The sequence below is a fragment of the Hibiscus syriacus genome, unplaced genomic scaffold (genome assembly GCF_006381635.1).
Source record: "Hibiscus syriacus cultivar Baekdansim isolate YM2019G1 unplaced genomic scaffold, ASM638163v2 tig00110387_pilon, whole genome shotgun sequence".
In the NCBI taxonomy this organism is placed as follows: Eukaryota; Viridiplantae; Streptophyta; class Magnoliopsida; order Malvales; family Malvaceae; genus Hibiscus; species Hibiscus syriacus.
The window spans coordinates 4,082,132-4,154,220 of NW_024062717.1; the positions used below are offsets into that span (position 1 = coordinate 4,082,132).

Consider the following 72,089-nt stretch of genomic DNA (forward strand, 5'->3'; position numbering starts at 1 on the left):
TTATTGTTATAAGCATTTGAATTTGTAAGTTAAGTTAAAAATCTAGATAATGTGTTTTTTTCCACTTAGTTTTTGTTTTCATTTTCTAATTTTACAACTGATCTTCAATATTTTTTTGTTTTCTAAGAAAACGAAAATAACCTATTTTTTTTTAACTAAACGGACTCTTTGATTCAAATCTTCAGAAAAAGTTTTTTTTAGAAAAAACACTATTTTTAAATGAAATAAAAATAAAACTCGAAATTTCATTATGTAAAATAGAATTATTTAGCTTTTATGCGTGGAATAATCTGAAACTTGTACTTGGTACAGAAATGGGTAAATATGAGCATCCTATTTGAGTCTGTATTCATGGGATCCTCTCTAGTAGATCACCTATTTTATGTTTTTGGATCCCAAGGATTTGTTGTCCAATAATAATGAGAGATATGACCGTTTTTCAGTATGAATTAGCCAATTCAACATCCTTGAACCACTAGTAAAGACCATCTACCATAGATGTTGCAAAGCCAATGACTACATCTCAAGATTTCACAAACTCTTTATAAATGAAAAACGTTATTTTAGTCATTATTATTTTTTGAATGTAATGTTTCATTTTAGGATAAAAAATTATTTATAAACGAAAATCGTTAGTTAACAAACGATTAATGTTTCAAAGTAAAAAAAATCATTAAGATAAAAATTGAGGGCTAAATATTCTAGAAAAATAATAAAAATTAAAATAATTATTTAATCATCGTCATAAACCTGTTTGATTTATGAAACATTAGAAGTCAAACTAATTTTAAAAAAATAAAGTAAATGATTATTTTGATATAGTGGGGTTAATTTTAACATGATACCAAATAAAAATTGGGAAATTGTTTGATAGAAAATAAAATTAAGGCGGAAGTGTGTGTAGCAAAAGGGTTCATACGTTGATATAAATGGTTAGGTCGTACCGTCGGTGAGTGCAACGTGGGGTGGCGATTTCAAACACACCCAATGCATTGACTTCTTACCCTACCTTTACACCCAATTTTTATTATATGATTTTACCAACATCTATACAAAATAATTATATCTTATTACAAATTAACCTTTGTAAATAAGGCAGCTCCGTTTAGTCTGCATATGCATATAAATAGAATTGTTTTTTCTGCGTATCTTTGTATTGAGAGAGATAAGGCTTTTGGCACCCAGCAATCAGTGAAGGCTTTAGATTGATTGCAGTGATCTTTTTGTGGGGGAAGATTTCGAAACAGAAGCAAACAATATAGATAAAGTCTCAGGCTGAAAAGAAAATATAAAGCCAAAGCAGTGATCTTTTGGGGCATTTCTTCTTCATCTAATCCATTTATTTTGTTTCCCTATTTTCTCAGAAATTCTAGTTCTGTGCTCAATCCGTTTCTTCTCCCTCACAATCAATTAGATTCTTCCACATGAACTAAAGTCCTCCCAACTGAAGACAAAAGATTCAACTCGACTGAAAACAGAGACAGTTTTAAAAGAATGGTGACCGGTTGGAGAAGAGCTTTTTGCACTTCCATTCCCAAGAAGCAAGACAGCGCAGTTTTACCAGAAAAGCAACAACAACAGCAAAACATTAGCACCAAAAGTCCAAGATTTTCCTCAAAGTTTGGGTTTTTCTCCAACCCATCAACCCCAAGGCTACAATCTCAACCGGTTTCAAGACCAAGTCTTCGTTGCCGAACTGCTTCCTCTTCCACCCCAACTTCTTCTCTTCCCAATAGCCCCAAACTCCGCAGTACATCTCATTTCTCCAGCCCTTCCTCCCCTAAATCCCCTTCCAGTTTCTCCTTCCTTAAATCGACTCTCTGCCTCTCCAAAGTAAGCTTTTTTCTTGTTATCTTTGTCTTAACTCTTTATCTTTATGCAAATTTTTGTCCTTTTCAATAATAATCTTTTGTTATATTGTTTTTCTTCCAGGGTGGCCGGTGTGGAATCTGTTTAGAAAGCGTGAAAACGGGCCAGGGAACAGCGATTTTCACGGCGGAGTGTTCACATTCCTTCCATTTCCATTGCGTCGCTGCCCATATCAGGAAGCAACAATTACTAATTTGCCCCGTCTGTTCCACCACCTGGAAAGAGTTGCCTTTACTCTCCCTTCAACACCCCGAACAACCCCATAAAGCATCTTTCAGCAACATCAAAACGAAGTCTTTTCGGGTCTATAACGATGATGAACCGTTGGCCTCACCTGTTTCTCTTTCCCAGTTTAACCCCATCCCTGAATCCGAGGAAACCGAAAACGACGACGAAGAGGAGGAATTCCAAGGATTTTTTGTTACACCGAGGAGTAATGAGAGAAACGTGGAGGTTAGGTTGTCGCAGGAGGCGGCGATGGTGGCGGTTGGGAGGAGTTACGAAAGTTACGTGGTGGTTTTGAAAGTGAGCGCGCCAGCAGTAACGCGTGGGTTGAAGAGGGCTGCGATTGACTTGGTTACGGTGTTGGATGTTAGCGGTGGTGCGATACGGTTGCAGATGCTGAAACGCGTGATGCGGTCGATCATATCTTTGCTTAACGAAAAGGACCGATTGTCGATCGTGATTTTCTCGTCGATTTCAAAACGGTTGTTGCCGTTGAAAAGGATGAGTTCCGGCGGAAGGAGATCTGCAAGAAGGATCGTCGAAGCGCTGGGAAGCAACGGTCAAGGGATGAGTGTCAACGACGCACTGAAAAAGGCGGTCAAAATATTGGAGGATCGTAGAGAGAAAAACGCAGTTTCCAGTATCATGATCTTATCCGACAGTCATGATAAACAGTCACAGTCCAATCCAACCAATCAGAACCTTCCAGCTGTTTCCACCACGCGCCTGAGCAATTCAGAAATCCCCGTGCACTCATTCGGCTTCGGATCGTGCACTCACGCTCCAAACGAGGATGCTTTTTGTAAAATCGTGAACCGTCTGTTAAGCGTGGTGGTTCAAGATGTGAGTCTTCAACTGGGATTCGAATCTGGGTCAGCTCCAGCCGAGATATCATCGGTCTATTCATTGACGGCCCGACCGGCTGCACTCGGGTCTAGTTCGGTACGGGTTGGGGATTTGCATTCGGGCGAGGAGAGAGAACTATTGGTGGAACTGAAAGTACCCGTATCTTCTCGCGGGTCCCATAGAGTGATGTCCGTACGATCGTCTTGTGCAGATCCATTCACTCGGGAGATGGTCTACTCGAGGGATCAAAGCTTGGTTTTACCTCGGCTGCCGCGGTCCGTTCGATCTTCGTCTCCGAGCGTCGCACGGTTGAGGAACCTCCACGTGAGCACGCGCGCTGTGGCGGAGTCTCGGGCATTGATCGAACACAACGATTTATCGGGGGCTCAGCATTTGCTTACCTCGGCTCGAGCTTTGTTAATGCAATCGGGTTCGAGTTCGGCTGAGGAATTTATTGGGGGATTGGAGTCTGAGTTAGCCGAGTTGAGCCGGCGGCGACAGAAACAACGGGTACATAATAGTGGTAATGTTAATAACGGGAGAGTGGAGGAAAAGGTTGAGCCGTTAACGCCGACGTCGGCTTGGAGAGCCGCGGAGAGATTGGCAAAAGTGGCGATCATGAGGAAGCATATGAATAGAGTTAGCGATTTGCATGGGTTTGAAAATGCCAGATTTTAATTTTTCTATTTTGTAACACAAAACAATGTGTAGCATGAAATTACATAAAAGACTAATAAAACCAAAAATAGTGTTTTTTTAATGATTTAATGCCATGTCGGTAATCGCATTTTCCTTTAATTATTTTTTAGAATTATTAAATGAAGACAAATTGAATAAAGACAAGGCGTACCGGACGGCTACGCGCTTTCCGAAGAGGACAGCAAGTCAGGTGATGGAGATGCTGAACTGAACCCTCCCCTATCTCTGTCTTTTGGTTTTATTCTCCATTTCCTTTTATTTTAAAGAATTTTGTTTATTTTTTTATCCATTACTTTTCTTATATTCACTTTGGTCATTAACAATCCATGTATTACTCAAAATCTAGAAAATACGTGACTAATGAAGTGTCTTCCAAGATCTTTCCACATCAGTTAGTCATATTTATTTTTTGGAATTTGGATGTCACGAATGCAAAAACGCATGCAATAAATTAAGCACTTCTTTATAAGGTTTAATCTTCATTAGGGATGGACTGAAGGGAACGGGTAGAGACGGTCAGTCCTCCCTTAAAAATTTAAAATTATATATATTGTAGATTTTATATATTTTTATTAAAAATCTATTTATATGTTGAAATTTTATAAATTTATATCCTCTTAAAATTTTAGAGATTTACTTTCTAATATAAAATTATATGCCCATCCATTATCTTCCCATATACAAAATTTCAAAAAGTGTCACTCTAATTAATAATCGAAGATATGTTTTATTTTAATATTTATTATTGAAAACAATATATTTAGGTAAATTAACCCTAGCAAAATGAAAACATTTCTTTGTTTTGTAATCACGAATCAAACTACCTTAGTGATGAAGGAATTATCGTTATTCCTTAAAGTTTTAGGTTTAAGTACCATAAATGTTAGGGGTGTGAGCATACTCTATCAAATGGTTGAGAGTTATCTTTGAACGTATAATATCTTGTACTAACCCATATTAATTAAAAAAAAAAAAAAAAGAATGATTTTAGCAATTAGCATGATATAAAATAACTAAAACAATATGATACACAAAAAATAGTGCAATTATAAATTATTTACAAACTTCATATTAATGTAAAATAATTTTTTCTGGTTGCCCTTCTAGTTTTATAGGACTTTACCTTTACTAATTTAGATCGACCTGTATCGTACACTTGATTTTAAATATAAAATTTTTATTATACTTATGAGTGTATAATAAAATATAGCGCAAATTACCCATTTGACCATCAAACTATTATTTTTTTTTGTCATTCAACTATTTTTTTCAAAAAAAATCCTACCTACCTAACTTTATCTTTTTGTTCTGTTTTGGTCACCTGATATTAAAAAATTAACAGTTATGCTAACGTGTCACCATAAGACAATTCCATGTCAACATTGAAAAATAATATCACAATTAATTTTTAATGATGGATAAATAAAAGAAAATCAAAATAAAACATTAAATATAGTTTTTAAAAAATAATAATCACATGAAATAGTACATAAATTAAATAAGGCAGTATATATCGACAAAATATGGGTACACGAAATTTCAAAACCCAGAAGAGTGATTGTTCGGGTGGTGAGTCAAATCAAGATGAAGTTTAAAGATTTGTAACGTAGCAGAAAAGATAAGATGGGGTAAAGGGTTCTTTTCTTTATAATGTTTCCAGCTCTGCATGTCATTTTTCTCTTGACGACGAGAAAATGCCAAATAGACTTTTGGATCAATAAATTAAATTTGATTTTATATGTTTTTTTTTGTATGAAAAGTATTTTTAATTAGTTTTAGTAAATATAAGATAATATTTATTTAAAAAAATTAATTATTTAATATTAAATATTCATACACTCCTATGATGTTTAAACGTGAGACCTAAGTGTCTTGAATATATGTTTAGATAAGAAGAATATTATTTTAGAATTACTTGTACCACTATATCCTTAAGTTATGATTTTTATTTTAAATTAAGCTATAAACTTTTAATGTCACATCACATTCTCTAAATCCAACATTAACTATAGTTTATATCTTATTGTTATTACATAATACACATTCGTATTTACATGACAATTAACTAATTTTTAATTGTTTTATTAACATGAGACATGTATTAGCATATGTCGATAGTTACAACAATAGAACGGCAAGAGATATCATAATAGCTAGGGAAAATGCTAAGATAAGAGTTACGAAAGAACCCAAATGGGTAAAATGGAGACGGCCGCCGAGAGGGAACTAGATACTCAACACGGACGGGGCATGTAAGACAAACCCGGTGCTACTTCGGCTGGAGATCTGATCAAAGACAAGGAAGGGAGCTGGGTCCATGGCTTCATGACTAACATTGGAAAAGCTACTACTGCTATGATAGCAATCTGGGGAATCAGACAAGGAATGCTTTTCGCAAAATCGCTGGGGGTGAGGAACCTAATAGTAGAAGCCGATGCAAAATAGGTCATCGAAAAGCTGAACAGGGAATGGTTCACACGACCTGCAAAAAGAAGTAATTTTCAAACATTGTGAAGAAATCAAAAAGGAATGATGGATAACTGAAATCAGACATACCTGGAGAGAAGGAAATCATTGTGCGGATAGATTGAAGAAGCTGGCACTCGAAAGAGACGAAGGGACGCATCTTCTAGAAGATCCTCCTAAGGAGCTTATTCCTCTCCTGCAAGGGACACCAACGACGTTGACTTTCTGAGATGGTAGACCACAAACATAGTCGTTTCGAATGTACCAAAAATAATATATGGATAGTTACAGGATAAAACTGGAATGTTCATTAGTTTAGATACCAATTTAGAATGAGAGCCATACTCTGGAGCTGATATCAGAATATTTAAAACTTTATAAACTAGTTTTAAATAAAAAACATAATTCAAGGATGTGTGATGCAATTAACTCTTTTTTTCATCTCTCCCTTTATGCTACTTCATCTTTTATTTATGGACATTGTCAAGTGATCTGCAAAAGATAAAGATATAGAAAAATCATTATATTTGCACAAATAAAATAATACAATTATGAATCTATCAAATGAATTAAATAGTAAAAGGGTGTTAATCTCTCTAGATGTATTGGGTTCGAACAACGACGTTTGTAGGATGTGTATGCATTATCAATAAATTAAGAAAATTCTAAACACATAATACCTTATGATCACTCTAACTATTAAAAAAAGTACAATTCTATTTAATCGGGAAACAACCTTTACATTTGTGAATAAAACAATACAAATCAGATGAATAATTTGAGCATTAAAGAAGTTAAAGTAGAGAAATAATTGTGTTTGATTGTGGTTTTCTTTTCAATTAAATGTTAAAAGGGAGCAATCCATAGGAATTTTGGGGATTGATGTGTGTGTACAATGGATGCAAAAAAGCAAAAGGATGGAAATTTTACCCCTTTTTGTGAGATGTGCAGCTCTTGTGACCCGCACTACATAGATTTGCTCTCTTAGTGCCCAAACAAAAGGCCCCCTTCATCCATTTTAGACTAATCACTGCCCAAAATATTCCAAGTGCTTGCAGTGGTACTAAACAGAATGTTAATCTACTTAAACCTGGTGGACCAATTCATAAATTAATTACTCTATTTTATTAACAGATATCCTTTTCATGACACAATGATTGAATTATTCAAATACTTGTATATTTAAGCACATTCTAATACATATCCTGATGTATGTAATAATAATTACATCCTCATGTATGTTCTAATAATTATTAGTAGAAACAAATTTATCTCGTCGATTGTTGATAGTTCATTCCTTCTAATTTGATCAAAAAATTACGATTGATGAAGATGTGACTATTGACTGATGTTTCTCAATGATATAAATAAAGGTATAATGAGAGATATACGAGTAAAGGAGAAATAGATCCTTCTCTCAAATGTAGTTGAGGAGTATATATAATGACTTTAACAGTAGTGCCAGACATAGATAGGGTCATTATAACTACTCGTAGGTTGATCGGATTAATAGATATGGTGATCAATTCTGAATTTCGCCCTGATAGATCACGTAGTCTATCATTGATCTTGTCTATATACAATAACTATACGAGAGTGTATGAGTTTCCTAATGGCTTTGGTAAGAGAAAATAGTTCATTTCCGAAAATATTTAACTGACAACCGATAGTTTTTGAATGCCATCTTCGAAGATATAACAATAATAATATTAATAAATTATTATATTTAATACAATACTATTTTCATAAATAATATACTAGTTAAATATCTTGAAAATACTCATGAATAATAATAATAAAATATATTATACTTCAAACAAAAGAAAAGAAAGTTTTTACCTATTTTTTATAAGTTAATCATTAATATTCGATCTATTAATCTAATTTAAATTTTACATTAATTTATTATAGAGGCGACCGTTTAATCTGATTTACTTCATTCACATACGCTTGATTTATTAAAAGAAATTAGGACAAAACATAAAATGGAAGTGAAGAAGGGATTAAAAGGAAGGAAAAGGTGGATGCAGTGGAATTGATGTGGATTAGTAGTAGAGAAATTGTGGGTGGCCAATCCATAATTACCTACAAACCAAATAATAATTCTTTTTAATTCTTTTAAGTAAAGGAATAATAATTGGGGGAAAAGGGCAGTCTCGTAGCTGTCATTAATAATAAACAAATAAAGACAAACGGCTCTCCTCCTCATCACCTCCAACCAAGCCGTTTTTCTTCAACACCATTATTAAATCAATCAATTAAAGTCCAATTTTTAGTTGTAAAATTAAAAAAAAAACAATCCCTTTTTAATAATGACACTGAATTAATGTTACGAGAGGAGTAAATTGATAATGTTTAAATCTAAATATTTTAAATTTGCATCAGTATTACTTATTTATGAATAATTTGAAACTTCATTTTTAATTACAAAGCATGTATTTATCGATAGATTAGAAGTTCGGATACGGTAATTAAAATGATTAATTTTAGTACTTTTGAAATATATATATATATCACATAATTGTTGTAGTTGGTAGAAATATTGAGTTTTTAAATCATTTTAGAGTTACCAACAACTGGTTGGTCTAATAGGATGAGTCATTAGGTCATTTAATTAAAGGTCAGGGGTTCGAATCATGTCGTTTGTGAATGGAGTAAACTGGGTTGGGAGGGTCGCCCTCGCCTTTGCAGTAACCAATCTAGATTAGTCGGTCAATCGATTGGATACCAATGATTAATTCAAAAAATCATTTTATAGTTAATTGTATCACATGTCCTCATAGTATGACCCTCATTTTTAAATGATCCCTAAACTTTTAAATATTATAATTTCATTCCTAAGCTATAACTATCATTCTATGTTAGTCCTTAAACTTCTGAACATTTCGTTTTCATCCCCAACATTCATTCTAATTGGTCCCCAAACTTTTTGAACATTCCAATTTAACCCCAAACTATACGCTTTTAAATATTCTAGTTTCATTCCTAAGCTATAACTATCATTCTACGTTAGTCCTTAAACTTCTGAACATTTCGTTTTCATCCCCAACATTCATTCTAAATTGGTCCCCAAACTTTTGAACATTCCAGTTTAACCCCAAACTATACGTATATACTAATCGCATTCATTGTCAATAAAATCGTTAGGTCAAGTTATATTATTACATGTTTGAAAAAAAATAAAAAATAAGGATAAACTATGTTTGAAACTAATTAATATTTGGATGGATTTGGGGATGAAATTGGAATATTCAAAAGTTTGGGGACTAATTTAGAAAGAGTGTCATAATTTAGGGATGAAATTAGAATATTCAAAAGTTTAAAGACTAATTTAGAACGAGAGTCATAGTTAAGTGATGAAATTGGAATATCAAAAGTTTAAGAACTAATTTAAAATGAGGGTTATATTTGCAGACAAAAATTTTAAAGATAAATTTCCAGTGTCCTAACTTGACATTTAAGTTCATGGAAGAAATCAAATTTATTTTTGAAATTAATTTGCGGATAGCAATGTTGATAGCTGAAAACTAAGAAAGCAATCATTCAAAAAAGGGGGAAATGAATTTCTAGCTCTTTTCTCCCAAGTCTTTGTCTTGAAGAAGTAGAAAAATTGATGATATGGTTGAAATTTGAGCTTATGGACCACACATAAATTATTATTATGATTTCACCTTGATTTTCACAATAAAATCTTCAGCATCTCTATCTTAAGCCAAAGTATCGATTACCCAAATGACTAAACAAAAAGAATTCTTACTAAAAAATATAAATATGATACAAAAATAATTATAATATCAATAAAAATAAAGATATAATGGTAAAAAAGGACTTTAACATTTGCAATTTTTTTAATTGTATTTTCAAAGTCATTTTGACATTTTTTTATCAAGCTAAATGTGATTACAAAATAGTATATGTTATAAATATTCTAAACTATTTAACAATGGACACTCAATCACCCTTGCAATAGCTGGTGCTCGAACTCATGACCTTTAGGAATGACAACGATTCCCCTAATCACTGAGGTAAGTTGGTTCGTGTGTTTTGACAAATTTAAACTCTAGCGTTTTATTTTTCAAATAAATTTTTGTCGGATGATCATCTAACGATCAATCGTTTTTATTAATGTTGCATGACAAGTGAAAAGGAAAATTGATTTTTTTTTGCTATTATATCTTTTTCACCCTTGATCTATAATTTTCAACTCGTCTTTCGGGGGGAAAAAGACTAAAAACCACAACTTAATCATCAAACACAAGATTAGTAGATCCATATGAAAATCTTTTTATAACTTTATTTTTGACCATTTTATTTAATAACTTTTTATAAATATATTTTTATATAAAAATATTTTCATCTACATCACGAATACAACAAAATATGTGTTTATTAGTCTTAAATTCGCCTGTAGCCTATTATATGCTAATCAATTATAACTCTGATGACATAACGATAATTAAAAATATATACATTTGTTATTTTAAAAGAATATTCAAATATATTTCATAATTTTCTTATTTTTTTGGTGAACAATGGATAGGAATTGACTATACTGGCTAACTAAGCTGGCATCCTCATGCGAGAGGGAAATAGTTGCAGCGTAATCATCCAACCCGCTATTTCAGTTACACGATCCTTAAAAAATTATAGAATTGTTTTTATTAATGAGAAATAAATGTATTTTTATATAAATTTACTTAAATGTTACTACTAATAGTTAAATTGAAATCAAATTAAATCCTAGTATTTTATTAGACAATTATTATACTTAAAATAGAATTCATCCTAATAATTTAATCACCTAATGTGGTTCACCCTTGATAGAAATAGCTATCCCTATAATCAGATTCTGATATGTAAATTCAAGGATGAGAAAAAATGAATAATTTAAAATTTAAATTAAATCAACTTGATTTATTTAATTATAACAGTTTAGTCGATTAAAAAGTTCTATTTAAAAAAACTAGACTATTTTCAATGGTGATTTTCCTCAAACCCAAGAACCGATATCCAACTCGATCCAAAATTAATTTCAGCCATTACGAAATCCAGATACCCAACCCAAAATTAATATTTTACAATTAATTCTTCAATTCGTAATTTTCATTGGTAAATAAACAAATCTAAAAGGAAATTGTGACTTATAATTGATCCGTTTTAAGAGAACAATCGACCAGACTAGTTCAATGCTCTCTCCAACATACAAATATGTGAAGAGGATTATCGATTTATTACCAGCATGTATGTTGGAATGCATTTCCATGTACAATCAAGTCCACCAAATACTACACTGTTGCACAGCATTGCCAACATCTCACCACAAACAATTTCTAGTTCTACACATTTTTGATTCAGTCCAAAGGAAACAGTTTTTTTTAGTACAACCCCATTCGCAATTTAGGGTACACATCAAAAATTAAGCTGTCTGCACCGTGCTGCATCAACATCGGATGGGCAGTACGGGCACTTGAAAGTTTTTGATCCATTCTTTGACATCTTGTTGATAGATTGCTTGCAGAGCACATGACCACACGACATCAGCATTGGAGGGTTATCATCGGTCGATTGCTCCTTAGACACGGGACACAAATATAGAATGAAATTGGAACTCTTTATCTAACTCCACCGGAACAGGCAGCTGCTTCATTGATAGCCATTCTTGCTTCTTCCCAGCCATAACGGTCATAAACTTTAGAAGGGGTGGCAGCCCTTGCACCCCTGCCGCTATTGTCACACTCAATGGACTCTCATACGATTGCCCCAGTAGTTTGCAGAACTGTCTGGTGAGCTCCTCAGCCACTATACCCAATTGGTTGGCGACAATAAATGAGCATATGGGGACACGCCAAGTCTATCGGAATACACAAGACACCCCATGAGTTTCTGGATTTCAGCCATATGTTTTCCAGCAAAAGGAACGAAGTTGGTTCTTGCATATTTGAGTGCTTCATCTCTGCTCCCGTTTTGTAGTATTTGCACAAACTGCAACTGATGGAGTCCCAGAAGAAGGTCTGAACCATTTTCTCTCAGTTTGTAAGAGTTTTCGGCTGCCCATTTCAGGGCGGGCTCTAGGTTCCTACTCTTCATGGCTTCAAGTATTTGATACATTTCTTGAAAAGTGATCTTATAGCAGCAGCGGCTTCTGCTTCCCCAGCCTCGGTTATAAAACAATCACCAACATCAAACAGGCCCTGCCTATAGAAATGGCTGGCAATTATTTGATTAACCGTATGGGAATCAAACTCAATATTTCGATAAGCTTTGGATATATCAGGATTAAGGGCTTTCTCAAGAGCTTTTGGATACTTGCTCAATGCTACGTTGAGTTCCTTCTGTGTGCCTTCAAGCTGACTGAGTGGAGCAATTTCATGCAGTTTTTTCTTCAGTTCAGTAAGTATGGACTTATGATCAAGGGTCGTTGGTTGCATCATTTCTATTGCATTCTCGATTTCTTGAACAATCTGATCCATAACTTCGTGAGCTTTAGAGCAGAACAGCTTTTGCTTCTTTGCAACACGATCAAATGCATCTTTCAGGCTATTCAACTCCATTTTCAATCCTGTTCACTGTATCAATCGTTATATTAGAATATTTTGTCACAGAAGCACCTGCAAATAAAGCAATAAAGAATTCCAATCAGTTAATATTTAATTTCCAAGAATTTATATGTGGCAACACACACACACACACAAAACGTACCAAGTCCTGCAGCCAGTATAGTTAATGGTCAGTAGCAGGTGAAATATAGCAATAGTCCATTCAATTTAAACCCATGTTTGTATTAGATCATATGAATAATAGAGAAAAAATGATGAAAACAAATTGGTAAACAAGACCAAATATACCAACTTTATAGGTTCAAGGCTGATATCGACCACATACTTAATTACCTTCTAGTTTTAAATAAGATGGAAGAAGAGGGAAGCTTGATAACAACAGAACAGTCTACATACCCTTCAAAAGCTTTTAGTCTATTGATTTAAACTTTTTTTCCCCAAGAAATCAGGCACATAACTTTAACACAAAGAAATTGCATGTGCCAACATAGTGATTAAATCATTCTAGATGATTGCACAAGCAGGCCAGCACATCTTGATTTCCAAATGCACATGAAGAAAAATAAATATTAACAGACACTGGAAGTCCAGTCCTCAAACCTAAGTAAAATTCTGTTAAATGTAAAATAAGACTGACAAAATAACACAGGATTGAACAAGTAAACATAAAGTTAAAAATGTGAGTACATAAGAGAAGATGGAAGTTTGCGGAGATTGAATACAAACAGAAGAACACATTTAAGTGGTTTGGAAAGTAAAGATCTAGAAATACCCCGGAGATGAGATATGATCTAACAAAAAATGCCAATGTCAAGAGAGGGGAAGAAACAAGGACGCAGATAGCAACTATAAAAGAACTGAACTGTTAGTAGTCTTACTGAGTCTGAGACCATAGTTTTGGATAATCAAGGCATAGCCAGTACTACATACACGAAGGACAAAAGATTAGATTTAATAGTATTCTTGTCGTTAGAGGTAAATGTACAACCATGAAATATATTCTATATGAGCGCTTTTGATTTTTAAAGAAAGTCGTAGGCGAGGAACGGGACATGACTCAGAGTTCAGATAAACAAATTAATATCCACTAAAAAAATAGATTAAACTTTTCATTGGATAAAAGATCTAAAAAACACTCACACACAAATTTTATACAATGTAAATTACAACTCAACATCAACAGTTTCAAGTTGACATAAAATAATTCACGAGAAAGAATAAAACTTTTCCAAGTAACAATTATGCCAAAGAAAAAGAAAATGCCAATCATAAAGAAAAATTAATATCAAATACCCTTCTTAAGCTTCGGTGAGTGTAGTGAACTTGAAATGATCCCTGCAACAAAATGAATAATTAAAATCCAGTGTTCAGGTCAATATGAAAATTATAAGATGTGTGTCATTCAATGCGAGATTTTCAGTAACAAATTTAACCTTAGAATATAAAATTTATAAGCTAGAAAGGTCAATTACTACCATAATCGCATTAATATCCGAAATATAACATAAGAGATTACACCTTCATAAATTAACAATTTAATCGAACGAATAAACAATTAAAACGTCATTAAGAGTTGCAAACCAATTACTGAAACTAAAGCGCCAGAAATTAAAAGCAAAGAAACGGGAAATACAAAACATTTCATACACGTAAACGTGATGGAAGATGAGAGAAAATAAGAGGACTATGATTAAAAAAAATAAATAGTTTATTTTAATAATAAACCTGAATATAGATTAACTAAAAAAATGAAAGGGAAGAGCGTACGGATCTGCGGTGTACGTGTTAGCGAGGACGAAATCTCGGTGGGAGTAGGAAGAAGAGAGGAAGAAGATTAGAAGAAGGGGATGATTGGAGGATGAAATGACCAGAAAGGGAACGGCAAAATTAGGTTATTCTATTTTATACCCCTTCAAGGATACGAGGGTATTTAAGAAATTTGGGAGTTGTTAAATAGATCAAGGAATCCTGGCCGCTGATGATGTTGAGTCCTTATGGGCCCATGTATTGACATTAATCATGTTATTTGATTTTTCGACTTAATACATTTTTAGCCTTGTATTATAGAGATTTTAATTTGACCCTTCTATAGGCATAATATCAAAATTAGCCCCAATGTTTACTAAGATCATTTTGCTCCATATTCTTTTTAAGTATTTTGGCCCCTAACATTTCATTTTAAGATAAAAAGATGTCGGAATGATCCTTAAAGTTTTTAGGGTTGGTGCGGGATCGATCCAACTTAATCTTGGGAAAAGGTTGAGTTTTAAATAAAATGCAAAAAAATAGATTTAGAGTCGCATCAACCTTTAGGTTATGTAGATCAATACCTAAAAATACATTTTAAAAGAATTTTAGAAAAAGAATTTTAAAAGATAAAATTTGATTTGCGTTTAATAAGAAATTCATTTTGAAAAAGGGTTCGAGTCGAATTAGCGTGGATGATTAACACCCCCACAACGCCCGATATCGGTACCTAAACGATTATACGTCATCTAATATGAAATTGGCAACTTTGAATATACATTTAAATTGTGATTTTTAATAAATTTAAAAGGTATATTATTTGTACAAACAATCCTCAAAAATACCTTCTAGTTAGTTAAGGCGTATTTTTTATGGTTCCTCGTACAAAATATATTTCCTTAGAGTTTTTAGATACAATGAATATATAAAATAAATAAAAATACAAAAGGATAAAAATTTATTTAACAATAAAAGACATTATTTTATTTGAACAATTCTTAGAAACACACTCATTGTCAGTTAAGGGGCGTTTCCTTGAATCCCTCGTATAAAATAATATATAAAAGTACCTCGATTAGCAGGAAATTTATAAATATGTAAATAAGGATTAAAATGATAAATATGATAACTTTAGGGATTACATTATAAAACTATGAAAAGATAAGGCACCAATGTAAACATTTCATATCTTAGGCACTCCAATCGTAAATAACCCAATAATATTATTCAAAATTAAACTTAAGGATTAAACCGTAACAATTAAAGTCACGACAATAAATGAAAAATAAACAAAATAGGTACTGGAAAAGTAGTTTAACCACTACTAAATTTTAGGATCAAAATGAATAATGTCCAAAATAGGTACTCAATAAAATAAATAACTAGTATTGATAGACTAAATATAAACGAGGATAAACTTCAAACTCATATCATAACAATTAAAACCTACATATGACTAAAATGACAATACTAAGTAAGAGGCACGCGGAGATGGTTCTCCCACCACCCCAAAACACCCCCCAACAAGGGAGGGTAAATGCCAATAACCGGCCCTAAAGGGCCTCAATCTCTCATTTCTCTCCTTTCCACTCTCTCTCTAGAACGAGAGAAACCTTTTTTCTCTGGCTCTCTATCTTTCCTCTGCCGGTGGAATCGGCAGCCTCCGACCACCCTCCGCGCCCCCACGGCGACCACACCTAAAAAATCCCTCAGAACCCATAGCCTTCCCTCAACCTAAATCCTAGCACCATTTCCCCTAAATAAAGCCCTATCATCTAGATTTAAAAGAATTAAGGGTTACCCCGATTATGTGTGGTTTTGCTTTTATGGGTTTTTGGTGTGTTGGGGACGAGTATGTCTTGTCGACCACCCCCCAACTGCTCTAATGGGCAATTTCTATACTCTGATTTTTTATGGATTCTAACATCAATTGTGGCTGAAGAGACAAGGGCATGGGCGCGTGGATCACACGTGCAACGATTGGCGTGGATCTGAAGGTGACGGATGGGAAAAGTCTAAAACCCTAATGTGTTTAGGGTTTATGTCGAGTTTGGGTTGAAACCGTTAGGTCATTTAAAGTTGTAATCGGGTCTGGGATGTATTTGGCCCGGGTATGTGTTATGATTTGGGCCTGTAATGTAATTAATAATAATTAAGTAAAATTTAATAATAATAATAATAATATCATAGATGAAAATCACTGTCTATAACTGCCCCTCTTTGCTAATTCTTGTGTCAACAAGAATATGCAAAGACGAAGAGACATGAGTTTTTCGTCCAGTTGATTTATGCTTTGAGATCTGATGGAGATATGTTCCACTGTTTCTCCAGGTAAATTGGACTTGATCTGTTTCTTTTTTTGGTAGTCAATGTTGGAAGACGAGTCTGTTGCACTCTTCTTTCAGGGGAGATCAGACTTGATATTTCCTCTTTTTTGGGTATTCATATCAACTTTGGAAGAATCTGCTCCACTATTCTTCAGGGAGATAAGACTCGAGAAATCTTTGGAAGATGGTCTTTCCACTATTCTTTCAGGGGATATCAAACTGATTGCTCCTATTTTGGGTAGGCAGATCAATGTTGGAAGAAGAGTCTGCTCCACTATTCTTTCAGGGAGATAAAACTAGAGAATCTTGGAAGACGAGTTGTTCCTCTTTTTCAGGGGAGACCAAACTTGATATGTTCCTCTTTTTTGGTAGTCAGATTATGTGGAAGACGAGTCTGCTCCACTATTCTTTAGGGATAAGATCGAGAAATCTTTGGAACACTGGTTTATACTCTTCTTTTAGGGGAGATCAGACTTGATTTGTTCCTCTTTTTCGGGTAGTCAAATCAACGTTGAAAGAAGTCTGCTCCCTCTTCTTTCAGGGAGATAAGACTTGAGAAATCTTTGGAAGAGTATGCTTCACTATTCTTTCAGGGGAGATTAACTTGAGAAATCTTTGGAAGATGGGTCTGCTCCACTATTCTTTCAGGGGAGATCAGATTTGAGAAAAATTTGAGCATTCCCTTTTTAGGATTTTTAGTTACTCATATTGAAGTTTCAATATCTTAACCTTCAGCTTTCTTTGGAAACCTGTAGATACCTAATTACATTGTTATCATACATTTATGAATGTCATGATCCTATTTATGCCTACAATGTGTGCAATGATCAATTAGTGTATTTTCTTTTTCGAATGACCCTATCTCGTTAGCCATCTTGTGACTCATTTTGGGCACAACAAAATGACGATTTATTCCAGCTGACAACCTTGATCATATTCTTTGGTCGGACACGATCTTTTTTTTCTAACCTCCTTAGTACCAGTGACCAACCACTCAATTAGTGACACATATTTTGGGGTCATCGTCAAATGACTGAAACTTTCTATGTACTCACAGTTTAGTTTCCCTTTATCAAGTCATCACACAAGCTTACAGGTTAAAACTATTATCAGCTTCAGAATACCTGTACTTTTCAAAACTTTTTGTACATAATACACCATGATCTCATGTACAAATTAAACTACATGTTTTTAATTTTCAAAGTAAGATGCTTGCAAAAGGAGTTAATAAGAAAATTACTCTTTTTATTTATATAAAAGTTTTGAGTGACTACATGTCAAACTTTTAACTGAAAAATATAAGGAAAAAGTAGACATTGTCAAATATCAATAATACAAATGCTTTTGAACTGGCACGCCGTAAAGTGACTCTAGTGTAGCTTCTGTTAAAAGGATCTCGAGAGTCTTGATAATGCGTAAGGGTGTGAAATTCCTTTGACTACCAAATCTCCAGATGTTGGGTGCCATCAACCAATATTAATCTTATATCTTCAGTCCTAATACTGATCACTTGATGTCGTTACCAACCCAGGAACCTTTAATCCTTACAATAAATCCAGGACCTTCACCAAGCACGAATCCTGAATTTGAATGACACTCAAGTCGCCCTTTGCGGGTTTTCAATTTGTGACTCCTTTGGTTTCAAGACGTCTTTGGATTTTCATCTTGAACGCTCATTTATTTAATTATTACTTTTTCTTTTTATTTTCTTTTTTTTTCTTTTGTTCTTTAATTCAGCCAAAATATCTCTTAACTGCATCAGAGTTCACTAGGTAGGGTAATTTCGACCATCCATCTCTGTAAGGACCAGGGTCCTCCAGAAAACTTTCTTCACAACATAAGTTCCTTCCAGTATGGCATCCATTTTCCTCGAATCATTTTGAATCGGTAGCATTCTAAGCACCAATCTTCTTCGTGGAATTCCAGAGGGAACTTTTTTGTGTGCTCATATATGCGCTTCTTGTACATCTGACCGTGACAAATAACTTAATCTTTTTCTTCAATCAAATTCAATTGGCGTATCTGGCTTGTACCCATTCTGCCTTATCTAGATTTACTTAATAAAACTCGAAGTGAGGGAATTTCTACCTTGGCTAGACAACTTTCATCCCATAAGCTAAAGAAAATGAGTTGCCCTAGTCGACGTCCGTAGAGTTGATAAGCCAACAACGAATGACAATTTCTCATGCCAGTCCTTATAAGTCTTAGTCATCTTCTCTATAACCCTCTTGATGTTCTTATTACCACCTCTATGCCTCATTCATTTCGGGCGGTAAGTTCGAATTATGATGCTTTATTTGAACTGCTCACAACTGACTTATCATCTTATTGTTTAGATTCAATGCATTGTCAGAAATAATCCTCTCCGGTAGGCCATATCATAGATGATTTCCTTTTTAAAGAATTTACAAACTGTTACTGAGTGATGTTTGGATAGGAAGTCATTTCTACCTATTTGGTAAAGTAGTCTATGACCAAAATAGCGAAATTTGTCAATAACATCCATGCCCCACATAGAGAATGTCAACGGAGCTATCATCACGTGCAACAGATGAGGACTGTCAGTCAAAATGAGGATGGTATGTATCAGTTCATGTCTACTATTTCATTCCATTGGCATGGATACCACATACTCCTTCATGCACTTCTTCAAGAATGTTTGAGTCTTTGGTGTCCACACTCAATAGACCTTATCCAAGCTTCTTATATAGAATCTCACCATCGAGCACATATGATGACATTCTTTAATAGTTCTCTCGTCATTCTCGGTCCTGTTCGGATAACTCTATATCTAATGTATTGCAAGATATATAATATAGATTTCCATATTCTTCTTCCTCAATGTTAAAGCAATGGGCTGGATACCATAAGCCTGATTTCGATGGGCATCATATTCGAGTGTCATCCATTGAATGTGCTGCCAAAGTGGCCAAGACATCTGCATCTGGCTCTTCTCTGGGAGGTAATTAAAGTTAATTCTTCAAATTCTTTGATAAGTTCCATGACCAATTTACAATATTCTACAAGCTTGGGATCTTTTGTCTCCCACTCTCCCTGAGTAAATACCAAGCTGAATCCCTATACCTTGAGCATTTTTACTTACATTCGATGGTGGCTATAAGACCCAGAACACAAGCCATACAGACATGTTGTTTGTGCAATCAAAATTGAGCCGACTGGTGAAAGATAATGCTCTCAATTTGGTGAGAAATATTGCCTCAAGGCATTTAAAGCACCATCAAAGTTCACTCCAATGTTTACTGTAGACTACTTCTTCCACTAAAATAGCATTAGATCTTTTCTGGGAAATCAAAACTTAATGACTCATATTCTTCAGAAGCCTACTTGCAATAAATTATACTATGGCTCCTTTTAAACCGCTTTGCTTATATACTGGATACAACTCTGACAACAGATCTGCCAACGAGCCAATCTTCCCGATAATGCATGTACCCATCAGAAATTCAAAGGATCAGTCTGGATAAGCCAAATGTTATATAGCATATACTGCATGAGCCTTCGGGTAGCCTACCAAAGCACAACACAATTTTCAATTACGAGTATCTGACATCGTATTCAGTGAACTTCTTACTTATATAGTAAATAGCCATTTCTTTCTTCTTAGTTTGGTCATTTTGACCTAATACACACCCCCATTGAGTTTTCATAAACTGACAAATAAAGAATTAGGGGTTTTCTCGAGATAGTGGTACTAAGATTGGGGTGCTTGACAAATATCATTAAACTGCTTTGAAAGCTTCTTGGCAATCATCACTTCATGCCCCTGATTTATTCTTATAGAGAAGGTAAAAAATGGGATCACGTTTCTCAGTCAACTGCGATAAAATGAGCTATATAATTCAGTCTACCTAAAAATCCTCGAACCTCTTTTTGTGTTGTGGGGGTGGTAATCTTGAATGCTTTGACTTTATCTGGGTCCATTTCAATTCATTTTTTACTTACTACGGATCCTAAGATCTTTCCAGAAGTCACCCCAAAGGTACACTTACTTGGGTTAAACTTCAGCTGGTATTTCCTTAGTATTCGGAAAAGCTTCCTTAACTTCTCGACATGTTATTCCTCTCTTGTCTTTGAAATCATATCATCACATAAACTTCTATTTTTTGCACTATGTCAACAACGTTCCATAGCCCTTTGATATGTCACTCCTACGTTTTTAGCCCAAAAGACAACTTTATAGCAAAATCCCCCACATAGTGACAAAGTTGTTTTTTCCATATCTTCAGGGCATTTTAATTGATTGTAGCCGGGGAAACCATCCATGAATGAGAACAAGGAATTTCTAGTAGTGTTATCCAAACGTCTCTATGTGTGGCAAAGGAAAATTACCTTCGAAATGACTCTATTGAGATCTATGTAGTCAACACACATACAAACTTTCCCATCATTTGGTACTGGGAAATATTTTCCACCCACTCAAGGTACTTGGCCACTTAAGAAACTCGATATCGAATTACTTCTTACTCTTTTAACTTTTAGCAGCATCTCAAGTCTATTCTTCTCAGTTTTGTTGCGGCTTACATTCAGGATTTATCGGTAATTTGTGTACTACCAACTCTGTATCCAAACCTGACATGTCTTCATAAGACCAAACAAATACGTCTTTGTATTCTTGAAGTAATTCAATCAAACTCTGTCGTCATTCATTAGACAAAGTAGTGCCAATCTTTACTTCTTTCTTATCCTCATCTGAACCTAAATTTAAGATCTCAGTAGGCTCTTCATGAGGCAGAATCTGCTTATCCTCTATTTCCACCATTTTTAGCAACTCATAAGGTAAGTCACATCCCTCACCATCATCACATCTCTAAACTTCCCTTTGACATATAGGCAACTCAAAATCAGTTTACGGGTCAGTGTCATCAGCATTCATGTTATTGATATCTGAGGTCCTGAAAGAATAACGAATGAGAGTATATATACATATAGTCATACGGGAGAATCTTATCCCATATTAAGACAAATATAAAGAAATAATACTATGATACAGTTCAACCTAGCCTCACTTGGATGGATGGTGAAGTCAAGGTTGAACTGTATCATATGGTAATCAGAGCTAAGGTGGATTGCAACAAGAACAAGCAAAAGTAATTCCCTACCATTCAATAAAAAGAAAATAAAAAAGAAAACTGCCAAAAGAAAAAAATCAGCAAGTTAATCCCAACATCAACAAGGGATTCCAAGTGAAAAAAACTAAATAAAGGAAACAAAGAAAGCAAATGCAAAGAAGTGCCAAAGGTGACAAGAAACATCATCATTCTAACCAATCCTAAAGAAGTCTTCAAGACATTTGATTGTTTCTTCTAGGAAGGTGGTGAGTATCTTTACATAGTAAATGAACCATTTTTTCTTTTTCTTCCTTTTATGAGACTACCATTCATTATTTAATCTTTCTACCTTTCTATTTTTTCCTCTACACTAACGAACTTTTCAGCCGACGTCCATAGCACTTGAAAGGTCTCGAGTTAGTTCTTTTAAGAACTTTGCAAGAGAGGAACAAGTGGAAAAAGGCTAATCGAGTGTGTGAGATCAGAAGGGGAATTACAAAAGCCAAAGACATATTCCCGAGTGAAACACGAGTGCTTGAGTTGAGTGACATCATATGTTTTTTTTGGAGTGACTGTGAGGTTTTGTTGTGTGAAATTTGGTAAGGCCCTAATTTTCACATTTCAAATTTTTTTACTAACAATTATATTTGATCTTTCTTCTTCCCAAGCAATGGAGAACATTCAGCAAAGAAAGAATGCATTTCATACTCGTTGCCATGTAAATAGTAAAGATTGTAAAGTATGTCTTGTAACCATTGATAGTGGAAGTTGTGCAAATCTTGCAAGCACATACATGGTCGAGAAGTTGGGGCTTATAATATTTAAACATCCCAGTCCGTATGTTTTGCAAGGACTAAATGAAGATGAAGAGTTAGAAGTCATAGAGCAAGTACTTGTGTTATTTTCAATTGGGAGATATGAAGATGAAGTCTTGTGTGATGTTGTTTCATGATTCAAGCCATCTCTCCTCGGACGTCCTTGGCAGTTTGATAAACGAGCATTGTATGATGGGTTCTCCAATGAGTATTCATTCAAACACCAAGGGAGAAAGATCACGTTGGTTTCAATGTGCCCAAATCAAGTCAATGAATGCCAAGTTATCATCAAATCACGTATAAAAGAATGGAAGAAGACTAACGACATGAAGAAAGTTGAAAGAGAAGTTTCACGTGAGAAACAAATAACAGTGGAGGGAAATCAGAAAGAAAAATGAGAATATTGAAAATATTGAGTGTGAAAAGACACATGAGTGTGAGAGTAGAATTAAAAAAGAACTGGAATGCAAAGAGAGCATACGAGAGGAGTATAAAGAGAAATTTCAAAAGGGACATGAGCACGAGAGAAAAGAATGTGAGAGAAGGAAGTTTTGCTTTATACTAATCATTTTTTTCTTCTATTTTGTTCTTTGAATTTGCAGGTTATTCCAAAGGACAAGATGATTCAAGCATCATTTCTTCTGAAATTCCAAAAGATGTGTCACTTGAAATTAAAGAACATGTTTCATTAACCTTCAAAGTACATTCACCCACATCTCAAGATCGAATGAACCTTATGAAAGGAAGATTCAATGAAACTAACATGGGAACATTAAGAGTGCAAACTCTTTCATTCATGAATTTAATCCTTTCCTTTTCTTTGAATCTAAATCATCTACTTCTAACTTATTTTATTTTTCAGATTGTTCATTCAAAGCAAAGACTTGAACATGTGAAGCATTTTGAGCAAAGAAAACGATGCAAGATGAGAATGAAAGAATTTCCATTCCAACGAAGATCAAAAGTTATTCCCTTATGTACCAAGCATCGATTTTGGGGACAAATCACCTAAAGAAGGGGGAATGATGTGATCCTACCGACCACCAAGTTCAAACAAAACATGCTCACAACTTGAAGTTCTTCCAAGATGATTCTAAGGGAGTTCTTCCATATTTATTTATTACTTATTTATGCTTTATATGTGTTTAAGCATGTTTTATTACATTCTAAACTATGCTTGAATATTCATATATTGTCCTATCTTTGCATCCTATTATATTCATGCATGTCACATCTTTAATTAGCTTGTTTCATGCATATGTTACACATTCCTTACTTATGTTATCATATAAATTGCATTATTATTAGCCATGTCATAATGTGTTACATTAGAATGTTCTTATTATTCATTACCTTGAGCATTGTAACTTATATACATTTTGTATTTAGTACAAGGTACATTCAAGGCAATCCAATGGACAGATTCACGTCACTCATAGAGATCTCATTTTTTAAACACGTTCTAAGCATCTTTGGGTAATTAAGTCTTCTTAACATTTAATCCCCTATCTCGTAGCTTTCCAAATCATTTTTAATCACATCAATCCGATATCGGGAGCTTGAGATATGCCCAGATTACTGAAGATAGTGCAGGCTGGAAATTAATACGGATTTGCAACCATTCATCTCCTTCAAAGGACTTATGCATGGGAGGAATTAATGAAGACATGCATGGACGAGAAAAATAATTAAAATGAATCAGAATATTTGTGAGGAGGTGCAAGGATTCATTCAAAGGCTTTTAAATTCATCCATTCATGCATATTCATGCAAGAAGCCAAATAGTCATGTTCACACTAGGGGGAAGAATTTCAGCCAAGATACATTCATGAACATTCATCCATAGAAGACAAATCAACAAGTTCACACAAGGTGGGATGAATTCGGCCAAAGGATGTATTCCATTAAAAGATGAACATCCATTCATCAAAATTCATTCACCTAAGCCATGCTTTGTATCTACTTAAAGTATGAACACTTATCCATGAAGGTTCACTCATTAAATGTTTTGTATTCACACCATGCACTCTTAGGCCTATAAATAGCTTTCCATTCATTTGTAAAGGAGACGAATTCACTTTGTTTAATCAAATATTTGTGAGAGTTTCTCTCTTTAGTTCTTAAGTGAACTTTATCGACTTATCAAGCTTATGCTTGTGGCATCACCCCTATCTATGTCACCCTGATACTTCTGGTTCCTATCTCTTTATAGATAGTGCCCTTAAAGAAGCAATATAAAGTATGTGTCTTTGTTCTTTAACATTGGTTCTTCTTTGAGTCTTCTTTGAGATACTACTTTTCATATTCATCTCCATCACCTTCATTCTAATTCCATTACCATACTTCATCATTTCCTTTAAACATCACCGACTTATATATATTTTCTGCTGCCATATTTATCTTTCCATTTCATTACTTCCATTTAACTATTTTTTTGAGCTTTCTTGTTTGTGCATGATCCTTGTTGCTTTCCTAGATCGAAACAATCAAAGGTACAACCTTAACTTCACCATCCATCCAAGTGAGGCTAGGTTGAACTGTATCATACATATAACAAAGAATGAAAAGAATGCATGGGAGAATGATTGCAATTTTGAAAGTAAGAAAGTGAGATAGTTTAACCCTTTACAAAAAATCACCTATTGCCTCAGGGTATAAGCAATAAGGAAAGTTCTCATGTATTATTCTGAAAAAGACTTGAAAACTACAGGTAATTCATCCATAGTCCAATTATTTAACATAAAGCCTAGTGGTGCGGAGTAGATGCCCATAACTCCCCCTTTCTCAGATTCATCCTCCAATATGACATTGATGCCCATTTCTCTCAAGGCATTCTCAACAATCAACTCTTTGTTTTTTTTGAATCCCTTTGAACATGTTTCCTCTGGATACAAAAGTGTTATGCAATGGTGGGAAGGTCATTGGCTCCCAGTCCAATTATTTAACATAAAGCCTGGTGGTGCGGAGTAGATGCCCATAACTCCCCCTTTCTCAGATTCATCCTCCAATATGACATTGATGCCCATTTCTCTCAAGGCATTCTCAACAATCAACTCTTTGTTTTTTTGAATCCCTTTGAACATGTTTCCTCTGGATACAAAAGTGTTATGCAATGGTGGGAAGGTCATTGGCTCCCAACTAAGGTCTTCTCCATCTAGCCTTGCTTTCCTTATTTTTTGGTCCCAGCTAAGGTATTCTCCAGCTAGCAGTGGTGAAGATAGAAGTGATGATGTCTTCTTCAGCGTTAACACATATCAACCTTCTATCGATTACAAATTTTAACTTTTGGTATAGTGTAGATGGAACTGCCCCAGCTTGGTGAATCCAAAGCCTCCCTAGTAAGCAATTGTAAGTGGACATGATATCCATCACTAAGAATTCCACCTCATACGTAGCTGGGCTAATAGTTAAAGGAATTTCGATCTTTCATAATACCTCCCTTTTAGTTCCATCAAAAGCTCAGACAACGCTCTGGCAATTTCTCATAAGCGTACTATTGGCTGATAATTTCTTCAAGGTCACTAATGGCATTACGTTTAAAGTAAAGCCATTATCAACTAACACTCGAGACAGAATATGTCATTTGCATATAACAATTATGTATAGGGCTTTTTGGCTACCGATCATCTCAGAGGGGATTTCATCCTCAGAAAAGGAAAGGAAGTTGCCAACATGTATATTTGCAACCAACCTATCCAACTTATCTATGGACAACTCCTTCGGTACAAAAGTCTGGTTCAAAACTTTCAGTAAGGTATTGCGATGTACCTCAAAGGTCAATAAGAGTGTCAAGACCGAGATACATGCGGTTTATGCAACTGATCAACAATACTATATTCGATGTGTTTAAGAAATTTCAAGAATTCCACAGCTTCACTCTCAGTTACTGGCTCATTGATGACATATTCATCTTCTCTTAATTGTAGGTCAACCTTCTTTTCTTTGTCAACGGTTGTCTGTTTCTCAGGTTCTTTAGAGTAACATCTTCCACTTCTAGTAAAATGTCCAACCTCATCTACTTCTTCACTTTTTTTACTATTTCTTTCATCTAGCAGTCATATTTCCATGGTACATGCTTGTTATCTTTATATGCGAGTCCTTGGCATAATGCTTAGAGGATAATTAGCGTTGTAAACCCCTCTAGATGAACCCTCATATGCACAAATTCCCACTTCTTTTTCTTCTGTTGCTTCTTTGAAAAACTCCATATTTTTATCATCCATCATCTTTTGTACCAAAGTTTGAAAATTCAGGCACTGTTGTATAGGGTGTCCTTCGCAGTTGTGGTAATGGAATGTATTTTCACTGTTGAGTTGTTCAGCTGATAGACTGGGCATCAATAGACCATTCTTGATCATTTGACCCCACACCCAATACATAGGTGGTTCCACCTCGCTAACTTTTGTTATAATTTTCTTTCACTTACCCTCAGTAACTGCATTGATTCTCATACTTGTGTGGTTCGGCAGTGGGTTTTGGGCTACATTTGGCTGCTCACAGTCACTAAAATTTATGGCATTTTTTATTCTTAGGCTCTAGACAACTTTCTTGAATCCAGTGCAGTTCTCAATAGAATGTCTAGGAATCCCTGCAAGGCATACAAATTTTACGCTGACATCATACTACTTAGGGTAGGGAGGTTGTAGAGGTGACACATGATAGGGTGACACTACATATATGTCATACAATATCTGAAATAAATCTTTGTAGGTCATAGGAATTGGATCAAATTGGAGTTTTTCTCTTTCTTACCTTGACTCCCTTTCCCCTTTCCTGGCAGGGTTTTGTATAGATGATCATGTAACATTCCAAACTACGGATTAGTGACCAAATTATAAAATTTCAGAATTTGGTGATAAAAGTAAAATAATTGAATAGTTCAAGAATTTATGTTTAAATATTTCCTAAAAGTTGTTAGTAATTATTAAAGGAGTCAAAGGGAAAATGAGTCATTGAACAAGGAAAATAATTAAATAATAATTATTGGGTATTATAATACCCATGTGGAGCATGATTGAAGAGATAAGTTTCCAGACAATTCTCTTCTTCATCTTCTTCTCTTCTTCAACGTGAAGCATACAAGAAATTTGTTAAATTAAAGGTTGGGTTATGATCCTTAGGTGATACTTAAGCTTAAGGAAAGCTTAAGTTGTCTTAAAATCAAAAGATTAAGAAGTTATGAAAGATTAAAGAAAATGGGTTTTTAAGTGAATTTTTGGAAAAGAATTGATAAGTTGAATTTGAAACTAAATTTGACTTGTCATCAACATAATTAAGATATATGAAGTGATAGAATTTGATTTAGAGCATCTTAAAAATTTGGTATGATTATTGATTTCCATATGAAAGATGGAATTTTAAGGTTAAAGATGTATTGAATGAGTAGAAATTAGTTTAAGTATACGAACTTGAGTGAAGAATATAAAAGGGAATGAAACATGAAGAATTTTAATGAAAAGTTATGGATTTTTAGGGTGAAATCAATTTATAATTGACAGGTGCATCGATACACTATGAATGGGCACCGATGTACTAAGACCAATTTTGAAGGTGCATCGATACATGGAAATTTTGAAGTTATTTTGGGTATCGATGCATACATAGTGCATCGATACACTCCTAAAGGAAAAGTTAAAGTTTGGTTTATTAAATTAGCCTAAGTTATTAATACAAAGTTATAAGGTTTAGGCTTCTGATAATCGTCTCGGAAATTATGTTTATGTCTATATTGAGCCTAAACAAGTTCCAGAACAATCAAAGAATTAGGATCGAATCAAAGCAAGGCTAAAGTGAGTATAATTTGATTGTATTTATGTTATCGATCAAACATTGGCTTGCGATGAGCCAATGACGGAGTTATTATGGTAAGAAGTAATTTCTAAAATGTTATGTGATTTTTTTGTGTGCATGAGTACATGAAAATGTGTATATGTGTCATATGTTATTATATACGATATGTTATATTGAACTACATGAATATATGAAAAATCTGATATCAACTAGGTGATATGCATGATATGTTATTTTATGCGCTATGTGATGTATATATGGCATATGTATATGAACAAAGTAGAAATGATATAAGCCATATGAAACAACCTACGTGATTCCATGTAAAGTGATATGAACTATGTGACATATGAATATGCAATACGTGATACATGTTATATGATAAGAGATAGATGGTTACACATACATGTGGTATGTGACAGAAGAAAAGAAATATGTGATTATAAGAGCAATGATATGAACTGTTATAAATGATAATGCCCATGTTATATGATACAAGAGTTATAGGTATAGTTGGCATGCCAAGAGTCGAGGGTCTACGCGGTCCTTCGGGACAAATACATAGGTCCTTCGGGACAAATTTCATATGCCACTCATTGGGACTTATACGAGCTGTAGTGACAACAATAGTGCACAACCTCAATGTACTCGAATACTTTAAGTTCTCAATAATTTACATGGGCTAATAAAGAGATAATCCTAAATATAATGTATCTAATATATATATGATGTGTGATACGAATTGTATGAAATGATATATGTGTGTTATGAGTTATTGCATCTGTTATAAGAATGAGATATAAGATATATGATAAGAACATAAGAGATTATATGAACAAGAGATAAAAAAACACCCAGAAAGTCCCCTAGCCTTCCCTCAACCCAAATCCTAGCATCATTTCCCCTAAATAAAACCCTATCATCTTAGATCTAAAAGAAAACGAAGGGTTACCTTCAGTTTTCTAAGGCTTATTCTCTCCGGTGACAAGCAGTGGTGGTATGCTTCTTTCTTTTTCTCACTTTGTTTTCCTTTATTATTTTTTCTTCAAATCTCATTTGGCTTGTGGTTTTTTTTTTCCTGATTTTTCTTTTCGACCCCGCTGATTTTTTTATGGTTTTGCTTTTATGAGGCTTGTGGTGTGTTGGGGACGGGTGTTGTCTTGTCCACCGCCCCTAACTTGCTTTAGAACGGGCATCATTTCTATACTCTGATTTTTTATGGACTCTGACATCAACTGCGGCTGAAGAGACAAAGGTGGTGGGCGCGTGGAACGCACGTACAGCGATCAAACGGTGGATCTGAATGTGGCGACTAGGGAAAAGTCACCTGAAACCCTAATGTGTTTAAGGTTTCTGTCAGATTTGGGCTGAACCGGTTGGGCCATTTTAAAGTTGTAACTGGGTATGGATGTTATTTGGGCTGGGTTTTTTTGCTGTGATTTGGGCCTGTAATGTAATTAGTAATAATTAAGTAATAAATTTAATAATAATAATAATAATAATAATAATAATAATAATAATATCATGGGACGAAAAATCACTGTCTACAAAGACTATTAATGTTTGACGGAATAGTTACTTTGGCCATTATTCTTCATTTTTAGAGTATTTTAGCCCTCAATATTTTATTTTAGGGTAAAAAGCCTCCTATTTGAGAGTGTGTAGAGGGATTTTTTCTCCAAAATGAAATATTGAGATCAAACTATTCCTTAAAAAGAATTAAAGTCAAAATGATCATTTTAATAAATATTTAAGGCTAATTTTGATATTATGCCTTTATTATAACTTTTATCAGTTTAGCCCTTTATTTTAATTCCGTCTTTCACTTTTTCCCTTAACCATAAAACAGTTTTGTGAATCAGTGAGAGGTTGTCATGCATTAAAATTGTAAATAAAAAAACTCAAAATTCAGAAAATAATTAAAATGTAAAAAAAAACTCCTTGAAGGTTCTTTAAAAAAATTTTTAATATTAAATTAAAGATATTAGCTATGAAGTTTATGGAACTCTTTAATCAAAAGTTTATGGAACTCTTCCCATTGGATTTAGTTTAAATTTACATTTAACATATTATTAATATAATATTTTTTCAAAAAATGTATCATATAATTAATATATATGCCAATAATTGGACCTAACCCACCCTAACTCGTTCCAAATTATCTATAGAATTGTATTTTTATAGCCAAATTTAAATAATTATATATATTTAATTTATATTTAAATTCGTACAAATCACCCGATCCATGACATATTAATTAAAAATTAAAATAATAAATTTCAGAGACAAAATTAAATGTAATATATCTATAAGAATATATCTAGAAATAAGTGATAATGATATTCTACCGATATTTTCAAATTTAATCCTTATTATAATTTATTCTCTCTGATAATAATATTAAAAACAAAATATAATAAGATTTTCGTTTCTAATCCAACGAAACGTGCACTTAGTGTGTATCATAACCATGACCGTCTGAAAATTGTTTAATTTATGTTCTATACGGATATGGAGCATAGATATTTATTTATTTTTTATAAAAATATAAAGAATAACAGCAACATATTCACACCTTAATGCTTAAATAACAAATATATATGTAATATCACTCCAAAGGCTGGAATAAAATCATGAATTTGATGAGCCGAACTCCTTCCGACTCTTTTTTCTTCTTCTTCTCTTAGAGTTATATCCGTTCTTATAGATCGGATCAATCTTTAGTTTTGTTTGACCGATAACAATCGGTTTTGATGTGGTTATCGACGTCAGATTCTCTTTCTCTTTATTTCTTTTTTTAGTTTTAATAGGCATAATTATATTTTGTGGCACGTTTTTCTCTATTTTTATGACAGATTTTTTTTCCTGTTTTTTGTAAGTTTCGTCTTTTCATGTTTGGTTGCTCTTTTTATTTTATGTTTTTTTTAGGGTTGGATTGACGACGTCACGACTAATCAATATGGTGCTTATTTGTAATCATGTGATCTTTCCTACTATAGACCTCAGATTAAATTTGGATCGTGATTTTATGTTCGTGTATAGTTTTTCACGATGCTTGGTCTAATTTGCAATTCTTGATGATATTTCAATAGCTTAATCCCCTTTTGTGGTTCGTTTGTCGACGCAGTCATTTTGTTTGTATCTATTTTTGATTAAGTTTTTGGTTGAGTTTTCAACCTTTACCTTCTATGATGTAAAGGGACTAGTTTCAATGTGATAAGAAAATGTCCAAATTATATTTTAGTTTACGATGATAGTTATAAACCTTATTGTAATTTGAATATTTCACTTTTTTAATAACTAACTACTTATTTAAAAAAATCATGAATTGATCATTTCACACTAACAATTTTCTACCATTGAAGCTTAAGAGTTTGATGGTCTAATTACATTTAGATCACAAATAATTTGAAACCATGGAATTAATTCTTCTTCCTTCCAAAATATTTTAGTATAATTGTTTTAAGATCATGTAGTTTTAAAATAATGAATTAAGTCTTAGTTCCAAATGTCTATTTTATTAATTACTTTTAAGACTTTTGATTTTAAAATTAGTAAAATTAAACTCTTAATCTCTTATACACCACTGCGTACGATAACACCAGCTGACAGTCTGATTTAATCTCAGTTGAAGATAGTTGCAGTTGTTATTAGTGGTTAAAGAAGCAGTTACTTGAGGATTTGGGCTAACTAGGTCGGGCTAAACCTAAACTCAAATCTTAACTCAGAAAACGTTGGCCCATTCAAGCCTATTATATCCGGGAGATTTGAACCGGCCATAGTATTATTGGGTTTGAGCTTAATCTGGGATGAATATTTTAATTTAAACATAAATTCAACTATAATCGTTAAACAAATTCATCGAAAATTAAGTGGTTTTAAGTTTTAATTACGTTTATATTAAAAAAATATTTTAATAAAAACTATAAATATTATATAAAGACCCATTTGCCACTTAAATAAATTTATTTTTAAGTATTATTATTAATTTAATAAATAATTTTATCTTATTTTGACATTACTTTGTAAGTTGCTTCCCATCATAACTTTTTCTATCTTTTTTAATAGATCCGACCATAAATAATTAAATGATCAAAACGAAATAAAAATAATAATTGAGGATATTAACTTGTAATTATCCTAAAATAAATGTGAAGTTAAAATTTTGGATAAAAATTACGAATTTTAAAAGAGTAAAAAGGATCAACCATGGCGACATTATGCTCTCCAAGACATCAACAAATTGTTGTAAAGATAGAAAGAGCGAAATAGTAACAAACCAAAGTCTGTAATAAAAACTTGAGTTAAACCAAATTTTTTTCTTTTTATGGAGCTTTCAGTATACTTCCAAATTAGACCCTTAGCCTTCATATTCTTTTCTAAATCTCTGAAATCTCGGTCTAGTGCATCGAAATTCTCTTAGATTCTTTCATTTTCTTTGGTTAACTGTTTTATCACCCCATCTCGCTTTACTAGCTCGAGTTCCCACATCGTTTTCTCTAAGAAACTTCTTTGTTCTTTTTCTCTATCCAGATTCATCAGCCTGATTTCTTCTCTTAATAGCTCGGCTTCAGTTGAGAGCCTTCTTAATCGTTCCTCCATGGTCAACTCATCTTCTAAATTTGGTCTCGGGATGTTATCGTTGATTCTCCCTATCCTCCAAACCTCATAGGCCGACGTGAATGTTGGTTCTATTTTTGGAATTCATGAAACAACGATTTTCCAGCATTGTATCTTGGAGATTCGGTCTATATTCGGGGTAGAAATGAAAACTCTGTTTTTTTAATCCATGAGTAACTGGTATGAACTGTCGAGCACTAAACTGTCGAAGTACCATCAAAGGAGTGTAGCCAATGCTCCCCATAGTCCATGTAACATAACACATTGCATTGTTGCATCTGTACATATGTCTTCTTTGGGCAACCAATGCGCTTTCCAGACTACTTCGATATTTCATATTTCGTAGAGCCTCAATCCAGTCTTTCCTTTTGCGAGGTTGGAATCTTGCATTTGTCAAGAAAGTCGCCAATGGCACAACCCCTTTCGACTATCAAGGAATGGCTCCACCACCATACTATCAAGAGATGCACAACCAGTAAATTGACCACCGACTGATCGCCTACACTTATTTAAGACATGAATGTTTCTGGAGATGGCTGGTGCGGGATTTGTTTTCCTATCAATGACTTCGCAAAATCTATTATGATAATCAAGTGATCTTCATTTTCGGGAAACTACCAAACCATATAGCGAGTGCAAACTGATCTCTCATTTTTTTTACGATGGTTGCTCATAGAACAAACATTTCAGTTGAGCACACGAGATCCCATCGCTCTGAATATACTCTTTGACCCATTCTTTTATCTTCCCAGTCAAAGCGACAATCTTGGTTATGAATCCTTTGAGTCGGAATGCCTTAGTGTAAAGTGAATACCTTTTGACATTTGGTATGTTTAGCAGGGTAATATACTCTTTGAGGGTAGGGGTCGTGTATACTTTGCCAAAGGTAAAGCAACAATACATGGGATTCCAGAATTTAACCAAAGTTTGAACGGCAACTGTGCAATCGTACCCTTTAACTCTATTACGTCTCCATAGACTTCCTGAATAGTATTTTCTTGGTCTCATCCCAACTAGCTTAGATTCTTGACAACTCTGCCCAATGTGTTTGTTTGACACTTATAATAACCTACTATAGCATCACATATTCTTTATCGGCTACAATACTATCTTTAAACCGTGTTTGTTCATACTCTGACCAATTCTGAACATTTATCACATTCTCAATCCTACCGGAAGACAACGCAACGCTGCCTTAAACCCTTTTTATAGTAACCAGACGATTCAAGAATCAATATCTTCTATGTAATGTTATGAAACGAAATGAGAATGATACATACAAATAAGAGACAAAAGAGATAAGTTAGTAAAGTTAATTTATTCAAAGGATTTAAAGAATAATGAATGCTAATAGTAAAGTTAAATTAATTCAAAAAAAAGAAGAATAAAAATGCTAATTAACATAAAACACAAAATAAAAAACCTAATCGCATACGTTCTAATTCTCTTAAATTTTCCACATGACTCTAGCTGTGTAGGTCTACTAAATTCTCTAGATGAGGTTGGGTTATAGTAAAGGGTTCCCAAACTATCCTTATAACCTGCTAAGGCTAACAAGGACTCTGATTCTGGCCCATTATAGACTTACAAATCAGATTCAACTTAGGGGATCACATCACTAAAAAGTATCTCGGAACTGATATCCGACAAACAACTTATGCTTTCCAGAGGTAGTTTGCTGACCCACACGAGGAAGCTCATGCTCCCATGAGGTTGACATTTCCCCTACTTAAGCAAACCGGGTTGAGCTCAGGTTTAGAGCTATAATATGCAACAATCCTAAATAAATTCACAAAATGTAAGTATTAACCAGAGAGAAATCTATTTTTAAAACATAATGAACTATAAATAATAAGATCAAACTCATAATTTTCATAATCCTAAATATAGGGTAACCAACTTGTGGCTCGACTCTCAGTTTTTAGAAAACAAAATGTCTCAGTAGAGTTGCCAAACTGTCTTCACCATTTTTCACCCGGTGGGGAAAACCTAGTACGACTTAGGGTTTTTCTTTAAAAGATTTTTGAAATGTGATGAGTCGCCACCAATCATTTTAAAGTACGATCTGGACACCATAAAATTAGGTATTTTAATAAAACTTTATTTACCAAATACCAAGTTTAGGGGTTTGCGAAAAAAAAACAGGTTCGGGAGTTAGTTACGCGTGGGGAAGGATTAGCACCCCACATCGCCCAAAAATCGGTACCTAGTTGATTACCCTATTTAAAAATTAGAATTTTGAGTTCGAAATTTTATTTAATTTAAAAATCATTACAGATGCAAAGTTAAAAAGTATATTTTTATTAAAGCCAATAGCATTTGCCCCTAGCATGAATGCGAGAGATCGTATTGTGCCCAAAATCTACATTGCCTCGATATTTAGAAATCATGATGTGGTATTGAAAAGATGTCAACCTATTTCGAGAATCACCAGTAGTCACCCCTTGAGCATACTTGTGGAGATATATTATTGACTCCCTATAATTGAACATTGCCTTAGATTTTAAAATATGCAATCAACAATTTATTATTAACCCTAATTAAACTAAGGGTAGATTAAGGTTTCTATCTTAAAGTATCAAATTATGAAAATTAAAAACCTAAGGGCCCAAGCCTAAAAAAGTAGACTATATTATTAGCCCTACTTGATTTTAACCAATTATTAAATTGAATAATCGATATGGTCCCTTGAACATTTGGGCGAGGGCCAACTCAGATTACCCTAAATTAAATGGACTAGATTAAACTCTAACCTAAAGCGGAAGCTCTAATTAATTACCTATTTAATTATGTTAATTAAAAATGCTAATTAAAAGTTTAAGTACTAAAAATATAAGAGAACTAAAATCCAGAGACCTAAATGTAAATAAGCTAAAGTAGAAGGATTAAATCTATAACACCTAATGTTTAAAGACTAACTAATAAGTCAAGGTTCTAATAATTGTCCTAATTAATTATTAAAAATTAAGGGATTAAACTAAGTAGCCTTTAAAATTAGTTAATGATTGATAATTTAGGAATTCGAACAATCGACTCAAGTAATCGGACATTTTATGCAAAAACTCAAATCAAATTGCTCCCTAATTAAAACTAAGGTGAAACCCTAATTACTAAATCAAATTTTAGAAGATCCTAATCTAAGGACAACTTTCTAAAATTTTAATTATATAAAGCTAGAAATGTCAATTAATCATACCAATTTAAATGACAATAAAAATGGGACAAATTAAAACAAGAAATAAAATGGACTAACTAATTAGATTAAATGGAAAAACATATTAGTCATAAAAAAATTAAATAAATTAAAATTAAGAAATAACAAACAAAACATTTAAATTAAAATATAAGAAATTAAATATGCAGGGATTAAATTGCATTATCATTAAATTATAGGGAAAAATAAATTGAACATGTAATTAAAAAGGGACCAGATTAAAATAAAATGAGAATTGAGCAACTAAAACATAAACAAACTTAGGACTTGAGTGCAAAAATACGCTAAAACTAGGGGACTAAATGGTGATTTTCATTTTTAATAAGCCAAATATACATTAATAAAAAATGTGAAAATTACACAATTAGGCCAACAAAATTAAAATAAAATTAAATAATCACTGTATGTGATCAAAATGTAAAAACACGCTAAAACTAGGGGGACATGAACGAAATTATACCAATCAATACATAACATGAATGAAAGAGGGGAAATGACGATGTTGGTTCCATAAAGAAAAGGGTAAATAACAGATTTGGTCCTCACAGGTGACCAAAACTCAAAAACACGACAATCTTAGGGGGACTTAGACGTGATTTCACCCTAAACTTCTTTTATAAAACACATTTCCTTTTTTTATTTCATTTTAACTTATTTCTATAAAAAAAACTCTCCATTCTCCCTCTCGGCCGGCCCTTCACACCACCATCCCAACCGTTGTTTCGGCCACCACACATAGTGGTCGGGGTTCCAAAACCGACCCCCAAACGACCCCATATGATTCGTTTCACACTCCTAAGCCCCGGTCTGGGGTTAAAATCACCAAATAATGCTCCTAAGTACCCCAAAAACCCCTCGATGTTTCGATTCCCCTATATTCGGCCACCGCGAAGATGAACCGACCCTTCGGTTTCTTCTCTCAAATAAACCCTTCGATCTCCCTTTTTTATTTACTTTTCGAAAGCTAAAAAAACTAAAACTTTTTTTACCTCTTAGAAATGTTTTTTTTTCTTGTATTGCTTTGAAATCAGTGGGAAAAAAGTTCCCTTACATCTTAATTTTCAGGTTTTTATACCCGATTATAGAGATTTTTTTATAAAAAAAACTGAAACCTAATCCTACTTGCTTCTGACAACACTATGCATGCTGATTTTTTCTTTTAATGCTCGAATTTTTTGGACTTTGTTGAGATCTCTGATGAGATTTGGTTCGGCTAGGCTTGACAGGAGCAACGATCGACTCAGCTGGACTTGGACAGACTTGAGCGGCGGCTGTTGGAACCCATCTTGGCGGCGATTGTTGCTGAAGAGATGTGTTAGGGTTAGGGTTAGATTAGATGTTTAGGTGTTGGGCTAGGGTTTTATTTTAGGTCCAGGTTTGGGTTTTGGTTTGGGCCCGAATTTGGGTTTGGTTAAGTATTGGGTTTGTAAATGAGTTTGAATTTGTAAATAATAATATTTTATAATAATAATAATAAATTATAAAAATAACAATGTTTAACGGCTGAAAAATGGTGATTACAGATTTGACCGTCTTGTTTTCTCTTCCACAGAGTCCAACTTCAACTTTGAATGATTCATTTCACTTCTCATTAGCCTTAAGTTTTATTTTTCACTTTCCTTTCTCATTTCTCCTCTGAAATCTCTGTTATTATATAGCATCTCTTTCTTTATACATTAAGCTTTGTTCTAAAAGTTCAAACTGTTAGGCAAAATCTGGGTTTGACATAAGAAAAAGTGAGAAATATGAATCTTGATATAATGTCAGACAGTCAAAGCCTCCGGTTTCGATTATTTGGATAACATGAAGCATTGGTTAAAACAACGTTACGTTAGAGAGATAATACTGAAAAACCTAAAGCGTGTCGTTTTTTTTTTGTTTTTTTTTTTCCAGGGTGAATATATGGCGGCAAACAGAAACGGAGTGTCGACGGCGCCAAGGAGTCCGTTGGTGAGGATTAAAACGCATAAGAACGGAATCTATCAGGATGATAGTGGGAAACCCGTTAAGGCTCAGACGATTGACGAGCTTCACTCTTTGCAGAAGAAGAGATCCGCGCCGACGACGCCTCTCGACGGTGCTCAGGGTATCTTTGCCACCATTTCCGAAGATGAGCGCCAGCACCAGCAGCACCAGTCCATCAGGTAAACGTGCTGCACCTGCACAGCAGCCAATTAAAAAAACCTCCTATCAAAAACTTGTATGAAACCATTAGTTAATAATTAATTATCAATGCAATAAAATATAATTTATTTTTGGCATCTTTAAATTTTGATTAGTAATTTTCGTAATATTCGTGATTCTTTTTTGAGCAGTGCATCTTTGGCGTCACTAACCCGAGGGACAGGGCCGAAAGTGGTGCGAGGAGATCCGGCAGGGAAGGTTCAGCCTGTGAGACACGTGGCGCACCACCACCATGTGGAGGCACCAACGATCGGCGTCAGTGATAGTTCCTTGAAATTCACTCATGTCCTGTACAATCTCTCTCCTGTTGGTACGTAATAAACACAAGCCATTCACCCTCGAAAAAAAACTATCTGATCAACTAAAAATCATGGATTTTTTGGAATTGGTGCAGAGTTGTATGAGCAGGCGATAAAGTATTAGAAGGGTTCTTTCATTACAGCAACCGGTGCACTGGCCACCCTGTCAGGAGCCAAAACCGGGCGATCCCCAAGAGATAAGAGGGTTGTTATCGATGACACACCCAAGAGGAGATTTGGTGGGGAAAGTAAGTGTGTATATACAGTGTTTGTTAATTCAATTCACTGGAAAAAAAAGCTAATGATTTGGGGATGACAGGGGATCACCCAACATCGAAATGGACGAGCATGCCTTCATGGTTAACAGAGAAAGAGCTGTCGATTACCTGAACTCCCTGGACAAGGTGAAATATCTTTACATAAAATCTTTGGTTTAACTCTTTCAAAAGGGCTTCAATATCATAATAAATTAATTGCTTGTCTTTTCTTTTATGGTCATATGATATCATTTTCGTCTTTTAGTTCAACAACTTATCCTAGGGACATCCTCACCCATTGGGAGGAGCAATTTTGTCCTTGCAAGCATAAATTTTTTTGTCCTTAACTTGAGGGTGGTTTTCTGGTGATGAGGCATCTCTGTTGTTCATTTACTTGGATATCATATTTGTTTTCCTTTTCTTGTAAAGTTGTGAAAATATGAAATTAAAATTGTAAATTTGATTCTAATTATGTAAATGGTTACAGGTTTTTGTGAATGATCAATTCTTGAACTGGGATCCAAACAACAGAATCAAAGTCCGGATTGTCTCTGCTAGAGCCTATCATTCGTTGTTCATGCACGACATGTAGGTAAAAAATGAGCAATTCTAAAATTTTATAAGCCCCCTTTTCTGTTTCGTTTCACAGGTCCAAGCCTATCCCAGATAAGTTTCTAAAATTTTATAATGTGTTGAGTTTTATCAACCCTATAGAATTCCCTGAGGCAATAAGATAAATAAAAATGGTAAAAGCTTAGTGTACAATTGGAAAATTGGGCGGGTGACAGGTGTATCCGACCCACTCCTGAAGAGCTGGAGAATTTCGGTACTCCGGACTTCACTATAAGCAATGCTGGACAGTTCCCGTGTAATCGTTATACACACTACATAACATCCTCCACTAGCATAGACCTTAATCTTGCTAGGAGGGAAATGGTCATCCTCGGAACTCAGTACGCCGGGGAAATGAAGAATGGTCTTTTCAGTGTTGTGCATTATCTCATGCCTAAGCGTCAAATCCTCTCCTTACATTCTGGCTGCAATATCGATGGATGTTGCCCTCTTCTTCGGAGTCTCAGGTATAGTATCATCAGATCGAGGTCACATTGTGGTGCTAGTCCCAGAAACCGATATATGTTCTCTTTACTTTGTACTTGAATCCTTATGGAGTTTGTTTCATGAAAAAAAAGGATGTATGTCCTTTTTATTACCTTTACTTGGCAATGTTGCTAATGAGTTTACTTCAATAATTTTTAAACAGGCACCGGTAAGACCACTCTGTCTACCGATCACAACAGGTATCTGATCGGAGATGATGAGCACCGTTGGAGTGATAATGGCATGTCAAATATTGAAGGTGGTTGTTATGCTAAGTGCATTGGTCTTTCAAGGGACAAAGAGCCAGATATCTGGAATGCCATTAAATCTGGCACTGGTAAAATTATATGGCCCTCTCTGGTCTTTGATCAAACTACGGGAAAATAATCGTAAAGCTCAGTTTGATCTTTTGAATTCTCTGTTTTTGCAGTGTTCGAAAATGTAGTTATGAACATACAAGAGAGGTGGATTACAGCGACAAATCAGTTACAGGTACATATATTATAAAAAAAATCTGGAAATCTTTACATTAGTAACTTGCTTGGTTCATTAAAGCGGCCAACCGATAAGATGAACAATGCTATTTAGATGTGCAGAATACACGTAATCTTCAATACTGTTTTTTCTTTGCTTGCAGAGAACTCGTGCAGCCTATCCGATTGAATATATTCCCAATGCTAAGATACCATGAGTTGGTCCACACCCAAAGAATGTCATACTTCTGGCATGCGATCCTTTGGTGTCCTTCCACCTGTGAGCAAGCTGAGTCTGGCTCAAATCCTGTACCATTTCATTAGTGGCTACACGGCTTTGGTAGGTTTCAATGTCTTTCTGCTATGCTTTGTCGAGGCATCTGGTTCTTGCATCTCCTGACTGAACTTGTTTGATGATACATACAGGTGGCTGGCACTGAAGATGGTATAAGGAGCCAACAGCAACATTCTCGGCTTGCTTTGGCGCAGCGTTCATTATGTTGCATCCTACCAAGTATGCAGCCATGCTTGCCGAGAAAATGCAGAAGCATGGGGCAACGGGGTGGCTTGTCAACACTGGATATCCAGGTGGAAGGTAACAACCGGTCATTATTGTAAAAGTTAGCATAATTCCCAGAATAGTTTAATCAATCTCTACTCATTTTGCTTCAGCTATGGGTCTGGAACGCCATTCACTCTGGTAGCCTCTTGAATGCAACTTACCGGAAAACTGAGGTATTTGGGCTAGAGATCCCCACTGAGATCGAGGGAGTTCCTTCTGAAATATTGCAGCCTGAGAATACCGTAAGTAGTCCCTTATTCAACCATATCTCTTTCAATATGTTACTCATATTTTGCCTCGTTTTGATGTATTCGGCTATTGTTCTGCAATGAGTCGACAAGAAGGCGTACAAAGAGACACTGTTGAAACTGGCTGGGCTGTTCAAGAACAACTTTGAGACGTTCACTAATTACAAGATTGGCAAAGACAACAAGCTGACAGAGGAGATCCTTGCAGCTGGTCCAAACTTCTAATTGAAGAAAGTGTGGTTAGCCGATTTGCATAGAGAGAATGAATGTGATAGAAATAAAGAGTTTGTTATGTTACTCCAGATTCAATTCATAAATGACAATGGGAAATGGCGATTATGCAAAAAGAAGACGCTATCAATAGCAGGGAAAGACTTGAATGAATGCTCTCGGCCAAAGAAGGAAAAGCTATTATCAATACCCTATAGCCATGTTAGCAAATTAAAACATCAAGTTATGTTGGTTAAACATTTCATATTTTTATTTACTTGTATCCGGAAAAATGATGTTGAATTCAAGAATTAACAGAGGAAAACTGGAAAAATATTCATCATTCTGAAGTTAAACATGAACTTATATACAAACATTGCTTGAATGCCTAAGGAAACTAGATAACAAATGACTGCGAACTATCACACTACTCAACTAACTTCAACACTTCTTCTCAAGTTGGTCGATGGAACCCATCTTTAACCCTCAAATTGGATATAAGATAATCATGTTGTTGAGTTCCTAATGGTTAGTCGTAACATATGTTAATTGTTTTGTTGATGAATATTCAGTTTGAATGAGATCTTGTATTCCTCCCCCCCCCCCCCATTAAAACATTGAATTAACTGTTATTTGTAATGTTACTTTGTTATCACAGAAAGTTTACCACACTGCATTTTATCATCACCAAGTTTTACTAATAACCCTTTCAACAAGATAATCTTTGTTGTCATTATCGTCGTTATTGAAGCTTTTTAGCTTTTTGTATTTAAGGTAATAATTTCTCATACTACAAAAGTTTAATTTTTTTTTGGGTATAATCACCGATATCGATTTATTAATCGACTAATTAATTAATAATAATATATCCGATATCCGATTTGTTGTCATTAGGATTCGAACTCAATTCATTATATATTTTATAATTTTCTAATTAATAATAATATATGCCCTCTTTTTTTTAATAACTAATATCTAACTAACTTTGACATTTCAATTTACATCCTTTTCATTTTTCAAAATTCACTCAAATACTCCCATCTTCTATTTTATTGTCTCTCAACTTTCTAAAGCTTTTACCCCAAACTTTTCATTAAATCTTCTTCATTTTTGATATCATTTATATGACATTTCTTGAATTGCTTTTTTCCTTTTAGATCAAGTTTAGGTCATTTTATGTATGATTTTCAAAATCATGAAAATTCTTAACAATACTTGGATCATGTTTATCATTCTTTTAATCTTAGAGGTATTTGAACCTTTTCTTACGGTAACTTATTTTTTCTATTAATACAAATCATTCCATTCACTTAGGCCGATAAGGACAATTTAATCATTTTAATCTCCTAAGAGTATTTGGTAATTTTTCATACACAAATCTACAGTTTATGAGAGAGTACTTGATCAATTACCAATATCCTAGAATGTATCCCCATAGTACGTGCTTTTCCTTATTCAATATCATGATCAAGAGGTATTTGATCATTTACTCATTTGAGGATAATTTAATCTATTACTATGGTTTATCACATAATTACTAGTGTCTTACGATATTCCCTTAAAGTTCTACGATTCTATTTTCACTTATAAACATTATTTTTAACTAGATAAATTTTGGTAATTTACCCTAATACTACACAAATATTTAATCCAATGTTCACATATAACACAATATCATAATTATGAAAGTTATGAAACACTTTAGAGTTCAAGAAATACTAACCTTAATTACCTGAATTCGAGCTTCTGGCCTTTTCCCCATGAACATAGGTGATCAAAAATACAAACACAATCCCAAATAATTTCCCTCAACATTAAAAAAACTCATCAATATCCAATTAATAGTTCTAGGGACTAAATTGATCAAATCGAAGACTTACAAGGCCAAATTAGCATCTAAATGGCATAAATAAGACCAAATTGAATTATAATTCAAAATACGAACCAACAATATAATTACCCCAAAAACTTAAAAAAAGCACGCAGATCCTCAGTTGCATGGTGAGCCAATGCCTAAATCGATTAGACGAGGGTGAACAAGTTTAATGGCGAGCCGATGAGTTACTAGCCAGTGGTAGCTTTGGTAGAGTATAGCTACTGCCCGGTGGGTGGTTCATGGTTCTCAAACCCTAAACCTTAAAATTTCTCCCAAACATTTAGGGCTTCAAATTTAAAAAAAATCAAATTTTTGGACCCATCCTTGTAACATATCTCTTGTACAAGGACACTACTTTTAATAATAATATTTATTATTTTAACTCAATCAATTAAAATCACATTCATATATAAAATACCTTTAATTCGTAAATTGATTATACATATATACATAAACAAAACAAATCATCTCAATTTCACAACTCAGTATTTCTAAAATAAATACGAGACATCCACTTGATATCATATATTTAATTTATATGTTTATAAATAAATCCACTTTAATTTGAAATTGATTACACTGGTACAAATAAATAATGAACCCTTTTAAATCTTGACTTCACATGTTATTGTAAGTCAATATGTAATTAATTATTTATATGCTTTATTTTGTATGCAATTACATGATGAGTATCAATTTAAAATTAGTCTTAAGTACGTGTAGTTGATTTGATAAACATTTTGACATGACATGAGTAATTGAAATGGAAAAACTTAATATGAGTATCGATGATCATTTAATTTAAGAGAAAATAATCTTAGTGACAAAAAATGTCTTATAATATACGATTTTAACTAATTTTTTTTTGGATTTGCCAAAATGACCACGACCACGACCCGAGATGAGACGAGACGAGACGGACGGCGGCGGCACGCGAGAGCCCCCCTTGTTCTCTATCACTCAATAAGGAAGTGGGAAAGCCAAGCCTTAAATACCATTCCCAATAGTGTTTTCAATACTATGTGAGATTGAGCATTACCCACACTTGTTCCCAATACTATGTGGGATTGAGCCTTAAATAGTGATATTATTTGTGAATTATAGTTAATGACTTTAGTATTTGTATGAAAAGTATTTGTGGTTCGTTTAGTTTTCATGCAATTCTAATTTATTTTCAATTGATTGTAATTGCACGATAACAATTTTTTTTATTCTCGCCAGTAATGCAATTTTTTTTGAATGTTTTGCTTAAAATTGTAATAATCGCGATTGATTGTAGATTGACTTTTAATTATGACATATTTAATCGTATAATACTAATGCAATTGGTTGTTGATTCAGTTGTTTTAAGGTGCATGATTGTTAATTGTTTCCTGAATAATCACATAGTATTGGAAACAAGTGTTGGTAATGCTCAATCCCACATAGTATTGGAAACACTATTGAGAATGGTATTTAAGGCTTGGCTTTCCCACTTCCTTGTTAAGTGATAGAGAACAAGGGGGACTCTCGCGCGCCGCCGCCGCCACCGTCCCGTCCCGTCTCGGGTCGTGGTCGTGGTAATACGTGTCTTCGACACGTCCGTGCGAATACTATCTTTTTAGAGAAAATTCTTAAGAAACAAATGCAATACCACCAGTCGTTACGATTTTGGACTATCACAACAAGATTATCGCAACGAACTTGGACTATCGCAACAAATTTGTAATAAATCGCAACGCGAACTTGGACTATCACAATGCGAATATGTAAATCGCAATGCGATAGTCGAAGTTCGCGTTGCGATAGTCGAAGTTCGCGTTGCGAATCTGGAAACTAATTTGCGATACCGGAGATCGCGTTGCGAATTATCGATCGCATTACGATTTAGTTGGTCATTTTGGCAAATCCAAAAAAAATTGGTTAAAATCGTATATTATAAGGCATTTATAGTCACTGAAGTTATTTTCTCTTAATTTAAAGATAGTCTATTTTTGAGACATGATGGCATAATATTGTAATTACATGTGCTACTGTATTTTTGTTGCAGTGCCTAAAACATTCATTAACTTTTTGAGTTCACACTTAATTTTAAATCATAACTTTTAGAAAAATAAACTTACGAAAATAATGTTAGAGTATGAATGTAATAAGTCATACTTTGTCATGTTTGGTTTAATGTATGAATGTAATAAAAGTATGACGACGTGTTAGAGTACGTTTTTATACCAATTATATTTAAAATGAGCAATGACATATCTAATAGTGACCAAATCGGTAAATCCTGACTTACAAGTATGTTTTAATTGTTGTTTGATTGATATTAAATATATTTTAATTGTGTAACATCATGATTTTAATGTTATAAATACATTTATGTATGATGTTTAATATAAGAACTATTTAGGAATTGAATTAGTGGCCTAATTGTGCCTATCCCAGCACAAAGTTACACGAACCTATAGAAAAGATTGCTTCTTGGATTTATTGGAAATATAATGTTGAAAATGATTGATTCTTTTATATGAAAGACCGACCTTTTTATAAAAGAGATCGATCCTACTTAGAAAAGGAATAATCCATCGAAAAGTTTTCTAAAAATTTAAATTTTAAGTCCTTAAAAATTATTTTAGCCTTTTTCCTTTCAAAGAATATTTTTACAAAATAGTCGTTAAATTTTTTATTTTGAAATTAAGGGCAAATCCCAACTTATTTTGTGTCAAGATTTCAACAATAGATTTATTTTGACTGTAATTTATTGTTTGAACTATAAATTTAGAAAATGAATGTTATTCCTAAAATATTAACAAAATTTAATTTAATTCATAAAATATACTATTTATATAATTAAAGACTAAATTAATGTTCATTTGAACTGAGATTTTGCATGTTATCTGCAAGCATATTGAATTGAAGTTTGACGACCTTAATTATAAATTTTAATATATTTTTAAGTTTTTTTTAATTAATTTAGGATGATTATAAAGTAGTATATGTTCTAAAGATTTTCAATCATTTGACAATGAAAGCTCAAATACCCTTTCGGTCTCTGGTACTCAAACATAAAACTTCTAAAAATAACAACCATTACCTTAACAATTGAGGTAGATTGATTCGTGTAATATATCTTGGTTTAGAAATACTTATATTCGACAGACCAACAATGTATTTTACCTTCTAATTTATTTTCACAACGCACCGTTTAGAGTCACGAGTTTCATCTTATAGGTTTTCAGTTCTGCATGTAATTAGTAGGTAGAAAGTTAAAAAGGGTATATTTCGCGCCAGATCAATATCTTTTCTTTTTTCTTTTTATGAAATTGGTTATAAAATTAAGCACAAATGGATGTCCCTTGTTCCATATGTAATAGGATAAAGGAAGATAAGATAGTAGACTGCCCCAATATTAGATTAAGAATATCTTCTATAGAAGACCTCTAAATTATGAAATACCTCAATTGAACTCGATCCTACTACCTCAAGATTAAGAACCTACCAACTGAGTTAACTCCCGACTCACTCACCGAACTCGGAAAAACTGAAGTGCGCCCTTATTATCAAAAAGCACACGATAGAATCAATCCCTTTGCCTTAATATTTAAACCTATCAATGCTTGCTGTAAAAAAAAAAAAAACCTATCATTGCTTAATTCCTCCTTCAATACTTCCGAAGATCGAAGATTTGCGTTTCGTTTTCTGTCTGTTTCCTTGAAGCAGATCCAAATCTCTCTTTCGAGGCGCTGGTTTAGGATTTTCGCTTGAAAAGCCGTGGGTTTCGTCGATTTTCGATCCGATTAAAGGTATTATGTGTCAATTATTTACGATATGTTAATTTCGATTTACGTATGTATTGGGTATTTTTCTTTTTAACCTCTTTTCGGAATCGATTTGGTGGGATTGAACGAATCGGTGTTATCGAATTTGGTTGATATTAAACCAGATTTGACGGATTCGTTTTCAGATTGCTCAACTTTGGGGTATTCGAATCTGTTTCTGCGAAATATTTAGGGTTTTTTTTTGGTGTTATTCATCGTTATTTTTTCCAATCTTCTTTTTTGTGGGTTGGCTTATTTTTTATGTCAAGATGAAATTTATCTTTCTTCAATAATCTGCGAAGTTTAGGAGTTTTAATTGCAAAATTTTCTTCTGAAAACATCATATTTATTTATTTATTAGAAAATAATATGGATCTCAGTGATTCAAATTAATCGAGGTTGAATATGGCTTACTATTAGAGTCGCGAACTAGATCATAAGAAGAATTGAGTAATTTTGTAGTTATTTTCTTCAAAATTCATTATTTTTACAATAATCATTAACGTTGTTAATTGTTTGATATTCAGGTATAAGTTCATTCAAGAAGATAAAGAACCAATATTGTTAATTGGTGCTTGCTTGAGAAATGAGGGGATACCATAGAGAAGTAAGTCTACTCAAAGGAAGAAATAAGCATATTGCTAACCTTATAGGAAATGATAAACTTAAGTATTGTTGTTTGCATATTTTATATCCATTCTTCATGATGGGAATTCCTGTATCCTTCATTTAAGTTTAAGTTGTTCATTATCTGTCATTTTTTGTTGAATGTGGACCTTTCTTCCCTATCTTGTTAATGAAATTTCTTACTTCCTATCTAGGAAGTTGAAGATTATGATGATTATGACATGGAAGGGGAATATCAAGATGAGGATGTTATGGAAGAAGATGGGGAGGAATATGAGGAAGAGGAAGAGGAAGAGCAAGAAGAAACCCGACAGCCTACACAAGAAGAATTGGAATACCTAGAGTTAAGACAGCGGCTGAAAGACTCTATCATACGAAAGAGGAAGCAAAGTGGTTTAGCTTCTTCTCTTGAGAAGAAGCTTCCATACAACAAGTGAGTGATGCTTCCTTTTGCAGAATGATTTTCTTTTGTTGAAGTTTTATTACACTTGAACACTTTTTTGGATTCAGGTTTATAGAATATAACAATGCTTTTCTTCCATTCCTTATGATACTTGCTAAGCATGTCTACTCCAGGTTAACATAACTGTAATTATTCTAAATAAGTTTATAAATGTTGTGTTCCTACAGCTTTGGATCCTTTTTTGGCCCTTCTCGGCCTGTTATTTCTAATAGAGTTATCCAAGAAAGCAAGTCATTATTGGAAAACCAGAATTTAGTATCACGGATGTTGAGTTCCAATCAGTCTGTAAGTATCAATTGTGTATCATTTTTTAATGTGAACTCCTTATATATGTTTTCTGTGTTTATATTGATATGCATGGTTATGCAAACTCCAACTTGATGAACTCAGTACTGCGGTTATTATTTATTCTATTAGATAATTATACTATATCTTTGACAGTTTTAAAAATACACAACTGTTTTGCCACCGAATAATCACTTCTCTTGCCATGTAGTATGTATAGGGGTTTAATCAAGCCAGTTGGACTCAAGTTTGAGTTGAAAATTTTCAATGTTAATTAAAAACAATAAAATATATATTAAAATGTAAAAAGTTCCATTTGGCTTGCAAGTGACTTGATTTGAGTATGTAGATTCTTGAACTTGGCATGCACAATTACTTGAGTTTGACTTGGTTATGTCCAAGCCAAATTTCTAGACTTTTTTTATCTAGCCGGACCTGAGTAGCTTCCACGCATAAGTGTCTCATTCACATTCCCAAGTATGCATGCCTAGTGCTTTGAGACGGAGTCAGGTTTTAATATTCAATAATCTTTGACTTACTCTGCACCCATTTTATACATCTGTGATGTTGCTTGTTAATAGCTTAGTTTGAAGATCTGTTTTCTGATTGAAGGATTCCAAGTTTTACTTGGTGTTTCCAATTTGTATTGACAACCTTGAGATTTTCTGCAGAGTAAAAAGAACCCTGCTTCAAAAAGTGCTGCACCAAAACAAGCCCAACATGGCCAAACACTCAAACCTCCAAGTGAGGTATTTACTCTTGAGCACTTCTAATTTGGTTTTATCTTTTGAAAGAGCTCTTGTCTGTGGTAACTAACGTTTTCATTTTCTGGCCTTGTGCAGCTCAGAAGGAAAGTGGAGAAACTTAAGGTAGCAAGAGATTACTCATTTCTCTCAGATGATACAGGGGTTCCAGCTTCTGCAAAAGATCCTCCACCTCGAAATGTTTCTGCTCCAAAATCTGGTAGGTTACTATTTAACTGCATAAAATTTGTTTTGTAACTCAGAAGCTTAAACCGAAGATAATTTATACAGATTTTTAAATTGATTTTTGAAGAGGCACGACCAGCTCAAATGCTGCCAAAAAGCAAACAACCATTGAACAGCAACAACAATAGTGGCAGAAATTTGCAAGGCACCCGCGACGAAAGGAAATCAGTTCCATCGAGGGGTCAATTGCAACCTAAAGCTGGCACCTACAAGTCTTCTTCTGCCAATAAATCAAATGGGATGCCAAGGGATTCTAAAATGCAGCTTGGTTTTAGCAGTGGTATGGGGCCTGGCCGACCTGGTGTTAGCAATGGTATGGGATCAAGCCGGCCTGTTGGTGCTAGCAATGGTACTGGGCCTGGGCGGCCTGTTAGCAATGGCATCGGGCGTGGTCATCCTGCTGCTGCTAGTAACGGTACTGGGTATGTTTGGCCTGCTGGTGCTAGTAACGGTACTGGGTCTAGCCGACCAGCTGGCCCTAAAGCTGTGCCTTCCAAGATGCCTATTGCAAAGATGGAGAAAAAGATTTCTGCACCAACTTCTAGGAATCTACCCCCCGGTGCGCACAAAACACATCCTTCAAAAGTGAATTTGTCTGATTCAAGACAGCACTTAGAACAGAAACGGGGATCACAAGAACATAGCAAGGATAAAATGATGCCCCAAAGGCCTCCAGTATCATCACAGGCACAAAGGCCTCCAGTATCATCAAAGCCACAAAGGCCTCCAGTATCATCAAAGCCACAAAGGCCTCCAGTATCATTAAAGCCACAAAGGCCTCCAGTATCATCAAGCCACAGGCAAACAAGTCAGTGAAGCAAGTCTCATCACATTCTCAGATGAAGTCAAATGTACAGAGACCGAAGAAAAAGCAATTAAGTGAAGATGAAAAGGCTTTAATGATGATCAGAAATATGTTCCGGTAAGATCTCCATCCTGTCATGTTTCTCACTCCTGGACCTTTCATTGAAATCTTAGGTCTTATTTTAACCAGAAGAGTAAATCACTTGTTGCTTTCAGTATTTTGATTTCAATTTTTCAAAAATTTGTTTTCTAATGTTTGATTACTCCCCATTGCAGCACCGATAGATATCCAGTTTGTGACGATGATGATGTTAGTGACATGGAGGCAAACTGGGACGAGATAAGGAAAGAGGAAAGAAGAAGGTTAGTAAAATTTCCCGAACCTGTTTTTCTTCGTTAAAAATAAACCTCTTGCTAGCATTTGCATGTTGAGAACTGCCTCTGTAAAGAAGTCCGAAGGAGATGGAAGTTCGACAGTGCATCTAACAATCCCGAACCTGTTCACTAATCAGCTTTAAAGATGTATAACTAATTGCACTTCATGTATTATAAATTACATTTTTCCGTGCAGTGCTAAAATTGCAAGGCAGGAGGATGAAGAACAATTGAGGCTGATAGAGGAAGAAGAGCGGCAGGAGCGGATGAGGCGGATGGCCAAAAAGCGCAAGCTGAGCCAACACTGAATGATGGAAGTTCAAAAATCCTTTTTCATCATCCGGTGATATTTATTCCTATGTAATTACTACAAATTGAAGAACGTTTTCATTTTGTCCCAACTAAATTCAACTAGTGTTTTGCTTTGAGGTTTTAGAATAGTTCAAATAATACATTAGGTTTCTTTTTCCGTTAATAAGTAATACTTTTTTTGTTGGTACATAAACGTCTATGTTAACATGGAAGTTAATGCATAACGGCGTTTTTCTTATGGCGTTTGCAATCAAAATCGTTTTGTAATTTGAAGTGTGAACTGAAGTACAAGGATACGTGTGTATGCGTCTCGACTACTAATATTAATGAAATGTTCTTTTGTAGTGAGTTAATTTTGTTACTAAAATGTGGTACAATGTAGTTTATGGAGGTAGTATAATAAGTTGTCGCTTAAGGGTAAACTGCACTAATAGTATTGACTTTTTAGGGTGTTTTCACTTTGCTCACCAATATTTTAAATCTTGCATTATATTCATTTATAGGGATGCTAATGAGTTGAGCAGTTTGTGAGTAGCTCGAAAACTTGATTCAGCCAATATTAGGTGAAATTAAATTTAATATAGGGTAAATTACATACATGATCACTAATGTTTGAATAAGTTTTTGTTTTCTCCATTGAAGTTTCAAAAGTAACAAATTGGTCATTAACATTATCTATTTATACCAAATTAGTCACTCGCCATTAACAACAATTATTGTTGTAACGAAATATTGACGTGGCACGTAAACCAACTGACTCAACATATTTGACCGATCATTTGACTCTTCTTCTTCTTCTTATGTCTTAATTATATTTTTTTTCTTTCTTATGCTTGTTCTTTGTTGTGAATGCGAAAGATTTTGCCTCTTTTTTGACACTAATTATCGAGATTCTTAGTTGTCTCATGTCTGGTTTTTCTTATTGCTTCTGTGGGGGCACATATTTTGTCTAGGGTATCATGCTTGCTTTTCTTTTTTCTCTATTCTCTTTAAGTTTCACTTCGAGTTGCTTTAATCATCATTGTTGCTCATTTGTGGCTAGTTTGAACCGAAATGCCATGTCTTTGTATTAATGTTGTCTTCCAAATTGTGTGCTAGCTTGATTGGTTAGTTATTTGCTTAAATTTTGTATTTTATATGATTATTTTGCTTATTTTATTGTCTAATTTATATACATTGCCATTTAGTTGAAGACCAACTATCGATTTCTCTTCTCTAAAACATGCCTTGTCGATCTTATTCCACATAAGGAAAACTGGTTATTTGTATCTACCACCCAAATTTAATTAAAAATTAAATTAAAGTCATTTGAAAGAAAATTGGGGATCAAATTGCTAAATTTTGGATTATTTGGGGTCATTCTGTAAACTCCAAATCATTCACGGGCCTAACACCAATTTTACCCATCCATTCTAACCAAAAAAAGATGTAGCTAGGTGTTTAACCCGTGACTTAAGGCATGGGAAACCATGCCTCTACCACTAGACTCCGATCCTATTTAAATTGCCAATTAATAAATAGGTTATTTGATTATATGTACCGGATTTTAATCCCAAAAGTGAAATCCCCATTCTCGTGAAACCCCCATACCTAAACTTAAACCCATTTCACCCAACCTTTACCACTGTCGATTAGTCGTTTCTGGCAAGTCCTAGACATCACCGCCACCACTAACCGAACTGGCATCATCCCACGACCCAACCCTAACCCCAACAATCATCGACTCTAAATCGATCACCTTTAGTCGCAAAAAGGGAAAACCCGTTCGGCTTGCCCCTCTTCGTTTGACACCACCGTCCGTCGGTGGGTGTTACCACGTAGCTCAGAAGAAACGTCTCTCTAGCCCGATCAGCGTCTGTCAGTCATCGTCGCTAAACGACTGTCGTTCATCGTGGAGGAGTCCCTAAAGTTACATCAGAGAGAACTCCCGTCACTTTGGTTTTTAGTATTTTCCGATCGACCCCGACGTTTGTTCGCCACACCGCCACCACCATAAGACTTCTGATGTCGATCTACAAGATTGGAAAATTTCATGTCGAACCGATGACCGAAGCCGCCACACCCGCCGCTACCTGCGCGTGGGCGTCGTCTATCAACCAGAGGGTTTGTTGACCGATTGAATCGGTCTGAACTGGTTGGGGCGGTTTGGACCGAGCCGTTTGAGCTGAGCCACGTCGATCCGAGCTGAGTCGTTGACCAGGCGTTGACTACTGTTGATTATTTTGGGAACACCTATCTTGATGCTTTTCGATGCCCTGAGTCTATTTTGGAGGTTCGTTTCACCAAATTCAAACTCGATAAGCTATTTTTCACTGATTAACCTCTCGATTCGATCCATTTTTTCACAATTAAGCTCCATTTATGATGCAATTTATGTTGATATGTATCCGAGATATTATTGGACATTGCATTCAAGTTGAGAGCGATCGAATAGAGTTTAAATGTTCGATCGGTGTAGCTAAAAAATTGAGGTAATACATTACTACCTTTTGCATGCTTTACAGAACATACTGGTATTTGTTAATGCATGAATGATTATGTTTGATCACATCTGTTTAGTTAATATTTCTTAACTCGATCCATATGTGATATAAAGTATTAAATTGAATAAGACTCAGACTACACGTATAAGACACTAAAAAACTGATAAGAAATAATTTCAAGTTCAGTGGTTATCCGAAAAAAGTAATTAACCTCTGAACCTCTAAATTTTACTTATCCTCGTTAAACGTTTTAATACCAATACCTGATAGTGAATGCACCATGAGAATTCATATCTAATCATAGAAATTACTAATTCAACAATTAAATTCTTGATTTATTCAGAAATTTTTTTAGAATTAGTTTGTAACTTTGAGAAAGCACTAGACCTAGAATTTCTAATTTATGAATAAACACATGAATACTAAATTATCGAAAGTACTATTATTGTTAGAATTGATTGAAATGACTGAAATAAATGACAAGTTTGAATTAAATGGAAAGACTGGTCGAAAAGAAAGGACTGAAATACCCTTGAACTGTAAAATGACCAAAATAATCCTGAAGTGTAAAATGACCTAAAATACCCCCAAGCCCTGAAATATTTGAATACCCTTAAGCTCTGGAATGAATAAATCTACCTCAAATACCAGAATGACCTAAATACCCTCATGACTTGGATTAATCAAATGTATTTGGATAACTTCTGAAGATATCAGTGAAGTTATAAATGTTGTAACGCCCTTGAGGTTTATAGAGTACGACCTAAGTAGGTCAATCATCCCTAATACTATTACAATAAGAGAAGTAAATAAATACTGTTTAAACACATATTCTTCTTTTCATGATCTGATCAAAGATAGTTCTGAAGGTGATCAGTTCGATTATGCAGTGCATACAATTTTAAGAAATGAGTATTCCTGAAGTTTCTCTACTTACATAATTAATAACTGTCACCTTTGCTGGAAATTGTAGAGTGCTATTGGAATTGAAAACCGGTTAGGATGCTTGAAATCTGGAATTCTGTAAATCGTTGCATACCCTTATTAAATTGATTTATCAAATTTCTCAAAAATTAAATGACTAAAATGCCTTTATAAGTCTGATAGATGGAATCACTTTAGAAATGTTTGAATCCTAAATAAATTTTGATGCAATAATTCCTGAATAGCTTGCAGATATATTTGAATACTATGATCTTGATAAATTACTTCTTGAATGACTGATGAATCTGTTAGCTATCAAACCCTTTTTTATAGGGATCTCGTTTATGAAATTTAATCAGTTTGCAGAAGTCTCATGTTTTCCCCTCTTGATAATTACCGAATACCTCCGGAAAATAACTGGATCCTCTAGTGTGTTCTCTATGTGTTATATGGTTGTTTTATTTGTTCTGAAATGTGATTTGTCAAAGTTACCAATTTACTAAATATTTTAACTGTTCGATATTCTTACTTACTGATGTATTGATTTACTGTTATGAACTATGGTTACATGATATATGCTCTCTGGTTACATGTGTTCACTATAAAATATAATTATGCCTGATTTATGGATCATGTAAATTACTGGTTACTGTATGAACTGATTCATTGGGATACTATTTGGGTAGGATTCTGGAGTATGGAGGTTCAACTCTGATCAAGCTGGTAAATCCTTACGGTCCTAAAGTGACACTTGGGTAGGCTCTGAGGCCCCAAGGTACTCTCTTGGGTAGGCTCTCAGGCCCCAAGATACTCCCTTAGGTTGGTTCTTATGCCTAATGAGCCTAGAGTAAGTTCTTATGGATGTAGTTCTAGGGAACTACATATCGATTTTCGGTTGGAGGGTATTACTGTGGTCTTAAAAATATGTTTTAAACAGTTACTGTTATAAAGGATCTGTACATTTTCTCTGGTTTTGGTTTGAGCACACTAGACTCCTCATCTCAATCTCTAGAATCTGTCTCTCTGAATATTTTCTTCAGACTTTGGTTTCTTGATTATTACCAGAATAAATAATTAATGTAACCCGAGCTCATCACTAGATCTTTATGATGTATGTATCGCTAAGAAAATTTATGCTTTACCTTATACCCGATGACCTATTGCATTCATCTGGTAGTTCTGTATTACTGAGCTTTCCAAAGCTCACTCTATTACTTACTATTTCAGGTTAAAGAGTTTGATTATGTGCTTTTTCCGACATCAGTAAAGGAGTTCCACCGGCGCTGTTTGTTGAGTACGTTGCATGTAATTAAGGGACATGTAGGTTGTATTCTATTTTTATATTCGAGTCTGGAACTTGTTTTATTACTAGATGTTGCTGAATTCTATTTTTAATATATAAATGATTTTCTGAACTTGTATTTTACCTACAAATTATTTTATAGTTTTAAATGAATTAGCAAAAATTTTAAAATTTTCCAAATTTTCAGTCTAAGTCGCTCTGGTGACCCTAATGTGACACCCTGAAACAGATCGGATCACCCGTATCGATATGAGGGTGTTACATACCATGTTTCCCTTGTTTGGTAAAAATGGATGCATAGCCTTGAACTAATATTTGCCTTGACTATAATGTCAGCCAGCAAGTATAAGTAGCTTGGGGAAGCATAGGTCGACATAATTGATGCAACACCATCGATTAATTGAAAGAAATGGTCGTACTCCACAGTATGTATCTCCAGCTAGTTACGGAAGCTCGCTGGAGGACACTACCTTTTCTTTTTTAGTAGAAACAAATAATTTACTACAACCATATCGCTTAAATGGATTCATAGTTGTTTTCTTTGCATATAGCACCTTATGACCCTGCGGTCGCTCCGTCTACTTCTTTGGATTTAAGGGATGTCTGAAATATTAAATTATAGCCTTAAGACATCAATAGAGTTGTTCAAGGTACTCAACTGAATCTGATCTCTTGAAGAACATGTATAAAAAATGTCATTGGTAAATGCTTTGAAAAATGGAGCTGGGTCAATCTCGGGGTCAGATCAAAGAGTTGTTGCGAGGAGGAGGAGGAGGAGGAGGAGGAGGAGAGTCAAACGACCAGTCAAACGTGTTGAGTCAGTTGGTTTAAATCACCACGTCAACATTCCATTACTGCAGTAACGACAGTTAATGGTGAGAGACTGATTTGTTATAAATCGACAACGTTAGTGACTAATTTTTTAATTTTGAAACTTCAGTAAAAAAAAATAAAACTTACTCAAACATTAGTGATTGTTTGTGTAATTTACCCTTTAATATATTATCATAACCTAGGCCAGTACATATCACAATTTAAATCAAAATAATATGAACAATAATACATAAAAATATAGATCAAGAACCTTCACGTATTGTATGGTAAAACTCGAACTATGACACAAAATCTAAGGTGTTATCAACAAGAGCTTGAATTGAGTAATATTTCAAAGATTTTGTAAAAGAAGTTATATTTTGAAGAAGGTATATGTTTTTTTTTTATAGAATGAAAAATATCTTAAAAATATTAGTGGAGGGTTATTTGTGAGTAGGGAAAAAATATTACACGAATTTCAGTGATTTTGGTGGTAAAAGAATTTTTGTTATTTCTTAAGATTTTAAATTTGAACACTAAGAATATTAGAGATATGAACATTTAATTTAAAATAATTAATATTTATCTTTAAATAAATAATACATCGAATTTATCCTAAATTATTCAAGAAAAAAAATATTAAGCGACGGTTGGTTGTTTTTTTTTTTAAAAAAATCTTAACTATTACCAAGAAGCAAAAGTAAAGAAACCGTCAATTCTTTTCATCAACAAGAAATAAAGGAACCACCAGTTTTTTTTTTCATCAAAAAGAAAGAAAAGAAAATGTGAGAAATGAAAAAAAAAGTAAAACACATTTCAGCAAACGACAACTGACCATTCATTTAACCCTCAGCTATTAGATTTTATGTTCAGTTAAACGAAACGAAAAGTAAGAAATCTTCTCTCACTCCTACACCCTGATTGTGCGCGCGCGAGGGATTCATTGGAAGATGCTAATGGCAACTTTGATAAACCCCGCCATCCCTCCTTCACCTTCTCGTCGCTTTTCCGTTCCCAGGACTGCGCCTAATGCTAAATTCTTTAAGGCTCCTTCGCTTCGTTGCGTTAGGTAAACTTCAAAAACCTCTAAATTTGCAGCAGTAATGAGCTCTTCTAATCAATTTTTGTTCTATTTCAGGAAGAATTGTGGAATCAATGGTTTATCTACAACTCCTTCACCTATGGAGTGAGCCTCCCTTCCTTTTTTTGTTGTTGTTGAATTCATTGTATTTTGTTTGATAAATTTAATATTGTTAATTTCCTTAATTTCCTTTTATCTGCATTTTAGCAATGGAGGTCCAGATGATGAGGAATCGTCACCGGTAAAATTCTATGACTTACTCCGTTCTCTTTTATCATTCGTATTTTATGAAAAAAATGTAATTGAATTCGAATATATATTATGTTGGAAGTAGAAGTAACATTATTGATTTTGTTATTTGAAAATTGTGAGCATTTTTAATTAGTAATTTTAATTTTCAACTCCACTTCAAGGAAGGTTTTGCTTTGTTGTTGCTGCTTTCTTCATTTTTTTTCTAATAGGAAGAGTTATCCGAGGATGAAGTGGAACCAAAGAATAATCAGATATGGAGACTATTCACGGAAGCTCAGAAGAGTAAGTCTTTATTTGAAGGGAAATTTTAGACATACTTTGTTTATTTTTATCAAGTTTTTCTTGTGTGCTTCACATTTTATTTCAGATATTCTGTATTTGAATAGACAACGAGTGAAGGCTGTTGAAGAGTTGAACAAAACAAATAAGGAGAAGCAGCTATTGATTGACAAGATAAAGCAATTGGAGAAAAAACAGAAGGAAAGGTGAATCTTGAACTCTGCTTATTGTATTTGCAACAGTTAATTATGGTTTATTGTAGTTTCATGAAAATTCTGCAAATTTCAAGCATGTCTAGTTTGCAAATTTTAATGTTTAAAAAACAAATATATTCTTTTAAGCTGTGTTTGGTAATTGCCAAAGTGATAATGCTGTTGCTTCTATGTCCTATATTCTTGTGGGGCTGCTTCAATACATTGCAAATCTGTTTTAGCTATCAAAACTTGTTTGTTTCAAAAGGAAATGATGATACTTGAGAATGCCTTTTAACATGGGCTGCCTTCAGTTAGTTATAGGAGTTTAGGTCGTGCCAGAGGCTTAAATTTCATTGTTTTGGGCCATCCACATGAAATTATTATCCAGTCGTCGGAATTAGTGAGGTTGAAAGAGCATTAAGCATGCATGTTTCACCTGAGAGGGATAATTGTTTATATGTTTTCTGTTGATCAAGATTTTAACTGTCCTCTATATATTAGGTAATGTGTTTTAATACAGGCATTCTTGAGCATAAGCTAATTATTAGTTCAAGTTGAACAATGTGATTTTGAGATGCCCTGTTTTGACCAGATAACCTAGCTCTATGCTGGGAACTGTTACTTCGGATAGACTCAATGGTCCTCGGTGGATTAGTTAGCACTGAAGAGGCGTCCAATTTGAGAAGGATGGTCATAGATAGCGAAGTTAGTCTTGTAGATGTATTCTCAGGCTCGCTGCAGGAAAGAGATGCTGAGCTTCTTGAAGAACTCCGCCACTTCTCTGGAGGAAGCAAAAGGTAGAACTGGCCTGTAGAAGTTGCAATATATTCACTTTGACATGAACACATATACTTGGCAGTTTTATAACCATACTCTGGTACAGTGGAAAAGTCCAGGACCTTTTTTCTCTTTCTGTGTTTTATGAAACATAGGATTACTAGTTAGTTCTTTTGATTTCTCTGGTTTAATATCTTGAACTGCATCAAAAATATTTCTTTTGATAAAAAAATCCATGGTACTGCAACACTATGTAAATACTGGAGGCGTCATGTGAACTAATGCCATCGATATTTTCTTACTGACAAATTCTTTATTCGTAACTGGGGGTTCTGAATTCTCTTGAAGAAGCTCATTTGTGATTTTCCACTCATAACTCTTTCTTTTTTTGTTATCTATGCATTTAATTTTTTTATCCTATTTTTTTCTGAAATTGTTTTAAAATTTATATATTTTTTCTTTTCCTTTTCTAAAATAAATCTTATTTGTCATTAATGCAGGAAAGGTTTTCACATCATTCACATATGTACTGAAATGGAACCATTGGTCTCAGTGGGGCCCTTGGCACCATACATAACTGGCTTATCTCGGGCACTGCAAAGGAAGGGCCATTTGGTGGAAGTTATTTTGCCAAAGTAATTAGTGGAACTCATCTCTTTTATTCACTAAAGTTGCTTTGTAATTTATTTAGCTTTATAGACCTCATTTTGTCATGTTAATTTAGGAACCTTTTGAATGCCATTTGTATGGGTTAATTTCCAGGTGAAAGTGAAAGAAAGATCTCGATGGTAATAATTCAGAAGACATGCTTCCAACTTTGAAGAACTTTTCTTCATTTCTTTGGAATATTGACCATGTTTAATTTTATGAACAATGATGTATGCTTATCTTAGACTATTTATAGTTTAATAAACCTTATGATCCATGTGTGGATTGTTCTACTCTAAATAAGACAGGACATCTCCTGTTCCCCCTCTTAGCTATGCCTGCATGCATGCACACAGACACACACTATTTTATCTGTTAATATATTAGTAGAGCATACATGTGTCTGATGTATTCCTTCCCCCCTATAGTTTGAATTTGTATAGATATGTCAGACTGTTTTTCTGCTAACAACTTCCAACCATTAATTTGGTTATGAAGCTATTTTTCAAATATATTGACACAGAGGTTGTTGTTGTTTGGATAGGTATGCTAGTCTTGACCTAGATGAGGTTCAGGGGTTGCGAGAAGTTGAGGCTGAGTCTTACACTTATTTTAATGGACAACTGCATGGAAACAAAATCTGGACTGGGTAAGTCTTGATATATTCTTTATACTAAAAGTAGGATCCAGTGATACAATGGAAAACCAGTGTCAATTTCTGGTTGCTTTTCCTTTTGGCTAGTTTTAACTGCAAAGGAGTTAGACGTTTCTTTCAGTCAAATTTATTAATAAATTTAAATTGATCTCACCTTTTCTGTCTATTATCCAGGGTTGTCTATGGCATTGGAGTCACTTTTATTCAACCTTTGTATTTCTCATCCTTTTTCAATCGAGACAGGATATATGATTATCCAGATGACTTTGAACGGTGTGTCTACCTGTCTTGCAACATCACTTTTTTCCTATAATCCATTTTGTTTAACATTTTGCTTTCATTTCTGTATGTGAAGACCAAGTGAAACTGTTCTTGTGTATTTCAAGTTCTGTTAGATAATAACCTATACAAGCACTGTTCTGGTAGTCATAGGCACATTAATGACTCAATATTGAAAAAAAATTAAGTCTAGGGATAGTAATGGAGTGATGATGATATTGATCGGAGAAATGATGTTGCATCTTCTTGCAATTTAGGTGCGATGCTTATTGAATCTTTTAAACGATACATGATGAGAACAGCTTGGTTATAGGTCTGGATCTTTTGCACTTGCTCTAAGAGGTAGCATGAGTTGGTGAAATCGTACTTTTACTTGACAGTATTCAGATCACCCTAATCCACCTCTAACAAAAGTGAATAATATTACTCCATCTAATAGTTGAGTCGTTTCTTACTGACAAATGAAAAAAGGCAAGATTAGTTGATATCATGATGGTGAATTATATATTAATTTACTGTTCCCTTTTGTTGGCGTGGTAGAAAATACAGGTGTTTGAACTTCCAATCTAAAAAAGGGCTGTATGTTTTTTGACGAAATTGTTCAAATGGAAGATGGTAGATCACTAGAATATCATGATTCCCCAATTTTTTTATTTTATTTTTATAGATTTTATCACTTCCATTGCCAAGTAAAAAAGACAGTATTGCCCAGTTTGAATAGCGGAATTACTGTATAATTTAATCAATATTCTAAATGATATTCTGAGGATTACCCTTTTGCACTTCTAGTATGAATTTTTTTTCTGAGTAATTTCATCAAAATTTCCCTACTTAATGTATCATACGTTCATATCAATTTATCAGTTATTTCATGACATTTATTCATTCTTTGCATTCAGATTTACCTATTTCTCTCGTGCCTCATTGGATTATATAGCTAAATCCGGAAAGCAACCCGATGTGTTACACTTGCATAACTGGGAGACTGCTATCATTGGGCCTATTTTCTGGGATATTTTTGCTAAACAGGTGCATCTTCTCACTGTTTCTTTTAGTCATATTAATGTATAACTTGCTGGAAAACATATGGAAGTGAAAAGTACACAAAAGAAAGCAGTATAGGATTTTTAATGAGGAAGTGGGAGGGATGATTTGGTCCTATGGTTTCTCCTAATTGTAGACTTTTCCTTTTAAGTATTTTTAGCCTGATGTGCAACATAAGTGACTTGTAGATAAGTCAAGAGGGATGGTGAGCAAGGAAAGCGGGAATTATTTATGGTGTTAAAAAGAAAAAACAAATTCATACATATATATATATATATATATATATATATATATATATTTATCGAACTTAATAACCTGAACTCCTTCCTGTAAGATAACATTTGCTGGAAGCCATGATTGTGAGAGGCATAGTGAGACTACACTCAAGGCATAATAGGAGGCTGAAGCTGATTGAAACTTTTGGAACGCATCATAACCATTTGTGAAACTTCTAGTTGCCGAAGCCTATGTCCCTCTGTTATTTCCTTTTGGTTTGGGAGAAAACAATCTAAAAATTGATTTTTGCTTGAATCCAAGATTGCTTTTGCAAGATGTGAGACAGTTTACCTGTTACTCTGTCTTTATTGCATACTTCTCTTGATAGTTTCTAACTTGCAGAAAAAAAATTATAAATTGTTGGAAGCAGGAAACTGTCCTTACCTCTTCTTTTTCTTGATATTATATGACAGGGGCTAGGAAATACAAGAATATTATTGACTTGCCAAGGCTTTGACTCTCAGGTAATTTATGATCTCTGTTTCCTCTCGGGTTTTACAGTTTCTCTTGGGTCATGTTAATCTTGCAAAATTTATTTCTCAAATTCTGAACTTATTTTACCTACTTTTAAATTTTAAAAATTTTCAGTGTCTGGATGAACCTGATAAGCTAGCGCTATGTGGACTTGATCCTGGCAGACTTGATCGTCCTGACCGTTTGCAAGATACGTCTAAGACACATCTTGTGAACGTTTTGAAGGTAAATGGTTATACTTGTTTTTTGAATTTTGGAAATGATGGGTTGTACCCATTAAATATTCTCTTTATGTTGTCCCTTGTCTTAGTTTTCAAGCAACAGTTGAGGGTGTCTTTGGTTCCTCTTTTCAAAACGTCACATAAAGCATAGACCTAGTTCTCTACCTACGAGTCTCATATACAAAATTTAAATCTTATAAAGCATTTTTTTTGATAGGAAAATCTTATAAAGCATAGACTTAGGTTTTGCTTGGTATGAAGGATGAGGAAGGATGAAAAATGTGTTCATCAAATGGTTAAGATTCAAATTAAGGAAGTGGTTATGAATCTTGACCATTTGATTAACAAAATTTCCATCCTTAATACCAAGCAAAGCCTAAGATCTTTACCTATGAGTCTCATATCCAAAATTCAAATCTTATAAAAATTTTATAGACTAATATTCTCTGTTTATTATGTTTCTATTTTATCTTTCTAAAGACGCATTTTAGCGTCCATGTGCTTATTTAATATAGCGCCACTTTGTGAAACCCATAATGTGCTTGAACAATTTGACTACTTTTTATTTTTGTTTCTCTCTTTCCCCTTACCCCATTGCATATGGGATTAGGGTTTTGTTGTTGTTGTTGTCTTTCCACCATTGAGTACACTTTCTAAAACATTTGCAGGGTGGGATAGTATATTCTAACAAAGTTATAGTTATGTCATCAATGCACTCTAAAGGAAGGATCATTCACAGTATGAGTCATGGATTGGAAACTACCTTAGCCTTGCACAAGTAAGAGCAACTCATTCCATTCCTGTAGTGGAATGAGGTAGAAATTTCTCTCTTTAATCTTGAGAAGTGTTTAAATATCAATACATTTATTTCTGTTCCTCTGTGTTTTACCGAAGGGAAAAATTGCTTGTCTCTCCTTGTGGCTTCGATAACTCTACCTGGGATCCATCCACAGATAAATTTCTTCCAGTAAATTTTAGTGCAGAGTACATGGGGGGAAAAGATGCATGCAAAGTTGCATTACACCAACAGGCAGGCATATCGAAACATGCTTCTTCTATTCTGGTATAATTTTATAATTTTGTTGTCTCTACACACACTTCTTTTTCATGCTTTCAAATGTCTCATTTCTATAACTTTTAACCAGACCTGGAATAGTTCTAAGGTGCTAAAATTTTATCTTTTTTGAGGTTGGATGCGTCATCTCAGAAGTATCAGATTTTGATTTAGAGAAACTGCGAGCAGATGTGCAGAATGCTACCAGAGGGGGTGCACAGGTGTATATTTCTCTCTGAAATTGAGTTCATTAAAAAGAAACAAAAGAAATGCATGGTTTTAGTGTTAAAAAGTCTGATAAGCTGATTTTTGTTTTTGGTAAGTTAACAAATTTCTTTTTATAAATAAACAATTGTAATCACATCCTTCATCCTTCATCTTTCGTTCTTTTTTATTTTTCCTTTAAAGAAATCATGAGTATACATTTAGAGTTGGCGCAAACAATGGTGTTTATTTAGTTCATAGCTATCCCAGGCTGTAGGTAGGGACATAGGGGTTCTTTCTTTCCTGCTTGATGATTTCTCTCGACCTGATTGTTTATCAACCCTCTGTAGTTTGTCTTCTTGGGGAATGGTGCAGTGCCGACTGTAAATAAAGCACTCAGATATCTTCAGGAAGCACTTGAGGTACATTCTTTTCTTGTACTTTTTTATAGCTTGACATTTGTCAATTCTAAAATTTTAAATAATGCATACAGAAACTATGTTAATTGGATTTGGGTGTAAGTGTTTGATATGGGTATATGTCCGACACATGTATATTCACTTTTTTCTTGTATTTGGGGTTTTTTTGCAAGGTCATATCTTCATATCTATGTGCGGGCATGCGTTGCACATAGGTGTAAAACACTACAAGAAAAATGAAGTTGAATTGACGTGACATAAGTTCATAAGTACATCAAATGTAAAATGCAACTAGCTCTAGTGGAGCTCTTAATGTCTCCAGAAATTTTCTCCTCATTACAATGGCGCCACATAATTTTTCTCAAGGTCATGAACTACTTAATGTTTTTGAAACTTAAGCTTTTATGTTAACGAAACTAATTTACTTAGTGGAGTTTGTCCTTTGTCACTTCTGATGGGGTGTTTTCTATTCATCTCCTTCACTCTCCCATTCCTTACCCTCCTTTTCTTTATTTTGCTGCTAATCTATTTTGATGTTTTCCTACCTCCTAGGATTCCAATGTGCAATTCTTTACCCACTGCGATGAAGCGCTATCACATTTGGTTTTTGCAGGATCTGACATTATATTATGTCATTCCCTTCACGATCCTCTACTTCAGGTTCCTGTAAGTTAAACTAAATATCCGGTAATGAAGATATAAAATGCTCTCTGCCAACCAATTGTTTTTCTGGGGAGCAATAGTTTTTATGCGATCATATTCCAAGCTACCTCATACTAACTTCTGAACATTGTAGCATAACTTTTGGAGAATTTTGGACAATCATGGTTATACTGTCTAGACTCTAGATAGACATGCTAAATATTCAGGCAATAACTGTTACTGCCTGAAAACTGTAATCTCCTACGAGGGTACATGTAGGTAAAATGAATGTTATAAAAGGGCTGTGAGGGACCTTTAAGTGTGTGTATATTTACACTTGAGCTCCAGAGGCTCAATGGGCAACCTCCCAACTCAGTTTGTTTCAGAACGTCAGAATTTGACCCCTTTGACTTAGCGCCTCATCCCGCTATACCAATTGATTGTTGGTTGTTTATTCTTTATTAATGCCCTACCTATACCCTTGTACGTATATTTTACTCTCCTTCGACCTTAACATGTAGCTCAAGGCTTTAAGATATGGAGCTGCTCCGGTTTTGGAAGCCTCTTCTGATAACAACTTCAGGTAAATCGTATCTTGCCGAGGACTTGAATGATTCAAACAGAACTATATAGGTCTGATTAATAACGAAATGGAGAATGACACCACATTTGTTTTGCATGATGGCTTAACAGATACTCTGCAGATCATGACCACGAGATCACTAGATTCTCGCAGTTCATGAGATCTACCTTCGGAATTATGTCCCTTAGCCAAGCCCTTGACGAAATAGTGAGTGTTTTGCAGTTGAAAATTTCTCTACTTTTTCGGTTTTTGTTCCCTTCAGATGAATTGTTATGAAGGATTTGCATCTCCTTTAATCAAACTCTGTTTTATCAATCCTTTGTGCAGAGGAACAACCCATCAACATGGAAAACAAAGATATCGAACGCCATGAAGAAGGACTTCTCATGGGATTCAGAATGCTATGAAACTCATGTCTCAGCATACGCCGCGGTTAAAAATCTGTGAAAGCTGCAATGAATGTCAAAAGTACACATACTTCTTCACATGTATCAATTTCGCCATCACCATGGACAAAAGTTGAAGTTGTGGCTCTAGAATCAGCATCAATGAAGATCGATGCATATCATCTTACAGTGCATCAGTTTCTGGGATGTAAAACTTGTTTTTCAGTGTTCATATCACAAGTGACACGCCCAGTTAAGAGGTATCTTCTTATTTTAGACTGCCTGGTTCTTAATTTGTATTAGACCCCGTAATTTTGAATGCAAAACCAGAAGAATATTCAAAACCAACCTAACACATGAAGAAAGAAAAACATAAACATTATATAATAATTATGAAGTGCTAAAAACTGTATAACACAACTCGGATTTCCCCCGCTATAATTGGTATAGATATAGATGCGTTGTCAATTAAGTGACACCACCTTCTTAGAGTTTTGCTAGTTAGTGTACAAATTCAATCTTAACAAATTATAGTTCTTTTATGCTGTTACTTTTTCTAGTGGAATATAATATAGTATTTAACTGTGTATTGAAACTAACATGTGATGAGGTGTGGTGCGAAGGTTATTTACTTCGTCTCTTGATTATCGAGTTTCAATCCTTAATTATACGAATATAATATATTTTGTATATTTATTTTTTCAGAAAATATACAAGACAAGTGAAATTAACCCCTTAATTATAGTAATTTTTTTATAGAAGTCGTCAATTTTATTAAAAAGATAAAATATCCATAATTATGATGAAAGTTTCTAATTATAACCGTAAATTAAACACATAATTAGGATATCTTCCTATAGCTGTTGATATAAAAAATTAGCCACTTCAAATCATACAAGAATCATATAAGAAAAAGTTAAAAATTCTAACAAAAAACTCGAACAAAAGATAAATACGAACATATCTGATTGCATTGACAAACGAATCATAAAAGAGGATTAAGTTATTGAGAGACCACCGAAAAACTGCAAATCAAAGTTGAGAGACTTGGGCAAATTATTCACGAACACAAATCGTGTATCCAAATCCTATCCGAGAGTTCAAAACAAGAAAGATCAACATGATAACAAATAAATGCCGTCTTGATCAGTCGTTGAAGACACTCAATTTCGACCGAATAAATTATAAATTATAATATGTATATAATATTATATAATAATATTATAATTTATAATACAAGTGGCATTTACATTTGCATTTGTGTTATTATTTATAATATAAGGTGTATGTGTATTACATGATATACATATCATATTATTTATTATATAACACATTTATTCATTTGGTTTATATGTTACAGGCCCAACAAAACAACCCACGTGACCCAGTGGAGCAACCCGTGGCACCCCTAACCCTTGCAGTGTTCTCCTTCTGCGCCGAAAGCTCCGTCGCCTCCTTCTCCGAGTTTCATGACCACCCGTCTCTCAACATCTCTGAAACGTCCGGCGAGCGAGACTCATGCATGCATCACCAACAAACACATCAAATAGCATTAATGTTCTATTCGGTTTCAAAGACCTAAAAATATGATTTTTATTCCTATAAATTCATGTAATCATCCACAAGTGTAACACATTCTGATTATACGAAATACAAGCAAACTTTTGCACAATTATTTTCGAGTAGTACATTCGGCAACCATAATTTTTTTTAAAAAATACGAGCAGTGATATTCGAAGCATTTTGCGATTTTTAGAGAAGAAACAGGTAAAAAAGGCTCACCTTTCATTCTTTCGGTTTGCATGTTGTCTCTCTTGGATTTTGAACATTAAAAGTCGATGACCGGAATGGGGGTGTTCGAATATTTCTTTTTTAGATCACCCCCGAGGCTAATTTTTTAAAGAAACGATTTTGATTTTCAAAACGAGGAGATGAGGGGCTTTCGAATGGTAAAAAATCTTTTGATTTTTCCGCCGATGACCGGCGACCGATGCCTATCAACGACGGCCGGCGAGACGGCATACGTCCGTGTTCTGGAAAACACGGCGACGTGTTCATCCATTCGATGAACACGCATGAACATTTCAGAGCGTTTGGGTTTTTTGGTTTTGATCCGTGGGAAGCAAATGAAGTTGGCAGATCCGCGTGTTTTCAAGAATTAGTGGGCAAACCCCCACTTCGGCCCCTAGTGTTTTTTAGCCTTGTTTTAATCCCAAATTCACCTTAAATTGATCTCTAACTTTGATTTTCTTTTGATTTGGTCACCTAACTTGTTTTTTATTTCAATTTAATCCTCGTGATATTATTATTATTATTATTTATTACTTTTATATACATATATTTTTTATTTATATACCTATTACTAATATATATATATTATTTTTATTTGATCATTTTATTATTTTACTAATATATTTATTATTCTTTTTTTAATTTCTTTTTACTTTTTTCCTTTTATCACTCTTCTATTACCATTTCATTTGTCTTTCTATATATTTACTCTTTTATATTGTTTATTTTTTTCCTTTTTATTTTATTTATTATTTTTATTCTTTATCTTTATGTTTTTCCTTTTAGCTCCTTTATGTTTGTTTTTATTTATTTGTATTTCTTTCCTATTTTGCCTGTTTGTTTATTATGTAAACATTACTATCACTATTTTTTATTCATCTTTATCTTTACATTTTTTCTTTTTTTATATTTTAATTCCTTTATTCTTATTTATTTTCATCACTCCAAATCTAACATTTTCCTTTTAAGGGTCTTCATTCAAATTTATCAAAGGTAAGTAATTTTGGATCGTTATTTTACGTTTGAATTTAACTTACAATTTTCTTAATTTAAGACAACTGGAAATTACGTAGTACCAAAAGGGCAGTTTAAGGGTGCTAACCCTTCCTTGACTATAACCGACTCCCGAATCCGACACGTCTTTAGTAAAACGTAGATCAGGAAAGAAATAAGGTATCCGATCAACCCGTTTTATTCTTAAAATAAATGATCGAATATCCTCTGTCGTAGAGTTGAAATCCGACATAAAGACTGGTTTGTCAATTTAAATCACGAAATGACTCCCTCGTCGTGAGGTTGAGTCGAAACTGGAAAATTCTGAGCAAGAAATCCTTCGTCGTGAAGTTGAAATCGAACTCAAAGCTTTGACCAGTAGCTCCTGGATCGTCTTCTAGCTCAAGATACTTCGTCGTGAAGGTGAAACTTGTCCTGAAGATTTCGGTGTTATTGTGTTACAGATGACTCCTTCGTCATTAAGTTGGGTCAATCTGTTGGGGTATGATACCCTTTGTTATGAAGTTGGAATTGTATGCGGCCCCTTCGTCGTGAAGTTGAGCCTGGGAATTGGATATCCTTCGTCGTGAAGTTGAAATCTAATGTAAGTTACGCCATTCCGAGGCCAATATTCTTCGTCGTGAAGTTGAAATTGACTCTGAAACTGGAAAGTTTATTGACAGACATTCCTACTTTGAGTTGGATATCCTTCGTCGTGAAGTTGATATCCAATCTAGAGACGGATGCTGCTTGTGTGCACGATTCCCTTCGTCATGAAGTTGAAACCGTGGGTGGCCCCTTCGTCGTGAAGTTGAGCCTGGAATTGGATATCCTTCGTCATGAAGTTGAAATCCAAGTAAGTTGTATTTTTTCGAGTCTAATATCCTCTGCCGTGAAGTTGAAATTGGCTCTGAAACTGGGAAGCCCCTTCGTCGTGAAGTTGAGCCTTAAATGGCATGATATCCTCCGTTCGTGGAGTTGAAATCGTGGATGTGTGGGTACGATATCCTCTGTCATGGAGTTAAAATCGTGGATGGCCCCTTCGTCGTGAAGTTGAGCCTTGACTTGAATATCATTCGTCGTGAAGTTGAAATCCAAGTATTGTATGTTGTGGGTGGACACGATTCCCTTCGCCGTGAAGTTGAAACCATGGATGACCCATTCGTTGTGAAGTTTAGCTTCGAGTTAGATATCCTTCGTCGTGAAGTTGAAATCTACTCTCGAGCAAATTGTGTCGTTTCGAGTCTAATATCCTTCGCTGCGAAGTTGAAATTGGCTCTAGCTAAAACCTGCAAAGTGATGTATATATGTGATGATATGAATGCCATGCTCTTAGGTATACCTAAAATGCATATGCAACATATGTTATTTTGGGCTCTGGAGAGAAATATCGATCTCCAGTTGTCTGTCTGGATTCGTGCTTTTAGAATCTTGAAGTTCTGATTCCTGGTCTTGAATTCTTCAACGTTCAAATCTAATGTGCACATTCTATTTTTTTCTTGATTTGGGAAATGCTTCTCGACCATCTCAAGTATGTGCATGAGCCTTGATCGGCTTCCGGGTACGTGTACTTTTCAACGAATCTTTGTACAGTAATATGCGATTATCTTTTGCAGAAGTAAACGAATCATTAGGTTTAAATTCAATCTAAGATGCTCAAAGAGAATTGATTTAGAGAAAATATTGTTTTCATTCATAAGGGAAAAATAACAAATAATACATGACAAACATTCTAGAAAATGAATACATAAATGAAGAATGAATGAATGTCTTAGATCTCAATAATGCGGGTACTTCTGAGCTGAAAAGCCGTTAGGTGACCTTGAACGCATCCTTTGTCAAGGAATCTTCGAAAATACGACAACATTCTAGATAGTGCAACCTTTCTCCAACTCATTGAGTTTGTAGAAGATTCAGATGCCGGGATGTTTCCACTGTCTGGATTTCATGAATTATCCGAATCGCCCTTTCGGGTTTTCAACTTGGATCCATCCTAAGTTGCAAGACGCCCTTTGCGGGTTTTCATCTTGAACCCACCTTATTTTATTTTTCTTTTTTTTCTTTTTTCATTTAGGGCGCCCTTTCGGGTTTTCACCCTAAATGTTTTTTTCCGACTTAGGATGCCCTCTCGGGTTTTCATCATAAGCGAAGTATTTTTTGACTGCATCCGAATTGATGGGATGCGGTAGTTCAGGTCTTTCTATTTCAGCTAGGACAAGGGCTCCTCCGGAAAAGGCTTTTTCATGACATAGGATTTTCCCAATTCGACGTCTATTTTCCATGGAAATCTTTCAAGACTGGCCAAATTCTCTTTAGCACCATATTTCCTTCGCAAAATATTCTCGGGCGCACATTCTTGTCATGTGCTTTAATCATTCGTTTCTAATAGATTTGACCATGATGAATGGTTTTCAGTCTCTTTTTATCTATCCGATTAAGCTAGTCATATCTGGATTGTATCCATTCTGCATCATCCAGTCTGACTTCTGTCAAGACCCGGAGTGACAGAATCTCTACTTTAATGGGAAGCACTGCTTCTATTCCATAAGTTAGTAAAAATGAGGTTACCCCAGTCGAGGTTCGTACCGAGGTTCGGTAAACGAACAAAGCAAAAGGCAACTTTTCATGCCAGTCTCAGTAAGTCTCGGTCGTTTTCTCCACTATCTTTTTGATGTTTTTGTTTGCTGCTTCTACTGCTCCGTTCATCGTTGGTATGTAAGCAGTAGAATTGTGATGCTTTATGTTGAATTGCTCACAAGAAGCATCCATAATTTTGTTGTTCAAGTTTGTAGCATTATCAGTAATGATCCTTTTAGGTAGACCATACCAACATATGATCTCTTTCTTCAAAAACTTGCAAATAGTGGATTGAGTGACACTGGCATATAACGCAGCCTCTACCCATTTCGTGAAATAATCAATTGCTACAAGAATGAAATGGTGACCATTCGAAGCCTTCGGATGTATTTGCCCGATAACATCCATGCCCACACAAAGAAAGGCCATGGTGACATCATGACATGAAGCGGATGAGGTGGAACATTTATTTTATCTCCATAAATCTGACATTTATGATATCTTCTAGCATAGTTGATGCAATCACTTTCAAGTGTGGACCAAAAATATCTGCATCTCATGATTTGCCTCGACATCATATGTCCATTTGCATGTGCCCCATAAACTCCGTCATGTACTTCTTTACTATCATTTTTGTC

The 72,089-nt window shown here is 34.3% G+C and overlaps 3 protein-coding genes, 1 long non-coding RNA gene and 2 pseudogenes across 5 annotated transcripts; 4 read left to right on the forward strand and 2 right to left on the reverse strand.

Moving 5' to 3' along the window:
- Positions 1 to 1,155: 1,155 nt before the first annotated feature.
- LOC120122435 (probable E3 ubiquitin-protein ligase EDA40) lies at positions 1,156 to 3,666 on the forward strand. The gene is made up of 2 exons (XM_039141567.1): positions 1,156 to 1,833; positions 1,933 to 3,666. The coding sequence occupies exons 1-2, from the start codon at positions 1,495 to 1,497 to the stop codon at positions 3,616 to 3,618; spliced, it is 2,025 nt and encodes a 674-aa protein (XP_038997498.1). The 5' UTR covers positions 1,156 to 1,494; the 3' UTR covers positions 3,619 to 3,666.
- A 7,683-nt stretch (positions 3,667 to 11,349) lies between these two features.
- On the reverse strand, positions 11,350 to 14,551 carry LOC120122438 (annotated as a pseudogene).
- Positions 14,552 to 15,793: 1,242 nt separating this feature from the next.
- On the reverse strand, positions 15,794 to 39,131 carry LOC120122440. 2 transcript variants are annotated; one of them, XR_005516080.1, is made up of 3 exons: positions 38,991 to 39,123; positions 32,457 to 32,461; positions 15,794 to 15,804 (listed from the first exon to the last, which is right to left on the reverse strand). It is a non-coding gene; the product is annotated as an uncharacterized LOC120122440 (long non-coding RNA). The 2 variants fall into 2 exon arrangements; XR_005516081.1 differs by lacking the exons at positions 15,794 to 15,804; positions 32,457 to 32,461 and adding exons at positions 32,984 to 32,994; positions 37,829 to 37,830 and having other exon boundaries at positions 38,991 to 39,131.
- On the forward strand, positions 38,098 to 41,654 carry LOC120122439 (annotated as a pseudogene).
- Positions 41,655 to 47,045: 5,391 nt separating this feature from the next.
- Positions 47,046 to 68,628, forward strand: LOC120122437 (protein SPT2 homolog). Its single transcript, XM_039141568.1, has 11 exons — positions 47,046 to 47,229; positions 47,772 to 47,851; positions 48,066 to 48,304; positions 48,502 to 48,619; positions 49,291 to 49,368; positions 49,462 to 49,582; positions 49,676 to 50,295; positions 50,403 to 50,530; positions 50,689 to 50,775; positions 50,984 to 51,114; positions 68,613 to 68,628. Exons 2-10 carry the CDS (start codon positions 47,831 to 47,833, stop codon positions 51,093 to 51,095), a joined length of 1,524 nt encoding a protein of 507 aa, XP_038997499.1. The 5' UTR covers positions 47,046 to 47,229; positions 47,772 to 47,830; the 3' UTR covers positions 51,096 to 51,114; positions 68,613 to 68,628.
- Positions 57,448 to 66,167, forward strand: LOC120122725 (glycogen synthase-like). The gene is made up of 21 exons (XM_039141838.1): positions 57,448 to 57,691; positions 57,761 to 57,808; positions 57,911 to 57,944; positions 58,165 to 58,237; positions 58,323 to 58,440; positions 58,497 to 58,531; positions 59,021 to 59,225; positions 59,706 to 59,840; positions 60,398 to 60,502; positions 60,683 to 60,781; positions 61,687 to 61,816; positions 62,521 to 62,571; positions 62,696 to 62,806; positions 63,471 to 63,580; positions 63,697 to 63,865; positions 63,991 to 64,077; positions 64,411 to 64,482; positions 65,032 to 65,145; positions 65,643 to 65,704; positions 65,815 to 65,911; positions 66,032 to 66,167. The coding sequence occupies exons 1-21, from the start codon at positions 57,573 to 57,575 to the stop codon at positions 66,149 to 66,151; spliced, it is 2,094 nt and encodes a 697-aa protein (XP_038997769.1). The 5' UTR covers positions 57,448 to 57,572; the 3' UTR covers positions 66,152 to 66,167.
- Positions 68,629 to 72,089: the final 3,461 nt, after the last annotated feature.

Bases quoted from the DNA above. Each gene is read 5' to 3' on its own strand.
- LOC120122435 (XM_039141567.1), top strand. From the start codon at position 1,495: ATGGTGACCGGTTGGAGAAGAGCTTTTTGCACTTCCATTCCCAAGAAG. The intron at 1,834-1,932 runs GTAAGCTTTTTT...TTTTTCTTCCAG, and splicing joins CGACTCTCTGCCTCTCCAAA to GGTGGCCGGTGTGGAATCTG.
- LOC120122437 (XM_039141568.1), top strand. From the start codon at position 47,831: ATGAGGGGATACCATAGAGAA. The intron at 50,296-50,402 runs GCACAAAGGCCT...AGTATCATCAAG, and splicing joins GGCCTCCAGTATCATCACAG to CCACAGGCAAACAAGTCAGT. The intron at 50,776-50,983 runs GTTAGTAAAATT...TTTTCCGTGCAG, and splicing joins AGGAAAGAGGAAAGAAGAAG to TGCTAAAATTGCAAGGCAGG.
- LOC120122725 (XM_039141838.1), top strand. From the start codon at position 57,573: ATGCTAATGGCAACTTTGATAAACCCCGCCATCCCTCCTTCACCTTCT. The intron at 58,238-58,322 runs GTAAGTCTTTAT...ATTTTATTTCAG, and splicing joins ATTCACGGAAGCTCAGAAGA to ATATTCTGTATTTGAATAGA. The intron at 59,226-59,705 runs GTAGAACTGGCC...TCATTAATGCAG, and splicing joins TTCTCTGGAGGAAGCAAAAG to GAAAGGTTTTCACATCATTC.